General features: G+C 49.6%; 1 protein-coding gene across 1 annotated transcript; it reads left to right on the plus strand.

Annotated features, from left to right (window-relative positions):
* The first annotated feature begins 14,001 nt into the window (after positions 1 to 14,001).
* Positions 14,002 to 53,469, plus strand: Srrm3 (serine/arginine repetitive matrix 3). The gene is made up of 14 exons (XM_059249720.1): positions 14,002 to 14,234; positions 19,178 to 19,279; positions 32,039 to 32,167; positions 32,246 to 32,326; positions 32,719 to 32,748; positions 33,734 to 33,796; positions 33,958 to 33,993; positions 35,174 to 35,224; positions 35,798 to 35,902; positions 36,430 to 36,607; positions 47,270 to 47,616; positions 48,121 to 48,345; positions 48,432 to 48,569; positions 51,960 to 53,469. The coding sequence occupies exons 1-14, from the start codon at positions 14,002 to 14,004 to the stop codon at positions 52,180 to 52,182; spliced, it is 1,941 nt and encodes a 646-aa protein (XP_059105703.1). The 3' UTR covers positions 52,183 to 53,469.
* Positions 53,470 to 71,146: the final 17,677 nt, after the last annotated feature.

The following is a 71,146-nucleotide window of genomic DNA, read 5'->3' on the forward strand; positions in this document are numbered from 1 at the left end:
AAACAGGACTAAGGATATGGCTTAGTTGGTAGAGTGCACAAAACCCCGGGTTTAATCTTGAGCACTGCGGACACTGGGCCTGTTGATTAATGCTTGTAATCCCAGCCCTCAGGAGGCAGAGGCAGAAGAATCAGGAGCTCAAGGTCATCCTTGGCTACATAAGGAGTTCAAGGCCAGCCTCAGCTACACAAGACAGTAAGTAATAAACAAACATGTAAATAAGCATGCCACTCAACCAGAGACAGAACATAGCAGATGCAAAGAGGTGACCCCAGGCCGGGCGGTGGTGGCGCACGCCTTTAATCCCAGCACTCGGGAGGCAGAGCCAGGCGGATCTCTGTGAGTTCGAGGCCAGCCTGGGCTACCAAGTGAGTTCCAGGAAAGGTGCAAAGCTACACAGAGAAACCCTTTCTCAAAAAACAAAACAAAACAAAAAAAAAAGAGGTGACCCCAGAGGTACCTCCCCCAGGAGGATGTATTTTAGAAAGTCATTGGAGGCTTCAGAGAAGAGGTGACACTGTCCATTTTGGCAGAAGGGATGGAGGGGTGAGGCATTCCAGACACAAGGACAGCATAGGCTGGCGTGTTCTGAGTAGAGCAGGACACAGCAGGAGAGATGGAAGCTAGCCTGAGGCTGGACAGGTGGCCCAAAGCCACGTACAGCCAGAGCAGCCCATGCCTGCTCCTAGGCTACACACGTTCAGCTTCACTGCCGGCCGCCTTCGGGCAGCATCTCACCTACGGTTTCAACACCACAGACTGAGGTTGATGAGAAGGAGTGGGGCCAAGCCCTGACCCAGGCCCTCCTGAGCCTGGGGAGGGCAGGAGAAGGGACCACGAGGCATGCTGTTAAGGCGCAGCACCGCACAAGCCAGGCTGCCTATCTCTCCCCACGTCCCACCTCGGCTCCAGCCCAGGTACCCTGCTGGAAGAAGCTCCCGCCAAGATTTTCCTCTGGCTCCAGGAAGCTCCAGCCACTGAATAATTGAAAGGCAGCCGTTTGGTCTTTTCCTCCCAGCTGCACCAGCATCTTCTGGAGGGTTGGGTAACAAAACAGCAGCTCCAGCTCTTCCCCAGAGACTCCAGGGAGGCTGGGAGGAAGCCGCGGTAACCCGCTCACTGCCAGGAGATACCAGCTCCTCCTGGCTTCCAGCTCTTGTGGCTCACTGTGGCGTCTCCCCCATCCTCCTCTTCCTCTTCTTCCTCCTCTCCTTCTCCTTAGCTCAGGATCTCATGTAGCCCTGGGTGACTCCAAACTCCCTCTGTTGCTGAGGATGGTGTTGAACACTTGACCCTCCTGAGTACTGGGATGATAATGGGACGCCACAACTCATTTATACCGGAAATCAAAACCAGGGCTTTTTACATGGTACTGAGCTACATCCCCAACACTGTGTGTGTGTGTGTGTGTGTGTGTGTGTGTCTGTCTGTCTGTCTGTCTGTCTGTCTGTCTCTGTATGTGTGTGTTTTGGGACAGAGATGAGGTCTCACTCTACTGCAACCCAGTCTGTCCTGGAACTCACTATATAACACAGGCTGGACTTGAACTCACGGTCTTACTGCTTCATCCTCCCAAGTGCTGGGACTAAGTGTCCACCAGCTAGCTGGAACAGAAATTGTACACATACCAGTTTCTTCACTCTTCATAACCTCTGTGAGAGGAAGTACTTACAGTAGCCTCATTTTACAGACGAAGAGCCAGGCTGATGGCACGTACCTGTAATTCCAGTGCTCTGGAGTCTGAAGCAGAAAGCTTGCATGTTCAAAGTCAGCCTGGGATACACAGCCAGACCCTGTGCCAAAAGCAAATAGGCGTGGGAAAAGGAAAAAAACAGGGCCGGGGTGTAGGTTAGTTGGTAGAGTGCTTGCTTACCTTGTGTGAAAGCCAGAGTTCAATGCCTGCAATCCCAGCACTTGGGAAGTAAAGACAGGGTGACCAGAATTTGGCTACATAGGCAGTTTGGGACCAGTCTGAGCTACATGAGACCCTGTCAATAAAAAAAGGAGAGATGTCAGCAAGATGGCTCAGTGGTAAAAGCACTGCCCACCAAGCCTGGCAACCAGAGTTCAATTTCCAGGACCCACATGGTGGAAGGAAGGTGCAAACTCTCCCAAGTTGTCCTCTGGCCTCCCCATGTATGCCATGGTGAAAGCACACACACACACACACACACACACACACACACACACACGAAATGCAATTTTTTTTCAAGACAGGGTTTCTCTGTGTAGTTTTGGTGCCTGTCCTGGATCTCTCTCTGTAGACCAGGCTGGCCTTGAACTCACAGAGATCTGCCTGCCTCTGCCTCCCGAGGGCTGGGATTTAAAGGCGTGCACCACCACCGCCCAGCACAAAATGCAATTTTTAAAATGCGGGACAGAAGGGAAGCAAACTCCTCCAGGAAGAGCTCTCACCATGGTGCTGGTCTTCACTCATTCCAATTCACCCTCACCAACCCCGCCCGCCCCCCCCCCCATACATTTTAAACATCTTCTTTCCATCCTTCATTTCTTGATTTTCCTCTAGAGGGCGCTAGAGCAACCACTCTGTGAGTAACCTTGAGGGACAGATTCTGAGGCTCAGTACTGTAGTCATGACCCCTACGCTTCCGTCTTGGGCAAGGAGCACAGTGGAGGCAGCAAGTCACTATTGCTGCTGCTCTGTGGCCACTCCTCTGCTCTCAGGCTGAAGAAGCTGAGGGTCCCCATGGGATGAGGAAGGAGATGACAGGACTCTGCCCCTAAGAACAACATGTGAGTGTTCTGACTTCAAAGTTGGACTTCAAAGCCAGGGGTGACCCACCTTGACCATGATGGAGATGACTTTCTTTCCCAGCTTGATAAAATATGTTGGCAAAATGTTGTTGAACCTTGGGGATTTTTCTGTGATTTGTTCTTTACCAGACACACCAAGCATGTTTCTGACAGCATATATATATATATATATATATATATATATATATATATATATATATATCTCCCACCCCTGCTCAATAGCTCTTTTATTATTATTGTGTGTATGATGGGGGATTGCCAAGGCCATAGATCACCAGATCACCCTCATAAAATTGATTCTCTCCTTCCACCTTTACTTGGGTTCCAGGGATCGAACTCAAGGCCTCAGACTTGCATGACAAGCCCTTTTATACACTGAGCCCCTCTTCATTTTTAACTTCTCTGCCTGCTTATTTCTTTGTTTGATGTTTCATGTAGTCCGAGCTGGCTTCAAAGCATTGTGTAGTCAAAGATGATCTTGGACTTTTGGACCTCCTGCCTCCATCTCCCAAGTACTGGGATTGCAAGTAGGTGCCATCTTGTCAAGCATTTTACTTTTTAAGTTTTTGAGACAGGATCTCATACTAAGTTGCCCAAGATGTCCTTCATCTCATTGTGTAGTCCAGACTGGCATTGAACTCATGCTCCTCCCTCAGCCTCCCGAGTTTCTGGGATTGTAGCCACACTTGGCTTACAACTGTCAGGCACTTTCTTCACCATTCCAGACAAAAAATGCACTCTCCCTGGGTGGTGTTTGCTATTGTACTAGGAGGAGGGAGTCAGGGCATGGCATCAGTTCCCTCTTCCATCACAAGCTTATCCCTGAAAAAAATCAGAGGAGGGATGGTCCCACCTGGCTACAAGGTAACAAGGACCAGGTTCATTCTACAGATGGGAAAGTGCACCCGAGGGCAATTTGATGACTTCCTCCCATCAACCAGGCACAAGTCATGCTAGAATTCAAGATAGAGTCTGCAGTGCCTGAATAGAGGGACTGGGGTGTGGCTGAGTGGTAGAGCACCTGCCTAGAATCCCCCAGTGAGGGGCTGGGGTGTGGCTGAGTGGTAGAGCACCTGCCTAGAATCCTCCAGTGAGGGGCTGGGGTGTGGCTCAGTGGTAGAGCACCTGCCTAGAATTCCCCAGTGAGGGGCTGGGGTTGTGACTCATAGGTAGAACCATGTACAAAATCCTGAGTTCAATCCCCAGTACTGAAGAAAAAAAAAGTTAAAAATAAAACAAAATCCAAGCTAAAAAACTCTGGGCAAGGGACATGCTAATCTCTACCGTTCCAATTTTGGTGTATTGCTGCTGTAGCAAGCACGGAAACTTGTACACTTGAGAGTGTTGAGGCCCTGGATCCTGAGAGTCCCACTGCATATGGAGATCTCCAGCAGGCAGGGGCAGGGAAAGACAGGGGAAGTTCTGTTCCTTTTGAGCAAGAAAGTCCTAGGCACAAAAGCAACGCCCCCCTGGGCGGGGAGGTATGCGCTGTCCGTGGTGCTGAAGTCCTGTTGGGGATGAAGCGTGCTGTTTGTTGAGACCAGCAAAGAGCCTGGTGGGAGGGAGGCTGTGGGGAGGGGAGTGGGTGGCCAGCAACCTCTCTGTAAACTCTTCCAAAGACTGTCTAGTTTTCCCTGGGTTTGTCCTCTACCTCCATGTGTCTTCCTCAAACACTCAAGGACTTTGCTCACTCTGATTTTTTTTTTCCTGTGTTGTTTTGAGATGGGGTCTCATGTAGCCCAGACCCACTTGAACTCATTCCGTAGCTCTGCAAAATGACTCCAAATTTCTGGTCTTCCTGCACCCACCTCCTGAGTGCTGCGATAACAGTGCATCACAGCAGGTTGGCTTATGTGGTCTTGAGGATCAGAGGCAGGACTTCCCACATGCTAAGCAAGCCCTCTACCAACCAAGCCACAGTCTCAGCCCTTATTCCAGTGTTTTCCTATCCTTTTATGGAGCTCCAAAATTAGGCCAATAGTGACACTTTCCGAGACTCTTCCCTTGATGTCCAGCGGATCCTCATGCCCTTCATGTCCAAATCAGAACAAACACCGCTGACTGCTAATTTTAATGACAGCCAGTGCTGTTTGCAAGACATTATGTCCTGAGGTGGTATTCCCCAAACCTTCACCCGCAGCCACAACTTAGAAGGAAAAGCCAGAGGTAGTGGCTTGAACCTTTAATCCCAGCATTCAGAAGGTTAGGGCTGGGAGACCAAGAGTTCCAGGGGAGAAAAGCTGTCTAGCATTTGGGAGATAAAGGCAGGAGGACCAGAAGTTTGAGATCATCCTTAGCTGCAATAGTTAGTTCAAGGACAACCTGGGCACATGAGACTCCATCTCAAAAATTTTTTTTTATCTGAACAGAAAGTTTTGTGCCATGCTTGGCTCCATAGTGAGGCTCTGTCAAAAGAAAGAAAGAAAGAAAGAAAAACCAAACACAAATCACCTAGGGAACTATAATAGTTTCACCTCCAGAGGTTTGGATCTGAGAGGTATCACAGGTTGATTGACATATAAAATATAGGACACCCAATTAGACCTGCACTTCAGAGAAACAATGAATAATTTTTAGAAGCCTGTCCCAAATACGAACTTCATGAAATTCAAATTTTATTTAACTAGGGAGCTGTGTTTTTATTTGCTGAATCTGACAACAGCTCACAGAATTCTTAGCAGAAGTTTCAGCCAGGTGTGACCTGAATCCTCTGCGATCCCTCAGATGTGTGAAGATGGGGATTCTGGCCACCTGTGTCTTCTAATCTCTCCTCCTTTCTCGGCGTCATAAATCAGGTGTATGATCACTGAAAATCCCTCAATGCGTCCTAAATATATTACTTCTAAACACTGCCTAACCCATTCCAATTTTAGAAAATTAGTTGGGGGGGCCCAGATTCAACATGTGCTGTTTCTTAAAATCTTTTCCTACCTTCATACATTCATTCCTTTGTCTCCATCTGTTCAGTCGTTTTGGATGGTGACTATATTTGTGAGCTCTTCCAGACTGCGTCCTCAGGAAATCTGATCTTCAGGGTATCACTGTTCCATCCACTCACTAAGCAAGCATGCTGGGAGAGGACAGAGTACTGTGGTCCTCCAGTATATACCTACATCTATTACGTTGTTTAACCTGTATTTTGAATACAGGTGAATCAACAGATTATAATAGAACAAAAGACAGGGTGTAAATCCCTTATCAAAAATGCTAGGGCCCAGAAGTCTTTCCAATTTCAACTGTAGTTTTGCAGATTTTGGAATTTTTTTTTTATGAGTGTGAGCATTTAACTCAGGGCCTCATGCAAACTAGGTAAGCACTGGACCACTGAACTGTAGCCAGCCCATCCTCTTTTCTTTTCTTTTTATTTGAGATGGTTGTGTTTCATATATCCCAGGCTAGCCTAGAACTCACTAGGTAGGCCAGGGTGACCTTGAACTTCTGATCCTCCTGCCTCCACCTCCCAGGTGCTAGAATGACAGGCATGCATCACCAAACCTGCTTTATGAGGTGCTGGGGATAGAACCCAGGGCTTCACCCAGAGTTCATGCTAGGCAAGAGCTTTGCCAACTGAGTCACATCTCCACTCCCAGATTTGGAGAGAGAGAGAGAGAGAGAGAGAGAGAGAGAGAGAGAGAGAGAGAGAGAGAGAGAGAGAGAGAGAATGAATGTATCTGCATAAACTACATGTGCCTTTTGTGTCATTTCAAACTGTCCAATTTGAGTTTGGGGTTTTGTTTTTTGTTTGTTTGGTTTGGTTTTGGTTGATTGGTTTTGGTTTTGGTTTTGGTTTTCTGAGCAAAGGTCTCCTCTCACTGACCCACTGACCTGGAGCTCATTGAGCAGGCCAGTGAACTCCAGAGATCCACCTGTCTCCACCTTCCTCTTGAGGTGGAGTTGGAACCAATATATCTGACATTTTCTGTGATTTCTGGGCATCCAGCTCAGGTTGTAGTGCCTACAAAGTGAGCACTCTACCCACTGGGTAATCGCCCAAGCCCCTGATTTGATTTTTTGGTTTTGTTTGTTTTTTGTTTCACTTTGTTTTATTGAGACAAGCCCTGTCTGTAGTCTTCTGTGTTTCTGTAGTCCAAACAGGCCTTGAACTCACAACCTTCCTGCCTTAGCCTCCCAAGCTGGGATTTATAGATATGCACCACCATGCACAGCTATTTATATATATTTTTTGTTGTTGTTTTGGTTTTTGTTTGTTTGTTTGTTTTTCTGAGACAGGGTTTCTCTGTGTAGCTTTGTGCCTTTCCTGGAACTCACTTGGTAGCCCAGGCTGACCTCGAACTCACAGAGATCGCCTGCCTCTGCCTCCCAAGTGCTGGGATTAAAGGCGTGCGCCACCACCGCATGGCAAACTATTTATATTTTATGTATATCTTATGCACATATTCCATAGATTATTCTCCATTTTAAATTCATTTCAATTGTGTGTGCACACCCAGGCACACAAGCCACAGTGCACATGTGGAGGTCGGAGGACAATTTGAGAGTATTGTAGGTTCTCTCCTTCCACCACGTGGGTTCCCAAGGCTCAAGGTCAGATCATCAGTCTTGGCCAAAAGCACCTTTACCTGCTGAGTCATCTTGCTAGCCCTGTAGGTGATTCTAAACAGTATTTTTAGTGTCTCTGTGTTTATACTGCAGTCCATCACATGATTCTAGGTATTAAGGTCATGTTGACTCCCCAGAAAAGGTGCACATTTTAGATTTTAGGATCAGGACTGTTGAAGGTGTTTTAGCTCACATCAGCACGGTGCAAACTTCTCCTTGTGAGTCTCACATGACTTTGTAAAACACGATGCCAATCAGGCACGGTGGTCCATACCTATCATCCCAGAACTCAGGATACAGAGGAAGGAGAATCAGAAGTTCAAAGTCATCCTCAGTTATGCATGATTTTAGGCAGCCTGAGCTACATGAGACTCTTTGGGTGTGTGTGTGTGTGTGTGTGTGTGTGTGTGTGTGTGTGTGTGTGAGAGAGAGAGAGAGAGAGAGAGAGAGAGAGAGAGAGAGAGAGAGAGGCTATGCCTATCAATCAGGTGCAATGACCCATGCCTGTGATCCTAGCACTTGGGAGGCTGAGGCAGCAGGAGGATCAGTGAAAGCTAGCCAACCCCGATTACATACAGAACTTCAGGCCAATTAGGGCTACAGAGCAAGACTCCATCTCAAGCATCCCAACTCCCAAAAAGAGACAAAATAAAGATACATTCTGGGGGCTGAAGCCTCAAAAGTTTCTCTCTCCAGCGTTCAGGCCCCTCCTGCACTGCGAGTGTGGGGTCTGCTCTGAGAAGCTAGGGCTGTGCCCTGGTTACAGGGCTCACAGTCAGGCACGGTAGCCAGACGCAAACACGCTGAACCTCCGTGTCCCAATCGATGTCATATCAGAGGTGCGCACCAAAATGGCAGGGAGTGACTCAAACTTCCAACCTAGACTTCCAGGGGGAGGTGACATTGGAGCTGGACTCCAAAGGATGAATAGACGCTCCTTCGGTGGAGAAGAGGAGAACAGAAGTTGTAGCTTGGTTGAACCACCTGAGCCAAGACCAAGTGGAGGAGTGAGAGGCTGGAGGCTGGTTTAGAATAGAATGTGTCTTAAGATGGCGGTGTCGCTCAGTGGTGGAGTGCTTTCCTACAATCTGCCTGTGAGTGTCCAAGGGCATGACTCTGCAGTACAGCACTTGTTTAAAACCCCCCAGTGAAAGGCTGGGGGTGTGGCTCAGTGGTAGAGCACCTGCCTAGAATCCCCCAGTGAGGGGCTGGGGTGTGGCTCAGTGGTAGAGCACCTGCCTAGAATCCCCCAGTGAGGGGCTGGGGTGTGGCTCAGTGGTAGAGCATCTGCCTAGAATCCCCCAGTGAGGGGCTGGGATGTGGCTCAGCAGTAGAGAGCTTGCCAAGCATGGGGAGGATCCTGGCTTCTATTCCCAGCACAGTAATTTAAGGAGAAGGTAGCAGAACAAGGGGAGAGTGTGGAGACAGCAGGACTGACTGTGCCGTGCATTCTTATCCCACCCACCTTTTGTGATGGTCTTTGATTTCTTCTGGTCCCGCTCATTGAGCTCCGCTTATGTGGGCATTTGACTGACAGTAGGGATTCAGAAGCTCCACGGCTACTCTAGGCTTGTAAATCTATAATGATGGCAGCAAGTGACATGAGATTGGGAGGGTGGCACCAGCCAGCAACCACAAGCAGACAGGCTTCTGAAAGTCGATGTTGCCTATGAGAGTTGACTAGGAGTCTGGAGGAGAGCTGGGTATCCACCGCCGCTGATGTCATAAGTCAAATCAAATCGAATTAATCAATCCAGGTTTAAGGAAGAGAGGAATCTTGGATGACCCTTGGGAAGGGTCTTGGGGAAGAGCCACAGGGGAAGAGTCACAGAAGAAGGGTCACATGGGAAGTGTCACAGAGGAGGGCTCACATGCAAATATGGCTACCAGGCCTTAAGTACCCTGTAGGCGTGGTCTTGAGCAGCCCCAAGGAGGGGAGGGCTTTTGGTGGGCTCCCTCAGGGGAAGGAGTCTGGAACTGGAGGGCAGCTCTAGGGGAGGGGCTGCTGTTTGTCAGGCTTTGAGGGGGCGGGTTTGGGGAGAGAGATGGGGGAGGGGGGTGGAAGTGGAGCGTCTACGAGAACTTTCCAGACTCTTTGGGTATGTGAGTGCCAGAGGCTGAGGCGGAGCTTCCACCAGAACACCTGGGAACCAGGCCTGGTGGCTAATGCCTGAAATCATAGTACTCAGGAGGCTGAGGGAGGGGGAAGGTGAATTGGTGGCCAGCCTGGGATAAACAGTAGCTCAAGATCAGTGTGGACTATGGAGTGAGACACCATCTCAAAAACAGAGAGCATGATGGGAGGATGAGCTGCAAGTGGGCAGGCCTGGAGATAAGAAAACGTGAAGATAGATGTGGCTAGACCACGAGGCCCGGCTGCATCACAATGATAAGACAGGATAATAGGGTATTTTGAATCAGTCAAGATGTGACTCAGCCTAGGTGGTGTGGCCCTGGGCTGATCTTCCAGGTTGTTCATGGAAGATAGGGGTCTGGGGGCAGGGAGGCCAGGCAGGATCTGAGACAGGGGATGGAGATGATGATGGGGAAGAGAATAAGTGGATGAATGGGAACCTTAGTGAAGAGAGAGGTGAGGGATCAAATTTTTATATTTTATTCTCTCTCTCTCTCTCTCTCTCTCTCTCTCTCTCTCTCTCTCTCTCTCTCTCTGTGTGTGTGTGTGTGTGTGTGTGTGTGTGTGTGTGTGTGTGTGTACCTGAGTAGAACTTGGCTTGGGGTTCAGGGCTGTTCCATGGGCAGGGATGGGGAATTGGCAATGTTGGAGATGAAGAGAGATGGGTTTGGACAGTGTCTTAATTTCTTGTTGCTGTGCTAAATACTTTGACAAGGATCAGAAGTTGTGGTTCAGATCCTTCAATCTCAGCACTCAGAGCCACAGGCAGGCAGATCTCTGTACACTCAAGGCCAGCCTGGTCTACACGGCAAAGTCCAGGTCAGAGCTACATAATGAGACCCTGTCAAAAACGCATTACCTCTGACAAGAGAATTTAAGAGGGAACAGCTCACAATTCAATGTTACCATCCATCACTGCAGGGAAGTCGAGTGTTAGGGCCCTGAAGCGACTGGCCATGTCATATTCACAGCCAAGAGCAGAGAGCCATGAATTAATGCACGCATGCCAGTGTTCAGCTCACACTGTCACTCTCAAACAGTTCAGGACTCCCCGCCTAGGAAATGACGCCACCCACAGTGGACAGGTCTTCCCATTCAACTAATGTCATCAAGATAATCCCCAACAGACATGCCTATGGGCCAACTTAAACTGGACAGTCCCCCACTGAGACTCCTTTCCCAGCTGACTCCAGAGTACACCAATTTAGAGTACGTCAATACCATTTCAAGCAGCTTCCTTCTCTAAGCCCCTAGGAACTTGCCTTGCCTGTGGAATGTGGATGGTGTGGAATGTGGAATCAGAGGCACAGAGATGGGCAGTAATATCCACAAGGTCACACAGCAAAGGGTGGAGGAGCCTGGCCTAGACCCCTGTTGGCTGGAATTCCCAAGGACCTAGGAGAGGGGTTTAAGTCTCCCTTACCACTGTCACTCTGCTCCCTTGTGAGTTTCTTTGGACAGTCCTTCTTTCTGCCTACCCATTTCTGTGGTTCTCAACAAGAGGAGAAAATTCAATCCTCATTTATGTATTTATTTGAGACAGGGTCCTACTATGTAGCTCTAGCTGGCCAGGAACTTGTTATGTAAACCAAGCTGGCTTCCAACTCACAGAGATCTGCCTGCCTCTGCCTCCCGGGTACTGGGATTAAAAGCATGTGCCACCATGCACAACTAAATATGAATTTTTAAACAATTAATTATTATTTTATGTGCATTGGTATTTGGCCTGCAGATATGTCCATATAAGGAGCCAGATCCCATTTAATGGAGTTACTGACAGTTGTGAGCTGACATGTGGGTGCTGGGAATTGAACCTAGGTCCTCTGGAAGAGGAGCCGGTGCTCCTAACCTCTGAGCCATCTCTCCCTCCACCAAATAAGAAGTTTTTAAAAGCTTTTGTCTGTGTGTCTGCTCGTCTATTTGCACCACGTGTACAGTGTGCTCAGAGGCCAGAAGGGGGCACTGGGTCCCCTGTAACCATACTAACAGACTGTTAGGAACAGCCCCACATGGGTGCTGGGAACTGAACCCAGGTCCTCTGCAAGAGCAGCAAGTGCTCTTAAGTGCTGAGCGACCTGTCCTGGCCAGGCCATTTTTAAAGAAGTTATGTGGGACTGAGGTTGTAGCTCAGTTGGTACAGTGCTTGCCTGGCATGTGCAAAGTCCTCAATTCCATCCGAAGAGGGGTAAGAGGAAAGGGTGTTGCTGAGATGGCTCCTAACTCTACATGCCCAACCCTCCCCTCCATCCTTCACATCCCACACCCTGAGAATAAGGCCTTTAGTTGCTTAGCAACTGGCAGAGTCTTGGAGAAAGGACCCGGAAATAGCTTAGGAGGCGGTTCCCTCTGTTAAGATAGAGGTCGTGTGTGTGTGTGTGTGTGTGTGTGTGTGTGTGTGTGTGTGTGTTCTACATTTGGCCCAGCACAATGTCAAGGCTTATTGTCTCCAAACCATGCCGCCTTCCACTCCACGCCTAGCACACAAGAGAACATGGCTGCCTGGAGAGCTAATTTTCCCTGTCACCTTGGACAGTCCTTGGGGCAGTGTTTTCAGAACAAAGAAGAGGTAGTCTTATTGAGACTACCCCCTGCAATGTTAGCTTTGGAAAAGTTACCCAGACGCAGTGGAAACTGAGAACTGCACCTGGTGTAGGACGGGAGTGAAACCTGGAGAAACCCCCATTTCTGAGGGTCTCTATGGCTTCAGGACGCTGGGGTACGAGCCTGGTGGCTGGAGATGCTGCTTAGACGTTTACCTGGCAGGCACCAGGACCTGGGTTTGAATGCCAGCATTGCAAGCAAACAAAGAGGCTGAAACTGGGCTGGAGAGATGGCTCAGGGGCCAAGAGAACCTGTCTGTTGCTCTTACAGAGGACCCAGGTTCGATTCCCAGCCCCCACATGATGATTCACAACTACCCATAAACCCAGTTCCAGGGGATCCGACATCCTCTTCTGACCTCCTCAAGCACCAAGCAACACACGTGGTACACATACATGCATGCAGGCAAAACTCTCACACGTAAAAGGAATAAGTCTTTATTTTTTGGTTTTTCGAGGCAGCGTTTCTCTGTGTAACCACCCTGGCTATTCTGGAACTTACACCATTGACCAGGCTGGCCTCAAACTCACAGAGATCCATCTGCCTCTGCCTCTCAAATGCTGGGATTAAAGGTGTGTGCCACCACTGCTGGGCTAGAAGTAAGACTTAATTTTTTTTTTTTAAACAGGGTTTCTCTTTGTAGCCCTGGCTATCCTAGAACTCTCTCTATAGATCAGGCTGGCCTCAAGCTCAGAAATCTGCCTGCTTCTGCCTCCCTAGTGCTGATTAAAGGTGGGATTAAAGGTGGGTACCACTGAGCTGGGCAGTGGTGGCGCAAGCCTTTAATCCCAGCACTCGGGAGGCAGAGCCAGGTGGATCTCTGTGAGTTCGAGGCCAGCCTGGTCTACAGAGCAAGATCTAGGACAGGCACCAAAACTACACAGAGAAACCTTGTCTCGAAAAAAAAAAAAAAAAGTGGGCACCACTAAGCCCCACCCAGCAATATTTTTTTATTTAAAAGACTGAGGCTATAACTCAGTGGCAGACTGCTTGCCTGTCATCCAAGAAGTCCTGGGTTCAATCCTAGCACCAGAAATTTTTTTTTTTGAAATTTTGTATTCATATTCAAAGGCAAGGTGTGGTGGCACAGGCCCTTAGTCCTAGCACTTGGAAGGCAGAGGCAGGAGTGAGGTGTGAGGCCAACCTGATCTACAGAGGAACTTCCAGGACAGCCAGGGCTACATAGAAAAAGAAAGGGAGAGAGGGAGAAAGAGAGAGGAGGAGGAGGAGGAGGAGGAGGAGGAGGAGGAGGAGGAGGAGGAGGAAAAGGAGGAATTAATAAACAAGAAAGAAATTTGTATTCATGTATTTATTGGGTTGTGTGTGGAGGTCAGGACAATTTGCAAGAGTCGGTTCTCTCCTTCCATCATGTGCGTTCTGAGCTTTGAACTCAGACCATCAGGGGACAAGTGCCTTTACCCTCCAAGTCAATTGGGACTGGTGGGACCACAGTGTGTAGAGCGCTTGCCTAGCTTGCACAATGTCCTGGGTTCCATCCCCAGCACCACATAAACCGGGTGTGATGGTGCGATGCCTGTAAGTCCCAGCATTTAGGAGACCGAGGCAGGAGGACCAGAAGTTTAAGGTCATGCTTGACTTCATAAGAGAGTTGGAGGCCAGGCTGGGCTATAGGAAACCTTGTCTAAGAAAAACGAAAATGAAGTAAAAACAAACAAAAGATCTAGTCTGCACCCACCCACTTCACAGATGGGGAAAGACGAGCGTGAAATACGTTCATGTCCTGAAGTGACGGTGCCAATCTGTCACCCGCCCTCCCTCTACAGCCTGAGAGCAAGCGGATTAGAGCCGGGAGTGGGCCCTAAACCTCCAGGATTAAGTCGTATAGAGAAAGCTCAGCGGATGGCCGAGAGGTGACCACCCCACTTTCTGTTTTATCTGTCCCGCAGGGCCTGCCGCGGAGGACCGCTGTCATGTCCTCCACCGTGAACAACGGGGCCGCCGGCATGCCATCCCCGCCCGACGCCGCCAACGGCTTCCCGCAGCCCGGCGCTTCGTCCGGGACCTGGCCGCGCGCGGAGGAGGAGCTGCGCGCCGCCGAGCCCGGCTTGGTGAAGCGCGCGCACCGGGAGATCCTGGACCACGAACGCAAGCGGCGCGTGGAGCTCAAGTGCATGGAGCTGCAGGAGATGATGGAGGAGCAGGGGTGAGTGGGGCGGGGCGAGAGGGGCGGGGCCGGGGGAAGATGGGATGGAGGGGAGGTCAGGCTACGTTCAGGACTGGATGCTGGAGCTGTCAGAGGCGGGGCTGGAGCGTGGTGGGGCGGGGCTAGGACCGGGAAGGGTAGGGCCTTGGTTACGCTACCTTCTAGGGCTTGAAACACCAGGGCGGGGCAGAGACAGATAAGGGGCGTGGTTGGATATAGTAGGCGGAATTAGAGAGGGGTCGGGCAGGGCGAGACTGAGTACTTGGTGAGGAGGAGTCCAGAGCAGGGGCATGGTTAGGATGTGCTTTAGGCACGGTGAAGAAGCGGGTAGGGCGGGACTAGACAAGGGATATAGTTGGTATGTGGTTACGATGGGCATGGCCAGTCTATGCAGCGGCTGTGACCTGGGAATGGTCGGGCAGTGCCCAGAGGCTGGGTGAAGAGGTAGAGCCGGGACTCGGCAGGGTGTCCGGCTGGGGAGAGATGGGATGAAACCAGAATAGTATGTGGGTGTAAGTGATTGGGCTGCGCTCCGGAGCTTGGTGAGGAAGAACGGAGTAGGGGTGTGGCTAAACTCTCCAAGGGGGCATGGACAAGTAGCAGTCAAGCTTCGTTCCCAGGAGGAGTGCTGAGGCTATTAGTCTGGACTTGGAAGGGGCTGTGGCTGGAGTGTGATGTGGTGAGGCGGGGACATGGGTGTGATTGTGAGCTTGGCAGTGGTAGAGTTGTGTCCAGGGACTCGGTGTGGCAGGGCTGGAGTGGGGCTGGACAAGGTAGGGTGTGGACGGGGACTGGGGGGGAGAGGCTAAGACAGGGATGGGCATGTGTGTGGGCTGCACTCCGGAGTTTAGTACACCATCAAGGGTCTTGGCTGTTCTAATTGAGGTAACCTGACCTGGATGAGGTTGGAGCTGTGCTCAGGTTATTGGTGCAACAGGGTGGGCGTGGCCGAGACCGGGACTAGGCATGGTGAGTGGCTCAAGGAGCTAGCTTGGGATGTGGCCAAGGGCCTGATCAGGCTTGTGACAGGTCCCACGTCTGATGAGACTGACTGAAGGTTGATCCTAGTCTGCAGTGCAGGTGTGAGCGGGGCCAGGAAAGGTCCGGCCGAACAAAGGCAGGGTTGAAATAGGGTGGGGGTGTTCAGGGTTGCCTGGGTTGGAGCCTAGGGCTGACTAAAGAGCACTGGGAGCCAACAGCCTAATCCAGCAAGGAAGCAGAGTCTGGACGAGCTAAGTGGAGCCAGGAGCCCAGCCCACCCTTCATTTATCAGTTAGTTCAGACGACTCAGAAACTGTCTCTGAGGCTCTCTATAAGCTCCAGCTCACAGAAGCCACAGAGATGTGTTCTCCATGCCCTAGATATATCCAGTGTCGTGAACACATGTAAACACAAATGACAACTCAAGGCCTCAGTTTCTGCAATCTATAAAATGGGTAGAGATGCCGAACCAGGCAAGAAAACACGAGGATCCTTATGAGTATCTAGGCTTCCTGCAGCTTCCACGAAGTCATCGTGACCTTTAACACCGCTAGCTGAGGTTTCCCCTTGAACTAGTCACTGTGATGAATAATGCTGGGCTCGGAAGTCACTCCTGTCCTCAGTCACATGCACACATGTGTGCGCACACACACACAATACATTCTCGAGCACAAACTCATGCACAAGCACTCACGTGTGTACGCACACACACATGATCGCAAAGACACACAGGCATGCACATAGGCACACACATGCATTCATGAATGCACGTACACACACTTGCATGCAGGCTCACACACGTGCATGTACACACACATCAAATAAATAATAATTTAGAGACAGAGTCTCACTACAGAGCCCTGGCTAACCTGGAACTTGCTATGTAGACCAGATTGGCCTCGAACTAGCCAAGATCCCCCTCCCTGGCTCTGCCTTTTGAGTGCTGGGATTAAAGGCAATCATGTCTGAACAAAAATATTTTTAAATAAATGAAATAAACTTTAAAATTAGTTTAAAGCATACCAAGTTGTTTTAGTCCGACATTCCCACTCACAACGGACTCAGCCTGAATACGGGCACCTGCCTAGGATCTACAGGCTCTGGAGAGAGCCCTTGGCACTTATGAGACACTTCATGTTTCAATAAAAACTCAGATCTTGGGCTGGGGATGTGACTTGTTTGGTGGAATGATTGCCTAGCACGTATGAAGCCCTGACCTATGTTCCCAGCACCACATAAAACCGGGTGATGGTATGCATCGTCTCTCGTCCCAGCTCTACAGAGCCTAAAGCACCAGGATCAGGGATTCAAGGTCGTTCTTGACTACACAGCAAGTTTGAGGTCAGCTTGGACTATGTGAGACCCTGCCTCAAAAACAAAGACCCAAGACCAGAGATGGGAGTGCACGCCTTTAATCCCAGCACTCAGAAGGCAGAGCCAGGTGCATCTCTGTGAGTTTGAAGCCAGCCTGGTCTACAGAGTGAGTTCCAGGACAGCCAGAGCTACATAGTAAGACCCTGGGAAAAAAAATAAAAATAAATAATAAAAAAAGCTCTGGCTGTTCAGTCATGAAGTTGGAGTTCAGAGCTCCTACTTCAGAGGACTTACAAATACCCATAGCTCCAGCTCCAAGAAGTCTACCGCCCTCTTCTGGCCTCTGTGGGCACCTGCACACACAGGTGTGCATACATTCAGACACACACACAGTTTTCAAAATAAAAAAAATTTAAATATTTTTTAAAGGAAATTTATGTTTTGGATGCTACAACATGGCAGACAGGGTGGTAGGTCCTGGGGACACTAAAGCCAGAGAGAGAGATAAGATTTCCCCTCTAAAATTCTGAGATAGTGCAAAACATAGACAAGTTAACAGGTAGTTACTGGAACATGAGCCACTGCCAGGATCCTGGAGGTACCAGTTACTATGGAAATCGATCGCTAATGCTCTTCCTGATGGGGGCTATCCATCCTTCTGCAGTCAAATGCTCCACCACTGACTATACCCCCTATCCATTCTTCTGCAGTCAAATGCTCTACCACTGAGCTATACACCCTATCCATCCTTCTACAATTTAATGCTCCACCACTGACTATACCCCCTACCCATCTTTCTGCAGTCAAATGCTCCACCACTGACTACATCCCCTATCCATCCTTCTACAATTAAATGCTCCACCACTGACTACACCCCCTATCCATCCTTCTACAATTAAATGCTCCACCACTGACTACACCCCCTATCCATCCTTCTGTTATCGCCAATGAATCAAGTCTTTGTGCTGCAGCTGTGGTCCGCCACATGGTGATCCTAGAAGTTTATTTATGAGTCAAAAGATGTTGTCAAAGGCCAAGAATGTAGCTTGACTGGCTGCCTAGAATCCCTCAGTGAGAGGCAGGGGGCTTGGCTCAGTGGTAATTCATGTTTGCCTAACATGTTCAAGACCCTGGATTCCATCCCCAGCAATGCCTTAAAAAACAAAACAAAGCAAACAAACAAAACTCAACAACAGAAATAAAGGACATAGCCCGGTGTGCTAGTGCATGCCTCTAGTCCCAGCACTCAGGAGGCTGATGCAGGTGTATCTCTGTGAGTTTAGGGCCAGCCTGGACTACAAAGTGAGTTCCAGAACAGCCAGGGCCACACAGAGAAACCCTGTCTTGAAAAAAAAAAACAATAAATAAATAAATATAAAGGACATGTTTGGGTTTTGCTTAAACAATAAACTTTCAAAAGCCAAATTAAACTTCTGTAAAATGTTTGTGAGAAAAAGACAAGAAACAGGGAGGGCAAGGCACACCATTTCCATGACAGGCTGAGTGGTGAGGACCGTGACTTCTATGAGAGGAGGTGGTAGATCCTGAGCAGAAACTAAAGCAAGATAAGGCCCTCCCCTCCCCTTCTCCATCTGTCACTATGTCACTATATCTTCCACTCTGAAGAATGAAAACCCTGGAGGTCATGACCCAGGATTCATTCACTAACAGCCTTGGACACCTGTTAGTGCTACATCAGGCATGACCTGTGTGTGCTCAGTCATGAGGGCAGCCTGTGATCCCAGCACTGAGACACTAAGGCAGGAGAATTACAGGGCAGAGACCAACTTGGATTACAAGTGAGTTGCAGGCTAGCCTGGGCTACACAGCAAGACTCTGTTATTAAAATAAATAGAGCTGGTCGGTGGTGGCGCATGCCTTTAATCCCAGCACTCGGGAGGCAGAGCCAGGCAGATCTCTGTGAGTTTAAGGCCAGCCTGGTCTACAGAGTGAGATCCAGGACAGGCACCAAAACTACACAGAGAAACCCTGTATCAAAAAAACAAAAGATAGATAGATAGATAGATAGATAGATAGATAGATAGATAGATAGAGGCTGGAGAGATGGCTCAGCAGTTAAGAGCACTGGCTGTTCTTCCAGAGGATCTGGATTTGATTCTCAGCAACCACACAGTGGTTATTGCAGGGGGTCTGTTGTCTTCTTCTGGCCTCTTTGGGCACCAGGCACACATGTGATTCACAGACCTACATACAAGTGAAACACTTATACATAAAATAGTAATTAAAACTTTTAAATGTTTGTTACATGGGCCTAATAAGCATTATTGAGAAAGGAGGGAAGGAGGGAGAGAAATATAAAATACAGGGAGAGGAGAGGAGGAGGAAGGGAGGAGGAGGGGGAGGGAGGGGAGGGGAAAGGAAGGAAGGAAAAAAGAGAGGAAAGAGGGAAGGAAGAGTGGGGGGAGAAGAGAGGAGGGGACTGAAAGCAGAAGGTAGGATGGGGAGGGAAGGGGAGGGAGGAGACAGGAGGGAAGGGGCACATTGAGAGAGAATAACAAAACTCCTACCAAAAGAGCAATTGCCAAGAGACCATGCACTGTGACCAAGCACTGGAGAGCAGGTGGGAGTGAGCTGAAGGAGTGACCTAAAATTAGCAGCAAAACCCTCATGGTCCCTGTGCCCCATAGGTACTCCGAGGAGGAGATCCGGCAGAAGGTCGGGACCTTCCGGCAGATGCTGATGGAGAAGGAGGGAGTACTGACCAGGGAGGACCGGCCTGGGGCCCACATGTGAGTACTTGTCTGGGTGACAGAAAGGGAGGGAGCATCTCATGCTGCAACTGGGTGCCTGGGGAGCTTGTCCGGATGTGCCATTAGGGCCTGGGGTGAGCGAAGGAGAGATTGTGGACTCTGCCCACTGGAAGCTCTGGCCTGGCCCATTTGCTGCCCACCTGGGTCCTGACTATGGGTCAGCAGCAGGAGAGCCCAGATCTCAGAACAAGGATCATGGCTAGAAGCCAGGGTGCTTCTGAGATGTTCAGACCCCAACATTGCCACTGAGAGTGTGACCACGGGCAAGCTACAAGTGAGTCTGTGGGTTAGTTACTCCCACCTGTAAAATGTACTCCAGAGTAAGCAGGTGACGCACCCTAGATTGTAGAAACCCAAATGCTAAGGGGCTGGGGTGTGGCTCAGCGGGAGAGCACCTGCCTAGAATCCCCCAGTGAGGGGCTGGGGTGTGGCTCAGTGGGAGAGCCCCTGCCTAGAATCCCCCAGTGAGGGGCTGGGGTGTGGCTCAGTGGTAGAGCCCCTGCCTAGAATCCCCCAGTGAGGGGCTGGGGTGTGACTCAGTGGTAGAGCACCTGCCTAGAATCCCCCAGTGAGGGGCTGGGGTGTGGCTCAGTGGGAGAGCACCTGCCTAGAATCCCCCAGTGAGGGGCTGGGGTGTGGCTCAGTGGTAGAGCCCCTGCCTAGAATCCCCCAGTGAGGGGCTGGGGTGTGGCTCAGTGGTAGAGCCCCTGCCTAGAATCCCCCAGTGAGGGGCTGGGGTGTGACTCAGTGGTAGAGCACCTGCCTAGAATCCCCAGTGAGGGGCTGGGGTGTGGCTCAGTGGTAGAGCCCCTGCCTAGAATCCACCAGTGAGGGGCTGGGGTGTGGCTCAGTGGTAGAGCCCCTGCCTAGAATCCCCAGTGAGGGGCTGCAGGTGTTGTTTGTGGTAGAATGTTTGCCTTGAACCCTCCAGTGTGGGGTTGGGGCTCAGCTTTAGAGCACTCGCCTAGCATGCTGGAGACCCTAAATTCAAGTCCCAGCGTGGGAAGAAAAAAAAAATTTGTGGAAAACGGTGCAGGTTGAGTTGGAGAGATGGTAAAGGGTAGCTCACCCCCGTGCCTGACAGTGTACTCAGCTAATCCTGTGGGACACAATCAGAGGGTGACCCCCTTGCTAATGGTCCTTACCCTCCCCAGCACTGAGGCTGTGCGAAAGGCGGGGGAAAGGCTCCTGGTCTTTCTCTGGACAGTGAGGCCAGCTCAAGAGCAGGTACCTTCCTGAGTCCCCCAACTTCCATCCACTTTTGTTCCACAAAAACCTAATCAGTGATTCTAGATTCTGAAACAGAAGGATTGTCATGCTACATAGTGAGTTCAAGACCAGCCTGGGATACTTGGGAGGTAGAAACAGGCAGATCTCTGAGCTAAAGGCCAACCTGGTCTACAGAGAGAGTTCCAGGACAGCCAAGGCTACATAGAGAAACCCTGTCTCGAAAGAGAGAGAGAGAGAGAGAGAGAGAGAGAGAGAGAGAGAGAGAGAGAAGAAAAGAAAAGAAAAGAAAAGAAAAGAAAAGAAAAGAAAAGAAAAGAAAAGAAAAGAAAAGAAAACAGTCTTTAACCAGTCAGTGGTTGCTAGAGAATGAAGAGACATTTTGCTTTTGTTTTAACATTTATTTACTCTGTGTGTGTGTGTGTGTGTGTGTGTGTGTGTGTGTGTGTGTGTACATGCCAAGTGTGCTTGAGGAGGTCAGAGGACAACTTCTGGGGTCTAGTTCTCTCCTCCTACCAGAGGGATGCTGCAAACGGAACTCAGGTCATCAGACTCGGCAGCCAGGGCCTTCACCCACAGGCTCATCTTGATAGCTCGTGAAAAAAAAATTTTTTTCTTGGAGCTGGAGAGATGGCTCAGCAGTTAACAGCACTCGCTGCTCTTCCAGAGGACCTGGGTTCAAGTCTCAGCACCCACATGGCAGCTCACAACTCTGTGTAACTCCAAAATCTGACACCCTCACACAAATGTACATGCAGGCAAACACAGATGCACATAAAATAAAAATAAGTAATTTTAAAAAACATTTTCTAACAAGAAAACCAAAAAACGTTTTCTTTAATGGTGTAGCCACTGATAAGGCACCCATGCCTCTGTAAATAACCCCTCACTCATAGTCCTGTGTGCAACCTTAATGAAACTCACTGGGTCACCAAAAAAGACAGATACCAGAGACTGGAGAGATGGTTCATCAGTTAAGATCCAGAACTGCTCTTGCAGATCAGAGCTCTGTTCCCAGTCCCTTTGTTGAGCTGCTCACATCTTGCCTGTAACTCCAACTCCAGGAGACGCCCAGTGCCCTCTCTGATCTCCTAAGGCATCAGCACACTTGTGGCATACATGCACGCAGGCACACACGCATAAATCAAAATGCCAAATCCTATCTGAAAAAGCTTTCTGCGCCTCTGTAAGCTGTCAATAGTTGCTAGGGGAAGAGAGACATTTTCCTTACTTCTTTTTTTTCTTTTTTACTTTTACTACTGTGTGTGTGTGTGTGTGTGTGTGTGTGTGTGTGTGCGCGCGTGTCACAGCTCCAGTGTGGCGGTGAGAAGACAAACTTCTGGGAGTCAATCCTCTCCTTCCACCATGTGTGTGCCGCAGGCTTGGCGGCAAGCACCTTTGCTCTCTGAGCCATCTTGTCGGCCCCATGAGCTCATATCTTTTGGATCTGGGACCTCACACAGCCTGACAACATCTCAGTAAAAAAAAAAAAAAAAAAACCCTGCCCTTTTCCTCCTCCATCTCCCATGAGTGAGAACAGGGCTTTCTGGATTCTGCCTTTTCCTTCCAACATGCTCTCGGTGACAACCCTCCAGCTCCAGCCAGTTCCTTCCTTTGCAGTCTCCCCTGCTGTCCACATAACAACACGTTCAATCAGGGTGTTACTGAAGAACAGGGTGATTTTTGTGTGTAACGAGTATCCCAAGGTGGCCTGGAATTTGCTATGTAGTTGTGGATGACCTTGAACTTCTTTTTTTTTTTTTTTCCTTTTGGTTTTTCGAGACAGGGTTTCTCTGTGTAGCTTTGCGCCTTTCCTGGGACTCACTTGGTAGCCCAGGCTGGCCTCGAACTCACGGAGATCCGCCTGCCTCTGCCTCCCGAGTGCTGGGATTAAAGGCGTGCGCCACCACCGCCCGGCGACCTTGAACTTTTTTTTAAGATTTTTAAATTTCTTCCTTCCTTCCTTCCTTCCTTCCTTCCTTCCTTCCTTCCTTCCTTCCTTTCCTTTCTTTCATCTTTCTTTCTTTCACAGCTGGGCATAGTGGTACACACTTCTAATTTCCAGCTTTTAGGAGGCAAGGCCAGTCTGATCTACATAGTGAGTTTCATGACAGCCAGAGCTACGTAGTGAGACCCTATCTCAAAAAGACAAACAAAAAAATTATTAAGGTTTTGTGTGTGTGTGCATGTACTCATGGAAGCCAGGAAAGAGTATCAGATCCCCTGAAACTGGAGTTGCAGGCAGTTGTAAGCCACTTAACATGAGTGCTAGGTCCTCTGCAAGAACAGTAAGTGCTCTTAACCACTGGGCCATCTTTCCAGCCTGCCTTTGAACTTGGCTCTAGGTTCAGTAAAAGACTCTGACTCAAGAAAATAAGACAGAATGATAGAGCAAGGCACCGATGTCCTCCTCCTACACCCACCCACACATGTTCACATACACCATACACACTCACACATAGAACAGCAGGAAAGGAATAATAACAGAACTGCAACAAGTACACCCAGCGGTGGGGGACCGCCTAAAGGCTAGGCTGTCCGTGGTGCTGAACCTATGCTTGCTGTACTTAGGCCTGGGGTATACAGCTGGAGGATAAGGGTGAGGAAAGGCTTGCACTGTCTGGCCACATATGCACCTGGAATCTGAGCCAGTTTTCACATCTTTGATGTGTAAGTGAGAGAGATAGACACTCCAGACATCTGTCAAAATCTCTAAGTCCAAGGATACTGTCCTGGCTGCTGGATCCCAGCTGCACCACACCCCAGCTGTAGGACTTGAGCAGACCCTTGACATCTCTGGCTCTTCATATCTTTATATTTAAGAGGAAGGTACTAATGCCCACCTCATAGGCTAGCCCAGTGGTAGAGCACTTGCCTAGAATCTCCCAGGGAAGGGCTGGGGGTATGAGTCAGCCTAGAATCCCCCACCCCACCTCCATTAAGACTCTGAGGGTGTGCCTCAGCTGTAAAGCCCCTGTGTAGCATGCAGGAGGCTCTGATTTCCATTCCCTGAATGAGGAAAACATAAACGAATATAGTGTGAGGATCAATAGCTGGCACACAGCAAACACACATCACTCCTAGGTGGCCACCGCCATCATCTACGTATACTGCCAACAATACCATATGCTCAATTATCTTTGACTTATTTCCTTCTGCCTGGCTGTCTCCATGCCTCCTACCAACTGCCAACTGCCAGACTCCATACAGCACCCAGTCCCTGCATTTATGCCTAGGCCTTCAACCTTGATCTTCCATAAATTATAGACTACTGTTTTGGGGGCATGTTAGGTAAGTTCTCTACCATACAAGTATACCTCAGGCCCCAAATTTGGAAGCTCCTATAGTTAAGCAACAAGAGTAGGCGGTTGGGGAGTTGGCCCAGTGATTGGGAACACTGGTTCCAGAGGACCCAGGTTCAATTCCCAGCACCCACATGGTTGCTCATAGCGAGCCATTCCTAACTCTGGTTCCAGGGGATCTGGAGTCCTCTTCTGACCTCTGTGGGATTAAAGCATGCACATGGTGCACATATAGACAGGCAAGCAAGACACGCACACACAAAATAAAATAAATAAATCTAATTCTAAAAAATGTAAACAATGGAGACACACCCAGAATGAAAAGTTCCACCCTGAGAGCCTTTGGGGGTCGTTAGATCACCCCGGTTTCACAACAGAGATGGCATCACTCCTAGAAAGCGATCCCTCCTCACCCTTGGGTTAACAGGCTGACTTGAGTGATTGTTTCTGGTGACGATGTTCTCTCCAGACTGCCATCGGAATATTATACTGCCGCCATGTCGAGAAATGACCCTGCAGAAGTCAGAAGCCAGGAAAAGGCTTGTGACGGAGAGCAGAATTCGATCAGATGTTGTTCGGAGACGTTTCCCTGGAAACGTTGGAAGATGAATCCCTTGGGAGCACTGTGTGTTTCTTTACCTTTCCAGATCTGTGGTCAAAGCACGAGACACAGACAACTCGGGCTGTTTTGTTCCTGGCATCGGAGGTTTAATTCATGGCAGAGGAAACACGTTGAAATAGATGGTATACATCACTGCAGCCAGATCTACTGCAGAGAGACAGGAAAGGAGAAAGGGCAAGACAAGCCCGTCAAAGACATTCCCCACAATGACCCACCTCCTTCAGCAGGCCTCACCTCCCAAATTCACGACCTTCCAATAGCCTACCTATTCATAGTTTGATTTTTTTGTTTATTTACTGTGTGTGTGTGAGTGTGAGTGTGTGTGTGTGTGTGTGTGTGTGTGTGTGTGTGTTTAAAAGTGCATGTTCCATGGCATGCATATAGAGGGCAACTTGCCAGGGTCAGTTCTCTCTCTTCACCATGTGGGCACCAGGGATTGAACTCAGATCATCAGACTTGGCAGCAAGCACCTTTACCTTCTGGGCCATCTCACCAGCCAGACACTCTGTTTCAAAAAAAAAAAAAAAAAAGAGGGAGTTTCATCGTTATATAATATAGCAAAGTGTTTGGGAAAGCGGGCTTAGAGAGGCAATGTTTACAAGCTACTTTCTAACACAGTGCGAACAAAATCCAGTCATTTTCTCAACACGTCTAATTTTAGACATGGTGTGACCTCCTTGTACCTCATCATTTTATCTGTGAGACGGGAATTTTAATGATGGTTCCTATGTCAAAGGCTTGTTCTGAATACTCAATGATTAAATGAGATAAATACATGGAAAATGCTCGCAATACTGTCTGGCACCCGGACTAGCAATTATCGTAATAGCCATAGGATCAATGTTTGCCCTGCACTTCGAGGCATGAGATAAAAGAATGTAGGCCTGATTCTTCCCTGGTCCTGTGTAAGGCCAGGTGGCATGGTGGCTGAGTGGATGAACAGAGGAGGAAGACCCTTTGCCCAGAATCCCACCACTATCTCGGCTCACTCCTCTGCTGCTTGGTCCATTATGCTCCTGTCTAGTAGAAAACTAGTAGTAAACAGTGTCGGCATCCCGGCCAGTGAGAAGGCTCAGTGTGTAGAGGTGTTTATCATCACGCCTGATGTCCTGAGTGTGATCCTTGGGACCGATGTAGTGGATAAAGAGAAAAAAATCCAGCCAGTCATCCTCTGACTTCTACAGGTACATTGTAGCACACATGCTCACACACCACACACACACACACACACACACACACACACACACACTAAATGGAATAAAAACTACCCCCTCCAAAGTTTCTTTTTGATTAAAAAGAAAAAAGGCTAGCATGAAGACCAGCCAGTGAGAAACAATCTCGTGTGTGTGTGTGTGTGTGTGTGTGTGTGTGTGTACATATGTGTGGAAGCCACAAATCAACATTGGTATCTTCCTCAATTTCTATTTACCTTATATTTGGTGACAGAATTGCTCACTGGCTGGGAGCTCACCATTAGGCTAGACAGGCTGGCCAGCACATTCCAAAGATCCTCCTGTCTGTCTCTCCTCAGTGCTGGGATCACTCGAGCACATCCTTACACTTGGCTTTTTACGTGGGTTCTGAGATCAAACACAGGTTCTCATGCTGGCCTAACCAACACTTTACTGACTGAACGATCTCCCCACTCCCCCTCTTGCTTTGATTTCTCATGTAGCCTAGACTAGCCTCGAACTCGCTGACCTTTAACTCCTGATCCTCCTGCCTCCACCTCCCGAACTCTGGGATCACAGGTGAGTACCACTGCATCTGACTCAATACACCCTTTCACTTCAGAGCCTATGTTGGTCACCTCTATGGTGGGATGACACTCCCATCCTCTGGTACCCATCTCCCTATCCCATGGACACAATGAGCCATCAACTAGTTGACAAATATGAATTTAAGAGCAAAACATGTTAAGTAAGTCTGGTGTTCGGCATACGAGGCCACAGCAAAAAGTAAAAGTTAAAAAGTAATGATAAACCAGGAGGTGGTGACGCATGCCTTTAATCCCAGCACCCGGGAGGCAGAGGCAGGTGGATCTCTGTGAGCTTGAGGCCAGCCTGGTCTACAGAGGGAGATCCAGGACAGGCTCCAAAGCTGCAGAGACACCCTGTCGGGAAGATGGAGGCCGGTGGGTAAAATGCTTGCAGCAGACGTGTGAGGAGCTACATTTGGACTCTCAGCACTCACACGAAAGCCGTGTGTGCTAGCGTGGGTCTGCAAGCTGAGCACTGGAGAGGCAGGAACATGTGGCTCCCAGGGCTTTGCTGGCTGGCTCGCTAGTTCCAGCAGTGAGCTCCAGGTTCTGTGAGAGACCTTGTCTCCAAAAGCTAAGGTGGAGGGGCTGGAGGGATGGCTCAGAGCACTTGTTACTCTTGCAGAGATCCAGGCTTCGGCTCCAGCAGCCATAGGTTAGCTTATCCGTAACTTCAGTTCCAGGGAATCCAACGCCCTCTTCTGGCCTCCACAGGCACTGCATGTATATGGTGTGCCTAGGCAGGCAACAATCATACACACAAAATAAACTTCTTTAAATAAAGTTGAGAGGTATAGAGGAAGATACCCTGGAGATGGAGCCATCAGAGATGGAAGCACAGACAAGGAGGAAGTAGCAGGAAGCTAGGGGTGCGTGAAGGGTATCAGCGGCCGACTTACCTGGGCAGTTACAAAGACCGGAAAGGCCCTGTATTAGGCGTTGCCAAAGGGAGCAACTTGATTTCGTAAATATCCTTCATCATGTTCAAGCCTGTGTCAACTGAAGCTCCCACCTCCCACCAGCTCACCCACAAGCTTCTTGTCACGCCCTTACCTTTAGCAGTTCCACTAAAGCCTGTGTTTTACACGTCAGGCATCTGTGTGGCTGAGGAGCTGCGTGGGCGGTGATGGACCTTCGAACTCAGGGGGGCTGGACATGTCAGTGGAGGGAGACCAGAACAGATGGGCGGAAGCGACCAGCTTCACGATGAGGAAGAGCAGAGTTAAGGGATGTGGGGGTGCTTGGGTCTGTGGAGGCAGGAGACTCACATTAGTCTCTCTATTCCCCTAAACAAGCCTCCCAAATATTTGTGTGGTGACTCCAAGGCTGTCAGGGACAGTCTGGTGTTTGCAAGCTGGATCATGATTATTGTTTCTGAATGTGCTAGGGATTGATTTCAGGGCCTCACACTAAAGAGATTTACCACTGAGCCACACCCCCAGCCCCTCACTTGGGGACTCTAGGTAGGTGCTCTACCACTGAGCCACACTCCCAGCCCCTCACTGGGGGATTCTAGGCAGGTGCTCTACCACTGAGCCACACCCCAGCCCCTCACTGGGGGATTCTAGGCAGGGGCTCTCCCACTGGGTCACCCTCACAGCCATCTTTTTTATTTTAATTTGAGACCAGGTTTCCTCTAAATTGCCAGAGCTTATCTTAAACTCATTCTGGAGCCCAAACAGGCCTTGAATTTGTGATCCTCCTGCCTCAACCTCCTGAGTAGCTAGGATGACAGCTGAGCCACTTCCCCTCTGGATCACACTCTTGAGACTCACCTAAGAGTTAGCTCACCCCATCATAGTTAGCTGCCTACACGCCTTTTTGTTTGTTTTTCTGTTTGTTTGTTCTTTATGCAACCCTAGTGTCTGGATCCTTGCTAAGTAGACCAGGCTGGCCTCGAACTCACAGAGCTCAGCCTGCCTTTGCCTCCCGGGTGCTGGGATTAAAGGCATGTGCCACCACACATGGTTCTATCTTTCTTTTTAAAATATAAAATCAGTCTTCCAATTAATGAGTGTGTCTCTTACTGGAGACTTGTTGGCTAGAATCTGCCTGTGTGGTATTGCAGATCAAGCCCTGGGCCTCACATGTGCTGGGAAAGCCTGACACTGACCCACGGACCCGGCCTTTGGGGTTTTGTGGGGGTTTTTTTTGTTTTTTTTTTTTTTAAGATTTATTTATTATGTATATAGCATGTATGACTGCAGGCCAGAAAAGGGTACCAGATCTCATTATAGATGGTTGTGAGCCACCATGTGGTTGCTGGGAATTGAACTCAGGACCTCTGGAAGAGCAGTCAGTGCTCTTAACCTCTGAGCCATCTCTCCAGCCCAGGGTTTTGTGTTTTAAACACAGAATTTAGTTAGTAATTATTTCAAATTAATGACCTCATAGCTGATTTTATTTCATCTGTGGGGGGGGGGGGCGGTGTGTGTGTGTGTGTGTGTGTGTGTGTGTGTGTGTATGTGTATGTATGTGGGTGTGAATGTGGGTATGGGGGGAGTGTGAGGGAGTGTGTATGCCAATAGAGGTGGTTGCCAGTCCCTCAACATGGTGCTAGAAACTGAACTCTGGTCCTCTGGAAGAGCAGCACATACTCTTAATCACAGAGCCATCTCTGCATCCCCAGGGTTTTGTGTGTGTGTGTGTGTGTGTGTGTGTGTGTGTGTGTGTGTGTGTGTGTGTGTAGATATTCATGGCATATGCATGTGCATTCATGTATGCGATGCTCACACCCCTGTGTATCCATGTGTGTGCATGGGGAAGCCAGAGGACAATGGAATGTCCTCCTCTGTTTTTCTCTACCTGAGATTTTTGGGGGCAGGGTATCTCTGTACCTGGTACTCACCACTTCCCTTGGACTGGCTGGAGCCCTGGGGCTCTTCCTGTCTCCACTGTCTACCTCTGGGATTGCAGGTGTGTGCTACCATGCCTGGGTTTTTATGCAGGTGCTGGGGACCCGAACTCCAGTTCTCTGGTTGTGCATCAGCTATCTGCTCAGCCCTAGCCCGCTTCTTACTTTTTACATTGATTTTGAGAGACACAAAGGGAAGAGAAAGGAGGGGGCGGGTAGAGAATGCATGCATCACAGCTTGTGTGTGGAGGTCAGAGGACATTTGCAGGAGTCAGCTCTCTCCCTCCACCATGTGGGAACTGGGGCTCGAACTCAGATCATCAGGCTTGGAAGCAAATGTCTTACCTACTGAGGCATTTTGTCAGCCTCCAGTTATTTGTTTATTTATTTAGTTAGTTATTGGGACAGGGTTTCTGGAGACCGGATCAAACTTACCCTGAACTTGCTGTGTAGTCCAGCTGACCTCAGACTTGCAATCCTCCTGCCTCCTCTTCCTGAGTGCCGGGATTACAAGTACACGCCACCGTGCCTGGTGTGAAGCCTTTCTTCAGCCCGTCACCACAGCCAATCTCCCTCCCCTCCGGGAAGAGGTGTCTGTGAGGTATAAGCCAGCAGATGCCCCCTGCGAAGTATCCACTGCTGGGGAATGCCCCAGTCACAGCCCAGGCCTTTGTGTCCGAAGCTTCAGAAGGAGGATCTCCCTTAATCCTCTGCTCCAGGCCAGGGGATTCTCTTTTCCTGTATAGATAAGGCCTCCGGCAGTCAGCCAGCACAGTCATTTCTGGATTCAAATCTGTCTTGAGAATCCAAAGCTGGTACCCTTGTCCTGGCCTCCCTCCTCTGTACAGGAAAGGGTGAGCTGTGTGTGGGCGGCCCCCAAGAGAGTGGGTGTGGGTGTGGGTGTTCTGTTGAAGCCAGGGGACTGTCTCCACCAGCATGGAAGATGAGGAAGGGGGAGGGGAGGGGGAGGGGCCGCCACCCTGGAGCCCATCACTGTGGAGACAAGTCTGTGGAAGGTCATTTGTAGTCTTGTTCAATTAAAAGGAAAGAAAGAAACTTGGGGCTACCGAGATGGCACAGAGAGTAAAGGAGCTTGCCACTAAACCTAACAGTCTGAGTTCGATCCCCAGAGTGCACACGGTGGAAGTAGGGAGTGATGATAGCAGGGCTGTGTTCTGCCTGCCACATTCACAGTGGTATATATGAGCCCCACTCCCACACATAAGTAAATAAATAAATGTTAAAAAATAATGTTTTTAGCCGGGCGGTGGTGGCGCACGCCTTTAATCCCAGCACTCGGGAGGCAGAGCCAGGCGGATCTCTGTGAGTTCGAGGCCAGCCTGGACTACCAAGTGAGTTCCAGGAAAGGCGCAAAGCTACACAGAGAAACCCTGTCTCAAAAAACCAAAAAAAAAAAAAAAAAAAAAAAAAATGTTTTTAAGGAAAATACTCAAGAAGAAAAAGGAAAGAAAAAAGAAAAATAGTCCAGTTATTTTTTTTTTTAATTTTTTTTGGAGACAGGGTTTCTCTGTGTAATTTCGGTGTCTGTCCTGGATCTCGCTCTGTAGACCAAGCTGGTCTTGAACTCACAGAGATCCGCCTGGGTGCTGGGACTAAAGGCGCGCGCCACCGCCACCAGCTAAAAAGAATTCTTAAGTTGAAGAAGAGGCTCAGTCGGGGTCCTAATCAGGTCCCAGGTCACAGAGTGGTTTTAGGGACACTGCCCTCATGACAAGGCTTCCCGTGAGTCCCTGAGGACCAGGCAACCACAAACCAGACCTGTGCAGCAGAGGATGCCTGGAGGTGGGAAGCTGTCGGCGGAGCGGGGAGCAGGGACCGGTGATGGCTGGCTCCTGCTGGGCCGAGTGGAGAGTTCTGAGATCCTGAGACGGATAGGGAGTGGATACAGACCTGGAGGTGGCGGGGAGCTGAAGCCCCCCCCTCTCACCCTCCGGCGCCAGCCGTGATTGATGAAGACAGCCGGCAGCTGGAGCTTCCAAGTGCAGAAGGCCTCTGGAGGCTGCGGAGGGGAGGGGGGGGGTGAGGAGAGGCTATGAATATTTCAGAAGCTGAGGCCAAGACTGAAGGAAAAGAGGAGGGAAGGGAGGGGAGGGGGGTGGGGGGCGCTCAGGGATCTGGAGAGGCAGATGTCAGCGATGGGGGAGGGGCTCTTTGAAAGAGTCGGGAATCCAGCGAGGGACAGGGAGGCCAGTAGGGGCACCGGGGTAGGACGACGGGGCTAACCGTTACCGGGAGGAGACTTGGTGAGGGGTAAGGGGGCCTTAGTGAACGGGACGGATCTAACTGTTTTGTTGTTGTTTGAGACCTCAAGTAATCCAGCTGGCCTCCAAGTCCCAAGTATCAGAGGATGACCTTGAAATCCTCATCCAGCCTCCACCTCCCGAGGACTGGGATTACAGGTGTGCTCTACCACACCCAGTTTAGGCGGCCTTGCACACGGAACCCAGGGCTTCATGAAAGCTAGGCGAGCACTCTACCAACTCTGCATTCCCAGTTCTTTGGTTTGGTTTGATTTGGTTTTGTGTGTGTGTGTGTGTGTGTGTGTGTGTGTGTGTGTGTGTGTGTGTTTTACTGGGGATGGAACCCACGCCTTCCTTATAGGCCAGTGCAATACAGCTGAGACCGCACCCTCGAAGCTGCATTCCCAGCCATTTATTTCTTGTTTGTTTAGTCTTAGGTTGCTCGGACAGGCCTTGAACTTGAAATCCTCCTGCTTTAACATTCTTAGTAGTTGATGTAACAGGCCTGCGCTGCCAGGTTTAGGTTACTCAGCTCTTCATCAGACCCTCCAGGGTTGGGGATGGCAAGCCCCCTGGTCTGCAAGCACAGCCCCCTTCCCCCAGCCGCATATGACCCAGAGGACATAGGCCAGGCCATGGCGCCATGCCCAGGCTGCAGCTGCGGGAAGGCCATTCCTCAGAGGCGGATGGGCAGCACCTCTGTCTCTCCTTAGAGTGGCAGAGACCCCGCGGAGGATGGACGGCTTGGAGCCGGGCCTGGAGTACCCACCCTTCGATGAGGACGACGGCCCGGTGGATTGCGACTGCCCGGTCGCCTGCTACCGCGGGCACCGGGGGTACAGGTGAGCGGCCGCCGCGGCGGAGGGGAGGGCAACACGGGGCTGCCTCCCTCACCGCCCCCGCCGCCCCTTCTCGCCCAGGACCAAGCACTGGTCCAGCAGCTCCGCATCGCCCCCTCCCAAGAAGAAGAAGAAAAAGAAAGGCAGTCATCGGAGGAGCCGGTGAGAGCGGCGCAGGGTCCTAGGACGAGGCGGGGAGGGGCCGTGGGGACACAATGGCCACAGATGCTGCACTTGGGATCGGCGAATTTAAACCAGCCCCACCCCTCTTGAATCCCTAGCTGGCAGCCTAGCCCCTCCACCTCTCAGTCCCACCCATTCGCTAAGCCCCGCCCCGCTCTAAGCCCCACCCCCACTGGGTATGACCATCCTCCCAGGGTTCAAGGAAACCCCATCCCAAGTGTGGGTGTCCCTGGGAAAGGGGTCATTACTGGCCCTCAACTACAACTCCCCCGTTTCTATGTCCTCCCCCTCCTCTGTCCTGAGGTACAAGCTGGGGCCACTAGCTAACCGGGTCCATCTGTCTGTCCTTTCTCTCTGGCATCCACCTTCAGCAAAAAGAGGAGGCTAGAGTCAGAATGCAGGTCAGTGGGGGGGGGGCAGGGGACAGGAACGGGGAGGGGGGCTGGGGCGCAGGGTGGGGGAACCTGTGGGTGGGAAAGAACGCAAGGCCGTCTTCCAGAGGCGAGAGGCCTGGCACCTCAGGGGTTGAACATTGCTCTTTCTGGTTTGCATAGCCCAGAAATCCCCAGGGCTGGAGACATCTCAGAGCTGGTGAGTTTGCTGAGTACAAAGCCCTGGGTTCTGTCTCCAGCCCTGTAAGAAAACCAGACCGGAAAAGCATTTCTTCCTTTCCCCTATACATGACAGGGGGCACACTCTTGTGATCCCACCACTCAGGGGGCTGAGGTAGAAGGACCATGAGTGCAAGGCTAGCCTGGGCTACACAGCAAGTCCTGTCTCCAAAACAAACAAACAAAAATAGCCAAGCAAACAGAGTCGGGATCACTGGCCAGCCTAGTCAAGTCGGCACGTCCCAGAAGTCGGTGAAAGACCCCGACTCAGAAAACACAGGAGCTGGTGAGATGGCTCAGCAGCCAAAGGGACTGCAACCAAGCCTGGTGACCCGTGTAGAGTCACCAGGACCTCCCTGGTGGAAGGAGAGAACTTTGTCAAAGGTTGGCCTTTGAGCTCCGCGCATGTGTGTGCGCGCACACACAATAAATAAATATATGTGGTTAGTACTTCATAAATGATATCCAAGGTTGACCTCTGGGCTCTCTGTGCACACAGGTGTGCATCTGCACACACACACACACACACACACACACACACACACACACGCACAATTAGGAAAGGTGACTAAGGGACAGGCAATAGTATCAATTTTAGAAGTCTTTGCCAATCTGGTCCATAGGCTTTCTAGACAAGGTCATTCTATACAAGGGGCTCTGGGCTTCATAGCCTGGGACCTCTTCCCAGTTTCCATACCCCAGGCCCCTTCAGCCATGCCCATCCTCTCCCCTCCAGCCCCAGCTCACTAGTACCCACCCACCCCTGTGTCCACAGCTGTGGGAGTGCTTCCCCCCTGCGCAAGAAGAAGAAGGGTGTAAAGAAGCACCGTAGAGATAGGTAATTTGCCCTCTCCTCCCCACCCCACCACACCCCACCCCACCCCACCGCACCCCACCCCACCCCCCTGCAGCCTGTCTCATTCGGGCTCAGGACCTGGGCTGTGCCCCTCGGGGGCCATTCCTAGGGAAACTCACAAGAATTTGTCTATCACCCCACAGGTCTGATTCTGGGTCCCGGAGGAAGAGGCGATACAGGTGAGCTGTGTTTTCCTGAGCAAGCACACAGGAGTGGGGTGGGGGTTCCCCAAGTCCAGTCTGGCTCCATCCTTCACTCCAGGGGTTCTTTCACTTACGCAAATGGTATGGAGGAAAGGTCAGCCTTCGCCTGCCTCAGTTCAGCTTCCATGTAAAAAAAAAAAAAAACAACCCAAATCTCCAGAGAGAACCGCAAGTCCTGATGTGCCCTCTTCGAAGGTGGAAGCATCAGGACCCCTAATCGCAAGGAAAAGAGGCAGGCCAGGACAAAGTATTTCTGTGAACAGGGGAGGCTCAGTGGGTAGATGGGGGTGGCCAGACTGGAGCTAGAGGCGGAGTTTCTGGCATATAGATTGTTAGCCCTCTACAGGGCTGACTGCCGGGCCGTGGTGCTGGCCTCAGGGATGACTGAGAAGAGGGACCCGGCAGAAGCTAGTAAACGCAGCATCAGGGATCAAAAGTTGCACCCTTACCCTGGGAGCTAGACTCCCTCCCTGCAGCCCTGACTAGGGACAGAGTCTTCAGGCTCTTCCCTTGGCAGAATTTACCAAAGGCCGTTTGTACCTGGTGGTATGGAGGCCTAAATAATTTTCATCTTACCCTTCCTATTTTGTCCATTTCTGCCCTCCTGCTCCCTCCCGGGATGGAAGGCTAGCATGGGCCTCTTCTGCCCCCTAGTGGCCATCATCCTATGTACAGCCCCCTACGACCAGGATTGGACCTCTAAGTGAGCTAGTACTTCTTCCCTGTGAAACTGAGGCCCAAAGCAAGCTGAACCCCTCCATCCCAGCCTTTTCCTAAGTTTCTGTGTTTGTTATATTTGTCTGGGATTTGAAAGGATTTCATGGCATCAGAGAAGTTGCTACATGGGGAGGAGAGGTGGAGTGAGATCACATGTTTACACGGAAAGCAGGTTACAGACTGGGCATGCATTGCTTGGTGGTAGAGGGCCCACTGAAGTGTGAAGTGTATGGATTCTACCCCAGCACCGCATGCATACACACTCCTCTGCACGAAGCCTGGCTGTCCCCTATTGGGTGAGATGGACAGATCCCTCTCAGCCAGGTGTAGAGCTAAGAGAAGAGCAAAGTGAAGTTCCGTATCTGAGCTCAGCTGGGCTCCAGGGCTCTTGGGTCACTCTGGTGCCACCGTGCTCAGACTTGGTCTCTGCTTCCTGCAGATCTCGAAGCCTCAAGAGCAAAAGAAAAGAGAGAAACAAAGAACGCAAGAGGTAAGGACACTCCACTCGCCCCTGCCCCAGAAAACCTGGCCTTTTAGCACCCCAAAACCAACCTCTTGAACTTATCTCGAATCAAACCTCCAAGGCAACTTGAGGTAAAAAGGATAGCTCCCTAATCATGCCAGACAAACAACTTAAAATGTGCTGAGGACCCCCTGTGAGCCAGTGGCCACTTAGGACTGGTGGGGCCTACGCCCCTTGGCACCCATCCATCCTTCCTGCCCTTTGACCTCCTTCACACACACCCCATTCTAAGAAGACCAGGTGAGAGATGAGATGGTCTTTGGAAGTTGGGGCTGTCTCCAGGAAAAGACACTTACCCCTAACTCTCAGAGATGACTTTTGGGGACCCTACACCCAGCCCCAGCCCCAACCCCATTCAGGTAAAAAAAAAAAAAAAAAAAAAAAAAATTCTTTTGTAGAAGATTGTGCTTGGGGGTGGGGCTGATCCCGAAAGTGACCTTCCTCTGGTACTTACACCAAATCCCTGAGGTCAGGCCAGGCAACGCCATGGTCAAGGTAGATAACATTTCAGTTCCGGCTGACTCCCCTTGCCCACACCAGGCCTCACACTGAATCCCCAGGCCGGAGGGCTCACCACCACAGCAGCGTCAGTTCCCACTGCCCCTCGATGACCTCACACTACAGCGATTCCGGATCACCCAGCAGGTAGGCTGAAGCCTTGGGTGGACTCAAGAGGTGATGCTTGGGGGGGGGGGGGAGGCTGGAGATTTATCCCCGATGATAGAGTGCTTGCCTGGCGAATCTCTGGGTTTGACCCCCAAGGACTGCATAATCCAATTGTGGTGGTGCACGCCTGCACGCCCAGCGCTTTAGAGATAGAGATAGGAGGATCAGAAGTTCAAGGTCATTATGACTAGACGTAGAGTTGAAGGACAGCCTGGGCTACACGAGACCCTGTCTCAAAAAAAAAAAAATGTATTTAGCTCAACTCGGGGATGGAGGGGAGGGTTGCATCCCTAAGCGCTGGGTGCAGGGCCAGTGCCCAGGACCAAAGTTCATCAGCCAGAAGCAAGCTGGTGCCCACCTGGAGGAAGAGCCTAAATGGGAAGTCAAGGCAGTGCAGGGCTAGCTCGCTCGGGTTGCTCTCTCCGTGAAAGCGCGAGTTGGGAACCAGGCGGCCTGCAGAGGGGGCGTCCCACGCCGGCTCCCCCGCCATCCCTCCGCTCCCCCAGGCTGAGCCCCAAGCATCGAGATGACGGGCGGAAGACGGGCAACCAGCGATCCAGCGGGAGCCGGTCGCCGTCCCCATCGGGCGGCAGCGGATGGGGGTCGCCCCAACAGAACGGAGGCAGCAGGCAGCGGAGCGGAGCGCACGGGGGCCGCCCCGGCTCGGCGCACAGCCCGCCCGATGTACGTACGCTTGGCTTTGCGGAGGGTTCGCCACTCCGCTTTCGCGGGCTGCGCCGTGCGTGCGTGCGGGATGGGGTCCGGGTAGCCGGAGGGGCGGGGCCGTTGATGGGTGACCCGACCCAACACTCTCTCCCTTCCCAGCCCTCCTCCGACCTGTGCTCCGCAAGGGGCATCGGGTGCCGAGAGTCACCTGGAATGCTCCGTTGGGTGTCGGTTGGGTGTTGCTCCCACCTGGGCCTGGTGGTCTGGTGAGGGGTTAGGGGTGGGGACCTGCAGGCCTGGGCCGCTTTCGTGCTTGGCAAAGCGAAGGTCAGACAAGGCCTGACCGTAGGGATAGCTGGGGATGAACCGAGGTTTCTTGCCTTCCGGGAACAGGCGTGGACAGTACACACGTCAGTCAGGAACTGGAGAGAAGTGACTCAAACGCCAGCGGGTGTCACGTGACATCCAAGCCCTTACCCCTTCTCTGAGTCCTTCTGTCCCCTCACCCCTCTCTCTCATTAGCCCTTTCCACTTCGCTCAGGGCCTGTACGAGCTTCTTTTGTATTCGGGCCCCAGCACTGCCCAATTCGGAGTGGTGTCTCAAATCTGCCATCCTCACTTCCCAGGCTTATCACTACCAAGACCCCAAACACCCCTACCATTACGGTCCCCACCACAAACTGTCCCCATCCGTCCTAGGGAGGGACACAATCACCTCTAGACCTTCAGGCAGGTGAGGTGATCGTAGGAGCCTGAACAAAACACTAGTCCTTTTATTCCACACATGGGCCACACAAAGGTCTCTAGACCCCATCCATCTGTCAATCCCAGTATGAGGTTGAGGCCTCTTAAGAAGAGGGTGCTTCAGTGCTGACAGGGCCGCTGTGTGGGCTCAGGGGCTTTGGGTAGAACAGCAGAGTCCTTTCCACACCCACAATGCATTGCCCAAGAGGCGAGCTACCCTTCTCCAGACCGCAGGTCTTAGCAGCCAACACGAACCTGGACTTGTCGGTTTCGTTTTGATTTGTTTGTTTGTTTGTTTTCTTTCGATCCCTTTTCTGAACTATTCTTCCTCCTGTGGTGTCAGAGGAAGGTGAAGGAAGGCTAGGCACAAAGCTTTTGTTCTTAGAATTTGTATGGCAGAGCCTGCCTCTTGACTGCTCTAGAAAGAATGCCTGATTCTTGGCCTCGCTCCTGATGTCCAGTCACTGATGTCCCTTGGATCTCTCTTTGGAGTGTAAGAGGGCACAATGGGGTGTCTTAAAGCAGCCAGCAGGGGCTGGAACTGATGGGCTAACCTAAACAGAAGCATGGCCATCCCCAAACTTCCTGAGCACAAGACCTATGGGCACAGTCTCTTATCTGTGACCTCCTTTAAGACCCCAAAACACAGTTTGTTTTTCCAAACCAGGGCTGAAAGTAGGTCCCATCCTATGTCTGATCCCTTCTGTGGGGTCTTGGAAATCTACCAACTTCCCTGCCCACTGCCCCGTTCCAAGGGTCCTGTACATGTGTAAACAAAATGGATACAGTAACTAGACATGGGGGGCAGGGGTGCAGACAAAATGGCAACAGTACCTAGATGGCTGTGCGGGAGTCAGCAGTTTATATCTCCTGCCCAAAACAGGACTCCATTTTCACACGGCCATGGGGGGTTTCCAAGCACACTGTTTACTCTTATCACAAAGCATAGCTCAGAATCTTATCCCTCACCTTTGCATCCTGCACAGTCTGAGACTTTAAACACTCCAGATCTCCAATCTACACTCGGATCCTCTCTTTTACTTAAAAAAAAAAAAAAAAAAAAAAAAAGACTTTGGTGGTGGTGGGGTGTTAAAGAGGCTGGTTCTCCTGTACCCAGAAAGGTGAGATGGAGGGAGGGCTGGGGGGAGGGGGTCAATAGCCTTCAGCATTTCAAAAAAAAAAGTTTTGGGCATAAGTACTGGGGGAAAGAATTTCCGACACTGCCTTTAAGAAAAAGCGAGAGAAAGATACAGAAAACAGAGAAGCTCAGCATTTTTAATCCCACCTGTGTCTTTGTTTTTTAGCCTCCCATTTGAAACGTGGTAATAATACTATAATTCCATATCTTGTTTAGCTGAGGGTGGGGGAGGTGATGTCATTTTTTCCTGTTACTTTGTTTTTTTTATTTTTTGTTTGTATTTCCTTTTTCTTTATTTTAAAAAAAAAAAGCAATCTTGTAATGTACCAAAATGCAAGCTATCTTTCTGGGTTTGTTTTGGGTTTTGTTTTTCCTTCTCTCTCTCTCTCTCTTTCTGTGTTCTAGAACTTTGCTTTTGTGTGTGTTACCGTGGAAACCTTTCTTCTAGTGCAGAGGTGATGTTTGAATTTCAAGTCTACATAGTCATGCCCACATCTGTATATACTTTCTTTCTCTTGTGATCAGAATTTAAAAGGGAACACAACTCCAATACAAATAGCAGCCACACCAACAAGACCTGCTAAGTAAGGAAGGGTAACTAGCTCTTTTGTTAACCCCCGGGGAACACACTAGAATTAGCTTAAGTTTTAAATTAACAACACTGGTGTTTGAGTCTGTAGAGAACCTTGCAAGAAGCTAGGGACCACACAGAGAGGAGGGATTTGTCCTGGGTCACTGATTGGATGCTGTGGACAGGAAGGGGTAGCCACTGTCAGGCTCCTGCTCCCTAGAAAGCCTGGAGGAGGGGTCTGCAGACAGCTGCAGAGTTAACTCAGGGAAAGCTGTCTAAGCTGGACAGTCTAGGGTAAACAGAAGCACTGCTCTAGTTTGGGGACAAGCTACTGGTGTCTCTGCTCCAGATAACCCTCCATTGAAAAACAGAGCCGTGCCTGGTGGTGTCCACGTGGAATCCTAGCACTTGATGAAAGAAGATAGGAAGTTCAAGGCCAGCCAAGGTCACTCTTGGTAACTTAGACTGAGAAAGAAAATCAAAATCAAAAGTAAAAAAAAAAAGACAACTTGGGATGTAGCCCAGTAACAGAGTGTTGGTCTACCCGTGTGGTTCAACCACTGTAGGAAAAAAAGGGAGAGAGTTATGGATGGGGACGTAGCTGGTAGTGTTTGCCTTGGATCGGATCCCTAGCACCACGTGAGATCTGGGGACAGTGGTGCACACTTGTAATCCCTGCACTTGAGAAGTAGATGCGGGAGAATTGGGTGTTTAAGGCCAGCCTCAACTACATAGTGAGTTCAAGGATGGCCTATGCTACATGGTCATCTGTCTCAAAAAGCAGTTAAATAAAACGAAGTTATAGGGAAACCGTGGGGCTAATCTGAGAGGCAAGAGCCATCTTCTGAATTGGTTCTTCTAAGTGGTTGTTTTTCCTTTTAAATGTGCTGCTCCTCTCCTACCTTCTTCAGCCTCCCGCACCGGCCTCATTTAGCTAGCCTTTCTTTTCTCTCTGTCTGGCCTTTCTATCCCCCACCCACCCACACACACACACACTCCATCTTTCCACGCCGGTCTATCTTCTCTTTCCGTTTCTCTCCTCCTGGTTTGGACCTCTCTCCCAAGCCCCTTCTCTATCCACCCTGTAGTTTCTGCATTCATTAGCTGCTGCATGCCTGTCCTCTGGGGAGTTCGGTACGTGAAGAATTAAGGAGAGCTTGGCTACTGGAGCCTGTAGTTAAAGATGTTAAAATGCATAAATAATGAATCTAACGGAGTGGCCCCTTCCATCCCTGAGGCGATACCCAGAAGCCACAGGGCACGCTGTTTCCCCCTCTGCTGGCTCAGAGCAGGGGTCCATTTGGATTCACCATTGTCCTGCATTTCCTGTGCAGAGACCTTCTTTTCTTTTCTTTTTTTTATTGTTGCATCCCTGTCCCTGGCCGCTGAGAAGGTAGGTACCCCAGCTCAGCTGCGTACTTACTCTCTATTCCTCTCATGTCAGATAAGTCTGGCCACCCTGCTTAGTTTGAATCTCAATCTTTCTCTCTCTCTCTCTCTCTCTCTCTCTCTCTCTCTCTCTCTCTCCCCTCTACTTTGCTCTGGGTTGGGTTTTTTTTTATTTTCTCTTTTCTCTCTTTCTCTCTTTAACTAATCTTTCATTTGCTCTTTCTCCGAACGAGCCACCACCTAGCTGTGCCCTGGTCTATGGTTTGGCTCCTGTCACTCTCCCTCTAACCCCTGATGAGTCTACAGGTTCTTCCTTCCTCTCCTTCCCATCTCTCCCCTGCCTCTGCTTCTTCCTCTCCACCTCCTGGTCCTGGTCCCCAAGCCCTGCTTCACACTCATTCTCATTTGGTTGGCTGAACGCATTTGTGTGTGATTTAACATTCAATCTTTGTGTGTCTTCCTGTACTGTGTGCTGGGGGCCAATTTGACTGCTACCGTCTGGCGTGGTTGCTGAACCCTCACCCTTCATCCTTGCCAGCTTCTAGCCAGGGGCTTTGGTCACACACACACACACACACACACACACACACACACACACACACACTCCAGTCCTCTAGGACCCACCTAGACAGTACGCAGTGGAAGAGTGGCCTCGGACAACCTCTGGGCCTCCAGATCTGGAGGGAATTTCTGGCTGAGGGTCAAGTTCCAAGTTAAGTCCCATTGAACCCTTTGGGGCTGACTAGGCCAGGCTGAACTCTAGATGTAGACCGACTCCTTTTATGACAGCACAATGGAGCTCGGAGGTGCAAGTTTCAGGGTCTGGGACGCCAACGGGCATTAGTACCACTGGGACTCACAGCTCCGTGGTTCCGATGTGGCAATGGAGCGGTTCAGAGAGTCTGGAGCAGGCACTAAACTATGAGAACTTACTCGGCCAAAACTCTCCGGGGTGATTTCAGAATGGGATAAAATCAGAGCTTACCTACCCCCAGAACAGGGGCTCCTCCAAGAGCCCAGTGTCTTGTCTTCTTCTGAAGGTCTGAATTGGAGCAGTTCAATGGTATCCCTTGGTGCAGAACGATCGGGAAGAGACAATCACTTATAGCCAAAGTAACTCTGGGTAGAGTAAGCATTATATCGCATGAGATTTATGATTGCCACTCCTGTGCTCAGCTAGCTGCTTGGAAAGTGGCAGAGTCAGAAGTGGGTCTTTCAGGAGACCACCACCCCACCCTCCTTCCACCCGCTTCCTGTTCTACCTGAAGGTAGCCACAGAATTTTGAGCTCCCAATAGCCCAATAGCCATTTCAAGGTCTCGTAACCCTCATCTTCAACTTCAAGGAAAGGGTTAGATGCCGCTCCCCTGTTTATCCCAGGGAAGGTCTGGACAGCTGACTCCTCAGAGCGCTGCAGCTATCTTGGATGGTGCTCGCTGGAAGGGAGGTGACAAAGTTGTTCTTCGCAGGGGACAAGGGCTGCGAGTCTGAAGGGGTGAAGTGTCCCAGCCTGATGAAAACTTGGAGGCTCCACCCTTCAAGACTTCCTAGATATCAACAAGGGAAAACTGAGACAGAGGCAAGCAGGCATCAGTCCTGGGATACATAGGGGACACAATGCAAAGCAGTCCAGTGTTTTCTCGCCTTTGTCCATCACACTGTCCCCTCTCCCATCCTTCAGTTGTTCCCTTTGACCCTCACATCTTTCTTACACAAGTTAAAAAATGATGTCACCAGCAGAGCCAAGAAAATTACAAATGTACCAAGTGCTTGGCAAGCGTGAGGACATGAGTTCAAGCCCCAGAACCCACATTAGAAAGCCAGGGATGGTGGCCTGCGTTTCTAATCTCAGATCTGGGAAGGTAGAGGCAGAACAATGCCCAGGGCTTGCTGGTCAGCCTGCCTCGCTTAATTGACTAGCCCTGGGTCCTCCAAATAGCTCAGTGGGTAAAGGTGCTTGTCACCAAACCTAGTGGCCTGACATCAGTTCCTGGAACTCACACGGTAGAGAGAGAAAACCAGCCTCTTCAAGTTGTCCTCTGCATGTACACACACACACACACACACACACACACACACACACACACACAAAAGAAAGGAACGGAGGGGAGGGAGGGAGGCAAGGAAGAAAGAAAGAAAGAAAGAAAGAAAGAAAGAAAGAAAGAAAGAAAGAAAGAAAGGAAGGAAGGAAGAAAGAAGAAATTCCATATCCCCTGGCTTTCCTTCAACCCCTAGGAAGAATGAGGCCCAGCCAAGCCAAGGATGAGGCACAGCCTCTGGCAGGATCCGGTGACCGTTTCTTGGCAGCTGACTTCTCCCAAGGACTCTCTGACAGCACCATCCTCCCATCTCTGCAGTCTTGGGATGCAGGGGACCGAACCCTTCCCATCTGACCCCAGGCCTTCTTCCTGTTCTAATCCTTTTAGTCTGTTGGGAGCCAAAGAAGCCAATCCCTTTATAGACCAACCCAACAGAGATTCTGGTCATCCTCATTTTATCAGTGGGGAAGCAGAGCCCATCTAGTATGAGACAGCATAAACTCTCATAATCAACTTGGATCCCCTCAGGGGTTCTTCTTGGGCTAGGGGGAGGTCAGTAGACTCTCAAGGGATCAGAGGAGAGTGATAGGGAACTGAGACTTCAAGACCTACAGGTAGGAAGCCACAATCTTGGCTGGAACCTCAATGGTTGGGGACAGAAACATACTGGGAGTATTCAGCTATCCAGTACAGGCCCTTCCTATCCCTAATACTCTACCCCACCTCCAGTACGAGACATGTAAAGTCAAGATGGTTCTGCATGGGACTGGGGATGTAACTCAGTTGCTGGTGTTTGCCTAGCATGCACGAAACATTGGGTTATAAGCCAAAGAACTCGTAAACCAGGCATGGTGGTTCATGTCTGTAATGCTGGCACTCATGGAGGTGGAGACAGGAAGAACAGAAGTTCAATGTCAGGCAGCATGTGTCCACCAAAGCAGCGGTGGGGTGACAGTCTTGGGGGCAAGCAGCCACCCTCTGCCACCCTGGGGTTGAATTGAGTCCGTCTTCACAAAAGATTTTTTCTTTCTTTCTTTTTAGTTTTAAAGAAAAACATTCAAAAAGTTCAAGGTCAACTTTGACGAGACATTGAGCCCTAACTGAGCTACATAGAATCTTGTCAAAAGAAAAGTGAGCTGGGCGGTGGTGGCACACGCCTTTAATCCCAGCACTCGGGAGGCAGAGCCAGGCGGATCTCTGTGAGTTCGAGGCCAGCCTGGGCTACCAAGTGAGTTCCAGGAAAGGCGCAAAGCTACACAGAGAAACCCTGTCTCGAAAAAAAAAAAAAAAAGAAAAGAAAAGAAAAGTGAGAAAGGGGGAGCTGGGACTGTAGCTCAGCGAGAGCAACCTGCCTCGCATGTGTGAGGCCCTAGATTCAACCTCTAGTACTGACAGGGGAAAAAGGTGGGAAGGGGTTCCTGCATGTCTGTGGAAAGGAGCATCGTGGACTTACTTGATCACCCTCCTTGACCCTGTTCTTGCCTTGAGTCAGGTCTTTAGCTCAGACACACAGAGTCTGCTCCTGACCCCAATATGCACTCCTTCACCACTGGCCTTGCTGCCTCCCCTGACCAGAGTAGCCTCAAAGGAGGGGTCTGTGGTGACCCTGAGCTGTGAGTTACCATGCATTTGTTCCGGAGGCTCCCTTACCTGATACCTGCTTACTTAACTAGCTGACTACCCTGGGCATACAATGCATTTGAAGATCCTGGAGATGTCTTTCTCTAGAAGGAAATTCAATGAGAAAACCCTGGTACAGACTAGGGACTGTGAGAGGTTGTCTGCTTGAGGGTGGGAAGGAGAGCAGAAGGTTCTCCTAGGGATGTCTGTTGAGAATGAAACCGTCTTTACAACTGGGCATGGTATAATCTGGGCATGTAATCCAGCACTTGGGATGCAGAGATAGGGATTTTCAGGAGTTCAAGATTATCTTTGGTTACATAGAGAATTTGAGGCCAGCCTGGGCTATGTGAGACCCTTCCTGAATTTAAAAAAAAAAAAAAATGGGACTGGGAATATAGCTCAGACAGCAGAGTGCTTGCCTAGCATTCATGAAGCCCTGGGTTCGATCTCCAGCACTGCGTAAGCACACCTGTAATTCCAGCACTCAAGTAGTGAAGGCAGGAGAGTCAGAAGTTCAACTATATCAGAGTTCAGAGTTCCAGGCCAGCCTTAGCTACGCGAGACCTTGTCTAAAATAAAGCAAAAATAAGCCTCCAGTTCCCCTAGCCAAAGCTGATCAGGAGGCAAAGGCTGCTCTGCGGAGCAAGCGGCTACCAGACCCTACCCACTCTGGACACCTCTGCCTGCCTCTGCTTTGAAAAAGGAGCAGCTCTCCTGAGAGAAGTCTTCATGGCCTCCTTGACTCCCACGGTGTACTCACCGGCTATGGCTAGTATTCATTGGTTGCTTCAGCCGCCAATCACAAACTGGCTGTACATTGCCAGCAGTGGAGCCCACTTCCCGGCTCTAGGTCTTTGTTGAGCTCTATGGAGCCCTTCAGAGAGAGATGTCTGGGCTCCTGATCCCCTCTGCCAGAAACATCCAGGGCCAGGCAAAGGAAATCATGTTTTGTTATCCGTGACTGCAAGGTACCCTGGATGAGTCAAAGAGACAGCAGAATGAACACAGCTCAGACCTCTCCCGGCACCTGGAACTCCCTGATTACCCCGGCCCTTAGTGAGCCCAACGCTTCCTTCCTCCACCAGTAGTCTTAAGGACTCAGTGCCATCTTTTATGCTAAAAAATGAGATTATGCCCAATGTGGTGGTACACGCCTGTATTCCTAGCATTCAGGGGACTGAGACAAGAGGATCTCAAGTTCAAGGCTATATTGAAAGACCTTGTCTAAAAACAAAAGAAGCTGGGTATGGCGGTGTGCATTTGTAATCGCAGCACTCAAGAGGTGGCAGCCGTAGGATCAGGAGTCCAAGGTCCGAGTCCAAGGTCACCTTGGGCTGCATACTGAATTCGTCGTGAGATACGTGAGATCTGTCAAGAAAGAGAATACAAGGATATCCGTGCATATGGTGGTGCATGGTTGGTGTGGTTGTGCATGCCTTTAATCTCAGCACTGAGAGGCAAAAGCCAGTGGATCTGGAGGCTAGCCAAGGCTACATAGCGAGACTCTGTCTCCAACAAGCAAACCTGAGGTTACAGACAGCAGATCTGGCTGGGTAAAGACTGTGGAAGGGTCAGGGACAGATCTGTAAACAGAATAGTACCATCTGGCCTTGTGAGGTTGGGGCCCAAAGTCAGGAGGGTCCTTCTGTGCAGGGGTGGATGGGGAGGCTGGGGATGGCGCAATCAGAGAATCTCGGACTATTTACCCTGGAAGAGACATTGGGAAGCAAAAAGCCAAACTCTCATTGTGCGGACGGGGAAACTGAGTCCTAGATTGGGGAAATTAATTTGTCCAGGGGCCCCATGGTGCTGAGGTAGTGGTAGGCTCTCAGATTCCTAGTTCCCAGCCAGGGACCTTCGGATGGTGACAGGTTACCTTTCTGGTCCTAACTCACTCTTGGAAAAAAAAAAAATAAATTAATAGCCCTATCCAGATGTCAGCCAAGAGCACTGGCTGAGGCCCGTGGAGCTGGACATTGCTGGTCCTCTAGAGGTGAATCGGCCTCCTCTTGGGCCTAGAGTTGGGGTGGTTGCGTTTTTCTCTCTCTCTCTCTATCTCTCTTGCATTTTTGTGACTCTAATGATGAACTTATGCTACCACACTTTTCCCTTTTCTTACACAACTCACCTACTAAAGGAGGAAGTGCCACTTTATTGGTAAGTGGACGTTAACCAAGAGGGACTTAAAAAAAAAAATCAGAACGTTAAAAAAAAAAAAAGAAAAGAAAAAAAATGAAAAAAAAAGGAAAAGAAAAAGAAAAGAGAGAAACAGAAAGACAGTTGGTCAGCTACTGAACACCCCTGAGCTCTTGGCAGGGTCGCAAAACAGAGTCAAATATTAACAGAAAGAAAAAAAAAAAAGAGTCAGGCTCCCCAGCAGATCATTTTGGTTTGGGTATATAATGACATTTGTGGTTTTTTGTTTTGTTTTGTTTCCGTTATTATTATATTATTATTATTTTAGTTTTCTTTTTTGTTTCTGTTTTGACTCCTTTTCTTCGGTTAAATTTTGAGTTCAGTTATCTTGCCCCCTCCCCTATCTGTGTGCCGTGTGACACCCGCCCCCTCCATGCCCTTTACCCTGGTGGGGGGAGCCTGGCCCTGGTGGGCTGGCCCTGGCTTGACGTACCAGTGTCGTCCCTCTCTCTTCTCTCTACTGGGGGGGGATCGTCTGTCCCCCATGCGAGGACAATGCCAGCCCCTCTGGTGCCCCATCCTGGAGCTCCCCCCTCCCCCCGCAGCCCCCATCCCCACCGCTCCGTCCCTCTTGTGTTATGCATGCGGAGAACCTTGCATGGTCTGCTATGTTGAGGCCAGAAGGTGAACATTCAGGAGAGGTAGAGGCAGGGCAGGCGCGGGAACCGTGTGTGCGATGCTCCAGGGCTGCAGCCCGCGGCCTAGGCCCGGTGAAAGCCCTCTCTCCTTTTCTCCCCCCACCCCGCTGCCCTCTCACGTTCCCCCCTCGATCCCTCTTCTTTTTCTCTCCACCTCTCTGTCCGGCTTGCACCCCTCCCCACTTTTGCTTCCTCACTGCCCCGCCCCACCCATCCCCCGTGTCTGTCTGTCCTCTGCATCCGCAACCCTCCTCTCTGCTCCGGTCCCCTCTGCATCCCTCCCGGCCTCTCTCTCGCCCCCTCTCCGCCCCTCCGTGCCCTTCTCTGCCTCTCTCCCCGTCAGAAGCCTAGTTCGCCCCGGGCCTGCGACAAGGTGGCCGCCGCGCCCACGCCGCCCGCGCGTGGGAAAGACAGTCAGAGCCCGCGCTCCGCGCCGTCGTCGCAGGGCCGCGGGGGCCGCGCGGCGGGAGGGGCGGCCAGGCGCCGTCGCCGGCGGAGGAGGAGGCGGCGATCGCGATCCTCGGCCAACGCGCCCCGCCGCAGGGGACGCCGGCGTGCCAAGCCCGCGCCACCCCGGGGCTCGTCCCGCTCGCTCAGCGGGGCTCACTCCAGCAGCGAGTCGGGTGGCGGCGCCCCGGGTCCAGGGCCCGAACCGGGCTCGGAGAGAGGCCACAGCGGCCACGGGAAAAGGTGAGCCGGCCTCCTGCCTGCACCCCACAGGGGAACCCTTTCACTTGTCACCCCCAAACAGAACCTCTTGCTTGTCACTCTATTTATGCAGCCCTCGTGGTCACCCCACATGTAACCCTTCACTGATTACTCCACGTGGGGTTTCTGCTCTCGACATCCCACGTGCATCCCTCTCGCTGGACATCTCACATGCATTCCTCTCGCTGGACATCCCACATGCATCCCTCTCGCTGGACATCCCACATACATCCCTCTCGCTGGACATCCCACATGCATCCCTCTCGCTGGACATCCCACATGCATCCCTCTCGCTGGACATCCCACATGCATCACCTCCAACGGAGCCTCCCTTGTTAGTTAACCCACATAAAATCTCTAATTCGTCCCTTTGACGCCTCATTTCCTCTGTGCTGGGCTCATGGATCCCCACTGCCACCTACACGTCCTACGTCTCTCCTGCCCTGCAGCCAGCCACTGAGCCCTGCCCCACACTCCCTCCTCTAGGGCAAAGGAGCGACCCCCACGCGCGCGGCCCACAAGCACCTCGCCATCTCCAGGCGCGCACGGCCGGCGGGGTGGCCCGGAGGGGAACAGCTCATCACGCAGCCCCGGCCCCCATCCGGGGTCCTGGAGCTCCAGCCGCTCACCATCCAAATCCCGCTCACGCTCCCCAGACAAAAGGACCCGCAGCCCCAGCCTCTCCCCGTCGCCCAAGAAACCTCTTGGCCGGTAAGTGTCCCTAAGGGGCGGATGGCGGAGAACCCGGGCTTGGGGCTCAGATGGCGGGGATCCCTCACCACGAGCGGGTCCCACAGGGACAAGGACAGCGAAGGCCGTGCGAGGCATGCCGAGGCTGAGGCCGCCCGCACCCGACGTCGCTCCCGCAGCTACTCGCCGATCCGAAAGCGGCGCCGAGACTCGCCCAGTTTCATGGAGCCAAGGCGCATCACCAGGTACAAAGGGGCCTGGGGATGAGGCGGGAATAGGGCTGCTGACTCTAGTTGGTGGCCAGGGATGTCAGAGAGTCAAGACTCACAGGCATGGGGACTTTCTAGAGTGAACTGATTCTGATCCACAGGAAAAAGGCGTGTTTGCCAAGAGGGGACAAACAGAGAGATGGGCTGAGTGAAGAGAAACTAGTGGATTCAGGGGTCATCGAAGACTTGGGGAGGGACGAGGGTGCCAGGGCACCAGACACCTTGGGAAGGAAGGGTGCCATGGACCCGAGCCGGTCTGTACTTGGGAGCGGGTCTGTACTTGGGTCGGGGTGGCCAGGCACAGATACGGAGTTCAGCTCTGGGAGATTCCATTCATCCGTCTGGAGTCCCTCCTTCCCTCCCGGTATCTACCACATCCTCAATGATATGTACTTTCTCCTTCATCTCAAGGAACCTCCTGCTGCGTGGCCTGTGGCCAGGCTGGGGGCCGTGTGGACCGGGCTCCACAGGCAGCCCAAGTGATGCCCATGTGAGCTAGTCTGGTGGTGATCAGCTGTCCGTCGTCTGCGTCTCCTTTTCTCACTAACCTCCCAGCACCCTGGGGAATTGGCGGAGGGGGCAGAGCATCCTAGTACCTGGGGTAGCTGTCTGAGAAACCCCATGCAGAATGGGGAGTGTGGCTGATTTGATGGAAGACAGGAGGGGTCTGAGTCTGCCAAGAAATCACCCTAAAGCTAGGACTGGTGGCTCATGTCTCTCATCCCAGCTACTGGGTAGGCTGAAGCAGAGGGGGTGGAAAATTCAAGGCCAGCCTAAGGAACCTAGCAAGACCTTGCCTCAAAACAAAAAGATTGATAGAATGTTTGCCTAGAATCTCCCAGTGAAGGATTAAGGCCATAGCTTAGTAATAGAGCACCTGCCTAGAATCTCCCAGTGAGGAGCTGGGGTGTGGCTCAGTGGTAGAGCACCTGTCTAGAATCCTCCAGTGAGGGGCTGGGGTGTGGCTCAGTGGTAGAGCACCTGCCTAGTACTTGTGAGGCTCTAGATTCAATCCCTACTACCAACAAATTAAAAATCACCCTGCAGGGCTGGAGAGATGGCTCAGAGGTTAAGAGCACTGACTGCTCTTCCAGAGGTCCTGAGTTCAATTCCCAGCACCCACGTGGTGGCTCCCAACCATCTATAATGAGATCTGGTGCCCTCTTCTGGCCTGCAGGCATACATGCTGTATACATAATAAATAAATAAATCTTAAAAAATATTTTAAAAAAAAATTACCCTGCAGCCCAGAATTACCCCAGTCTGAATAGATTGCCATACCCTGAGCCCAGCATTGCCCTGCCTTGCTGAGGAACCTGGGGGAGACTGATGTACCTCAGTGGCCAGATGTGTATAATTAGCTGAAATCCTTAAGAATCTTTTTAATTCCAACTCTTGAATCTCAAATTAGTTCTCCTTTGTCCTTGATAATCTGGGTCTCCAAGAAAGCAGTATGGACTCCTCCTTTATTCAGACCTAAAGTCTAAGACCACACTAGAGATAGCCCCTCAGACAGGTTACACACTCCAGCTATACACTGAGGATCCTAAGATGGCCAGAATCTCACATCTTCCACCCGGCACCCCCTCAGCCCCTCGGTCCCAGGCTGCCTCCTCCCCCCACTAATGCACACCTGTTTTTCTTCCTCAGTTAACCCTTGTGATGGGGCATTATAACCCCCTTAACCACTTTCTTTTCTTCTCTCTGGGTCATAGCCTCCTGCCTTCAAACTAACTCTGGGCCAGCGGGGGTGGGGAGGTGGGGGGTGGTAGCTGAGTGAAGGGTTGGGGTGGAGCAGGGGAAAGGGGGATAGGCTGAAGCCGAGACAGCAGTGGTCAGGGGTCTCTTCCTGGTTCTCTTTGAATGACCTTAAAAATCTAAATCTTCAGCCGGAAGATGGTGGCACACGCCTTTAATCCCAGCACTTAGGAGGCAAAGACTGGTGGATCTCTGTGAGTGTGAGGCCAACCTGGTCTGCAGAGTGATTCCAGGACAGCCAGGGCTACACAGAGAAACCTTGTCTCAGGGGAAAACACACACACACACACACACACACACACACACACACACACACACTCTCTCTATATATATATCTTCTATTTGGAACAAGGATAAGGGGACAGAAAAGCAGGGCTTGCCCATAATACTTGCAAGCCAAGAAGCCATTGCTGGACTTTTTGATGTGAGTTGTCCCTATTTAAAAGTTTCATTCAAAGGTCTATGGATGTGGCTCAGTTAACAGAATGCTTACATAGCACGCATGGAGTCTAATGTTCAGTCCTCAGCATGCAAAAACGGGTGAGATAAACCTGCAGCCCCAACACTCAGGAGGTTAAAGGCAGAAAGATCAGAAGTTCAAGGTCACCCTCTGCTACACAGTAAATTTGAAGTTTGATACATGAAATAATAAAAGTTTTATTCCTGCTGGACATAATGGTGCGTACATACCCGCGGTCCCAGAACTCGGAAGTCGAGGCAGGAAGATTGGAAATGACAGGTTAGCCTGGGCTTCATAGTGACTGTGTCTAAAAGAAAGCAAGAAAAGAAGGAAGGGAGAGAGAGAAAGGAAATCAGGTGTACTGATACATGTCTGTGATTATAGCACTCAGGAGGTCAAAACAGGAGAATCAGGAGTTCAAGGCCAGCCTTGGCTACACAGTGAGAGGCCAGCCTGAGCTATATAAATCCTTCCTCAGAAAATAAAAACAAAATGAAGTTTGGGGTTAGAGAGAGGGCTCAGCAGTTAAGAGCATTTACTGTCCTTTCGGAGGACCTGAGTTCGAGTCCCAAGATACACATGGGAAGCTCAGTGTGGATCAGCTCCAGGGAATCCAACGACCTCCACTCTCCATGGCCCCTGCACATGCTCACATACCCCCACATACAGACACATAATGATAAATAATTTTTTTAAAGAAAAGAAAGTTTCACTCATAAAGTTCAGGGTGTAGATCAGTGGTACTAGTATTTGTAAGGTCCTGATTTCTTTCTACCCCCAGCATTGACAAACAAAAGAAAAAACAAACAGCATTCACACACACACACACACACACACACACACACGCACGCACGCACACCAAAAACCAATAAACTCCCATTTATTCAGAAAATATTTCTTAGCACATATTCAGGTCAATAATGAACTTGGGCTTTTTGCCCTGTGGGCAGACAAGAAAAAAAAATCGACATGAATTTGGTAAGACACAGAAGTTTGGAATTGGAGTTGTCCCTGAGGCCAGGACTCAGAGGAAACAGGCAGGAAGCCCTTACCACTGCTGTGATGGGGACAGAGGCCGAGTGGGAGCCGTGGATGGGCAGAGCTTGGGGCTCTGGGTGGGCTAGGATCTACTTTTTCCTCTCTTCCAGTGCCCGAAAGCGTCCCATCCCCTACTACCGACCCAGCCCCTCCTCTTCCTCCAGCTGCTTGAGCAGTGACTACTCCAGCCGGAGCCACAGCCGGAGCCCAAGTCCCGGCCACAGCCACGGAAGCTACAGCAGCCGCAGCCACGGGACTCGCAGCCGCTCATGCAGCGCCTCCCGCAGCCGCAGTCCCAGCTACCACAGCAGCTCCGAGAGTGGGGGCTTCTAAGTCCAGACGGACCCATCTGGGGTTAGGAGGCCCTGGCAAAAGGAGAGGCTGGGGCCCTGAGACCTGGGAAGGAGGGGTCTGTACCCCCATACTGCTACAGAGGTCCCGGGGTGGGGGGCGGGGCAGCACCTGGGCAAGCGGGACTCGGGAAGAGCTTCTTCTTTGGTGGGTGTCCCACCCACAAGGAGGAATCAAATTGTCTTGTCCCTAAAGTGTGCCCATCCCCATGCCCTGCCCACCCACCACGTCCAGGGAACAAAGAGCCTTTGCGAACACAGGGATTAGGTCACCATGCCCCTCTTCTGCCTGAGGCCAGCTTACCAGCCTGGGGCCCATTGCCTGGTTATGGCACAAGAGTCCACTGTTGGCTGTCACCTCACCTCAGCTCAGTGGACCCCTGCACAGCTTGGAAGGTGCCAAGCCCGGGACCTTCCCCTCCTCTTTATCTCCCACGGGGTGAATCTGCAAAGGGCAAAGCAAGCCGGATCTAGAAGGGAAGGACGGCCCACCTAACTCTTGGTGTATTGCCAGGCAGGGTGAGATGTTCACACTTGGCCCCATCTCTCTCCCTTGCCCTCACATCAAGCCGTAGGCCAAGGCCACACCGTCCAGGCCTTCATCAGCACAAGAGGTGGCATAGGCCACCTTTGTATCTAACCCTGAAGTCAACAGTGGAGATTCAGGGGCTGGGGACGTAGCTCAGTTGGTAGAGTGCTTGCCTAGCATGCATGAAGTCCTGGGTTCCACCCCAAACACACTATAAAACCAAGCATGCTGGTGCACGCCTGTAATCCCAGCACTCTGGAGGTAGAGGCAGGGGGACCAGGAGTTCAAGGTCATTTTAGGCTACATAGTGAGTTTGAATTCAGCCTGGGGTACAGGAGACCCTGTCTCAAAAGTGAGAGAGAGAAAGAGAGAGACTGGGGATTCAGGTCAGAAGATAAAAAAGAACACGGGTAGAAAGCCGGGAAATTTTTTTAGCCTGGGTCCAGACAGTGCAGTCAGATGATGAGGCAGGTCAAGGTCGGGAGACAGATAGCACCTGCTGTGGGACTCATGGGCCAAGGGATAGCTCCTGGTCACAAGCCTAGGCTAGCATGCAGTGCACTTCGGAGCCTGCCCGAGGGAGAACTCACTACCAGGCCTTGATGGGTCAGGGTTGGTCGAGGCTTTCAGAACAGGAGTGGTAGGTTCCAGCCAAAGCCCCCAGCCTGGAGCGTGATGGGGAAGCAGTGGTTCCTCCTCTGGCCCTCTTCTGTGGCACCCAGCCCTCCCCCTGCTGGGGCCCTCAGGGATCTCGAAGTCTTCCTTAGCCCAATAGGGCAGATGCCCTGGGCTCTGGTGGGGGAGGGGGGGAGTCTGGGGTCTGATCCGGGTTCCCACCCTCTCTCAGTTTCCCCTTCCCTCTTTCTCCGCAGTGCGGGAAAAAAAAAATTGGACTGTAATAAATACACTAGGTGCCCGGACGACAGGCCGAGTGGGTCTCTGTGTCTGCAACCCTCGGGGGAGGATTAGGGAGGAGGGAGAAGGACTGGGGTCCGTCCCTGGGAGGACCGAGTGGGGCTCTCATTCCTCCTGAGAGCCCAGTGATTGTGGCATCAAGGAACCCTGGCCCATCATGTCCAGCCCCCTGTCTCCGCGCTGGAGACTGTATAGCCTCCTGAAGCTCGAGTGGGGAGGAAGATGAAGCCAGGAGAACTTCCTGTCTGCCCAGAGGCCTTGTGAGCTGTTTGTTTGTTTAAATGTATTGTGTGTGTGAGACTGTGGGGTGTGTGTGCCACCGCGTGTGTGCAGAGGTCAGAGGGCAGCTTTGTGGAGTCAGCTCTCTCCTTCCACGTTTACGTGAGATCCAGCTCTGGTCACTTTTTGGTCACCGGGCAAGTGACCACTGAGCCATCTTGCTAGTCCATGTTTGTTTATTTGAGTCAGGATCTTACTGTGTAACCCTGACTAGCCTAGTAGACCAGACTAGACTAGAATTCTCTGTAATCCTCCTGTCTCACTCTCCTAATTACTGGAATTTCAGTCATGGGCCACCATGCCCTAGGTGGGTTTTTTTCTACCTACTCCTCTTTCTCCTGTTTCTCCCTTTTTTCTCAAAGTGGTGGATTTTAACCTCTGCATGTGTGTGTGTGTGTGTGTGTGTGTGTGCGCGCTCATGAGTGCGGTGTGTGTATAATATGAGTGTGGTGTGTAGTATGTGTGTGGTATGTAGTGTGTGTAGTGTGTATGGTGTGTATAGTGTGTGTAGTGTGTGTGGTGTGTAGTGTGTGTGATGTGTGGTGTGTATAGTGTATGTGGTGTGTATAGTATACGTGGTGTGTATTGTGTTGTGGTGTATAGTGTGTAGTTGGCATGTATAGTATGTATGGTGTGTAGTGTGTGTGATGTGTGGTGTGTAGTGTGTGTGTGGTGTGTATAGTGTATTTGGTGTGTATGTGTATAGTATGTGTGGTGTGTAGTGTATGGGGTATGTAGTGTGTGTGTGGTGTGTAGTGTGCATGCACACTCTATGTGTAAGACAAAGACCAATGTGGATGGTCTTTCCTGTATTTAAGCTTCTCCACCCTGGTTAGCGTCAGGGATTCTCACTGACTCTGGAGCTCACCAACTGGCCATTGAGCTCCTGGGATCCCCTGCCTGCTTCACCACATCACACCCAGCATGAGGGCTAAAGATCCTCGCAACCCTCCCTACACTAGGGTACAGATGTCTGCCACCATAGCTGGCTTTTACGTGAGTGCTGGGGATCCGCACTCAGGTCCTCATCTTGCTCAGTGACGCTTTACCCACAGAGCCGCCTCCCCAGACTGTACCCTGTGCTGAGTCAAGCATTTCCTGGGAATGGGGCTGAAGTGAAGAGCCCGCCTTTCAGCAGAACAGGCCCTAGCCCACATCACATTGGATCTCACAGACACTCTGAAGTGTTTCAAAGCCCGCTTGTCAAGAAAGTTGGTCCAGCTGGGTGTGGTGGTGTCGGACTGTAAGCTCAATGCTCAGAAGGCAGAGACAGGAGGAATGAGAATTGGAGGCCAGTTTGGAGTTTACATGGCAAAGCCATCTTTTAAAAAGAATTACACACATTGCCAGGTGGTGGTGGCGGCCTGTAATCCCAGCACTTGGGAGGCAGAATCAGGTGGATTTTTGTGAGTTGGAGGCCAGCCTGATCTACAGAGCAAGTTCAGGTTAGCCAGGGCTACACAGAGAAACTCCGTATTTAAAAAAAAACAAAAAACAAAACAAAACAAAAACCAACTCACATACACCACACACACACACACACACACACACACACACACCCCTCCATCTTGGCTGAGGGTGTAACTAATATGACCCTGCTGGCTACTTGTCTCTGGGTTAGCCAGAAGATGGGAAATGTCCTTTGTGTCCAGTCCCTAGAGCCTGTCAGCACATAAACCTTTATCCAGTTTCTTCCTCTCAAAACTGGAAGGGTCATCTGATATAACTAGAAGCTCTGTTCCTGATCTAAGTTGTCTGAAGAAGCCCTAGTGACAACTTTTTAGCCCTTTAGGTAAATTAAGAAACAAATGAGCTAAGCATGTGGCTCAGTGGTAGAGCCCCTGCCTAGAATCCCCCAGTGAGGGACTGGGGTGTGGCTCAGTGGTAGAGCCCCTGCCTAGAATCCCCAGTGAGGGGCTAGGGTGTGGCTCAGTGGTAGAGCACCTGCCTATAATCCCCCAGTGAGGGGCTGGGGTGTGGCTCAGTGGTAGAACACCAGCCTAGAATCTCCCAGTGAGGAGCTGGGGTGTGGCTCAGTGGTAGAGCACCTGCCTAGAATCCCCCAGTGAGGGGCTGGGTTGTGGCTCAGTGGTAGAGCACTTGCCTAACATTTAGGAGTCCCTGGATTACATCCCAACAACACACACACACACATGCACGGTTTCTCTCCTACTATTTCTTGTCTCTTTTTCTTTTGTTTTTTAATTTATTTATTGTATTCCCTGTGTGGGGGAGTCTGGGCTACATGTGAGTATGTGCACCACATGCCTTGTGATTGCCAAGGTCAGCTCACTGGAGCTGGAGTTATGGATGGTTGTGAACCACCGTGTCGATGTTGGAAATTCAACTCCAGTCCTCTGCAAGAGCAGCAAGTGCTCTTAACCACTGAGCCATCTCTTGAGCCCTTATTTTCTATTTTTAAATTTTATTTGTAGGTTGGGGATTTAGCTCAGTGGTAGAGCACTTGCCTAGCAAGCGCAAGGCCCTGGGTTCGATCCTCAGCTCAAAAAAAAATTATTTGTATGTGTATGGTGGAGCACAAGCCACAGTGTACATGTGGACACCAGAGGACAAACTGTGGAATCAGCTCCCTCTTTCCATCTACACATGGGTTCCCAGAATCACACTCAAATTATCAAGCTTCTTTTGGAGAGTGCCTTTTCCTGCTGAGCCATCTCAACAGGCCCTACCACTATTTCTTTGAAAGCACAGAGACCTTCATCCTGCCAGATTCCCAGACCAAACAGCCACAGGAAACAGGAAATGCCTCCCACCATCCTTACATTGGTATTTCCAAAAATGCACCCTTAGCTATTCATTTAATTGCTGATCCCCTAAATATTTCTTTAAAAAAAAAAAAGACTTTAAAAAAAAAGTGTGTGTGTGTGTGTGTGTGTGTGTGTGTGTGTGCATACAGTGCCCATGGCCAGAAAAGGCGTTGGAGCCCCTGGAGGTGGAATCTCATGGAAATGTGAGCCTCTGACTCCTGTGCTGAGAACAGAACTCAAGCAGTGCACCATCTTTACAGATGAACCATCTCTGCAGCCCTCACCCTCCAGCAGTTCTTGAGTCCGTGTGCCCCCCCCTTCCCCCTCCCCCAGTACGCAGCTCAGTCCCCACCTCTGGAGATGGCGGTCCATATGAATGACACTAACCTTCCTGCCAGTCTATAACCAAGAAGTTCATAGGCCTTGCAGTAACTCCAACCTTATCTCCCCAACTACCTCAGTCCATCGCTGCCAAAGATGACTCCCGGGCCGTCTCCATGGTCATAGCTCCAAGTGAGCTCATTGCACAATCCCTCCCCCATCCGCTTAGCCAACCTCTCTGGAGCTGTCTAGATGCCAGGATGTAGCTCCTTCTCTGCATTCTTCTGGGCACCTGCTTGGGGCTCCAGACTCTTGTACCAGTTGTTCATACCTATCCCTCCCCAAAGCTCTGAGAGTCTGAGGGAGACGCAACGTCTTCTCTCTGCATCCCTACCCCCACGCCGGTATAGGCACCTTTGAAATGTTTGCTGAATGAGTAACCAATAAAAGCCAAAGGAACCATTCCAGAAGCCCAAAACCAAAGATAAGAGTGTTGGCAGCGTGAGGGCACTAGAGGGCGACAGAGAGTGAGGGAAAGGTGGTTTAGGGTCCACCTCGCTGCCGGAGACTCCCAGCCAGTCCTCGGAGCCCTCCTTGGCTATTTGCAAGACCAGGAAACTCGGCCCCAGTGCCCCGGGGACTGACTGAGGCTCAGCCTGCCCTCGGCTCTATTCCCTGCAGTGCCGAGAAAATACCACCAGGATCAGAGCTCGAAAACAGGAAACATCCATCCCCGCCTCTGTTGCCAGGAGACTGGGAGGGACTGACCTTCCCTAGGATGTTTGGCGTCCCAAGCTCCGGAGCCTGGGACTTCACGGTTTGGGGGTGTAGCCACTCACTCCTGTCTATCTAACGGAGCTCACAAGAAGTGCACCAACGTTTCTGTTCCAACCCACAACAGCAAGAGGCCGTGTGTGTGTGTGTGTGTGTGTGTGTGTGTGTGTGTTCGTTGGGGGAGGGGTTGTAAATGTATATGTATGCGGAAGAGCACAAGTGTGTGTCTATGGAGACCAGAGGACAATCTTGAGTGTCGTTCCTCGGGTGTCATCCTCTTTGTTTTTTGAGAGACCGTCTCTCATTGGTCCAGAGCGTAGCCTGGCTGGCTTCCAAGACCCACGAATCCTGTTTCTACCTCCCTACCACCAGAATTACAAGCATAGGTCACCATGCTCAGTTTTGAGTTTGTGGGGTTTTTTTGTTTGTTTGTTTGGTTTGTTTTTTTTGTTTTTTTTTTTTTTTTTTTGGTTTTTTTGAGACAGGGTGGTTTGGGTGCCTGTCCCTGGATCTCGCTCTGTAGACCAGGCTGGTCTAGCTCTCACAGAGCTCCGCCTGCCTCTGCCTGCCGAGCACTGGGATTAACCACGTGTCCCCCCCCCCCCCCCCCCAGAGCTGGCTGTGTTGTTCTTGAGATGGGAGTCTCATACAGCCAAAGCTGCCCTCCAGCTTGATATGGATTCCTGATACTCTGGTTTATACACATGCATACCAGCAGGGCCAGCTTATGGTGTATGTGTGGGATTTTTTTTTTAATTTAATTAATTTTTTTTAAAGATTTACTTATTTTATATGTACGAATGCTTTGCCTGGGTGTGTGCCTGGTGCCTGAGGAGGTCAGAAGAAGGCGTCAGATCGTGCTGTCTGTGGATAACGTGTTGTCGTGTGAACACGCACGGGATCATAGCAACGGGGAAGAGGCCCGGCTTGACTGTGCAGGCAAGTGGGCCAGGGAGCAGGGTCAGGACCGAGTGACGGAAGGTCTCAGAAGAAACTCAGGGTGGAAGGGCAGGAGCTGTAGCTCAGTAGATGGAGGACTTGCCTAGCATGTGTGAAGTCCTGGGTTCGACCCCCAGCACCTAAAACCAGGTCTCCTGGCATATACCTGTAATCTCAAGTGGTGACAGGAGGATTAAAATTTTGAGGTCAGCTTGACCTTGATATCCTCCCTATGCTAGTTCCCTCCTGGGTTTCACCCTCCTGAATGCTTAAGAGAAGTTCCTTGTCTGTGTATCCTGCATATTGGGCATTAACAGTTTAGATGCAAGATTGTAAAACATCGGTAGCCAACTTCTGCCTTCCGGGGTTCTCCCATTGTACTGTAAGCCTGTATTTAAGACCTCCTCCCTCCTTCAATAAATGGCATTCGGCAAAAAAAAAAAAAAAAAAAATTGAGGTCAGGAGGTACAGTGCCGTACACCTTTAATCCAAGCACTCAGGCGGCAGAGGCAGGCAGAGCTCTCTGAGTTCCAGGCCAGACAGAACTGCATAGTGAGACCTTGTCTGGTGGGGAATCGGGTGTGTGTGTGTGTGTGTGTGTGTGTGTGTGTGTGTGTGTGTGTGTGTGAAAGTCATCCCCTGGTACAGAATTGAGTTTCAGACTAGGCTAGCCTGGGCTATATGAGACCCTGTTTCAAAAAAAGAAGGGCATGGAACTAGAGAGGTGGCTCAAAGAACTTTTTTTTCTCTTTTCTTTTCTTTTCTTTTCTTTTCTTTTCTTTTCTTTTCTTTTCTTTTCTTTTCTTTTCTTTTCGAGACAGGGTTTCTCTGTGTAGCTTTGGAGCCTGTCCTGGAACTCACTCTGTAGCCCAGGCTGGCCTTGATCTCCCAGAGGTCCGCCTGCCTCTGCCTCCCGAGTGCTGGATTAAAGGTGTGCGCCACTACCACCCAGCAGAGTAAGAGCACTTGCTCTTGCAGAAGACCAGGGTTCAGTTCCCAGTACCCATATGGTGGCTCACTAGTGTCTGCAGTTCCACTTTTAGAGAAGCCAATACCTTCTTCCCCCATGGAATGAACAGAGTGCTCTTATATACACCCTGGCAAAACACTCATACACATACAAATTTTAAATAAAATATGACACTTAAAAAAAAAAGACCAAAGTGAACAGGGACATGGTAGACTGTGTCTGTAATCAACTCAGTACTCAGGAGGTGGCGGAGCAGAAATTCACGCTCATCCTTGGCTATATGGGAAGTTAAAGGCTGGACTGGAATGGGGGAGGGAAAAGAAGAAAGAAAGAAACATCAGGAGGATGAAGGCAATTTGAGCAAAGCCAACCTAAAAGGATTCTTAATTATTTTTCTTACATACATTCATTTGTGTGTGCACACTCGTGAGTGTGCGGGTATACTGTGATGCTGCAGGCCGCAGGAATATATCAGAAAAACTCAGCTGTTTATGGCAAAGTCACTACCTGGAGGAATCAGGGAATTCCTCCAGAGGAAGCCAAATCCCACGGAGTTTTTGGTGTTACTTGGCTTGTTATATATCAGCTGTATTCTGTTATGAAAATCAATTTTCCTAATTGACTTTTCCCTCAGAAGGGCTAACAGTGTGGACTGATCACTCTCTGGACATACACATTCCAGGTGTTTGGAGAACAGCCTCAGGAAAGGCTTTCTCTGGAATCAGGTATCTCCCCTAGCCTTTTTTTTTTTTTTGGTTTTTCGAGACAGGGTTTCTCTGTGTATCTTTGCGCCTCTCCTGGAACTCACTTGGTAGCCCAGGCTAGCCTCGAACTCACAGAGATCCACCTGGCTCTGCCTCCCAAGTGCTGGGATTAAAGGCATGCGCCACCACCGCCCGGCTCTCCCCTAGCCATTTTCAAGGACTAAAGGAGACACCACCCAGGTGGTCACCCAACTTCCGAGGACTAACAGTGATAACCACCCACAGGCAAGTCTCCTGACTTAAGGTAAATTCCACAAGGAGACACCACCTAGGAGAGGTGGACGTTAAGTAATAGCTTTACACAATTTAGCTCGGACCCTCCTTTTACATACGGGGACTTCCAGGGCAGAGGACGGAGAAGAGAAAAGAGAATGGAAGAACTAGATGGGTAAGAACTTGAGAGGAACAAACTGAGATGAGGAAGAACTAGATTGAAGGGCTAGAGGAGAGGACTAGAGGAATGAGATGGAAGATGAGGAAGAGCCAGATGGGGAAGAACAAGATGAGGAAGAGCCAGATGAGAGAGAAGGAGACGGGAGAGGAGCTGATAGAGGAAAGAACTAGATGGATGAGAACCTAGAAGGGGCAGAACTAGATGAAGGAATTAAGATAGAACCTAGAGGGGACAGTAGATAAATATAGAGAAATCAGGCAAGAACGGAGCTAGACATGAGAGCAGAATAGAAGCTGTGCAGATAGAGAACTGTCACAGAATAATAAAGTGTATGAACTAAGGAGTTTCGTGTACATAGATTCATTTCTTTTTATCAAAGATTAATTATCAGCTGGTTGTAGATTCTTCCCGGACCCTGGGAGGGGACTATTGAGGGGCTGGACCCCAATAGTCCCCGATACTGTGAGTGTGTAGGTATACTGCCAGTGTGTGCCCACTCATGAGTGTGGGGGTATACTGCCAGTGTGTTGCACATTCATGAGTGTGCGGGTATACTGTGAGTGTGTGGGTATACTGTGAGTGTGTGTGCGCACTCGTGAGTGTGTGGTATGCTGTGAGTGTGTGCACACTCATGGGTGTGTGGGTATACTGTGAGTGTGGGTATACTGTGAGTGTGTGTGCACACTCATGAGTGTGGGTCTACTGTATGTGGATATACTGTGAGTGTGTGTGCGCACTCATGAGTGTGTGGGTCTACTGTGAGTGTGTGCACATTCATGAGTGTGTGGTATACTGTGAGTGTGTTGCACACTCATGAGTGTGGGTCTACTGTGAGTATGTGGGTCTACTGTGAGTGTGTGTGCACACTCATGAGTGTGTGAGTATACCACACACACTGTGGCACACATATGAAGGTTAGAGGACCACTTGCAGGAATCTGCTCTCTCCTTTCACTCTGTGAGCCCCAGGAATCGAACTCAGATCTCCAGTCTTAGCAGCAAATGCCTTTCCCTACTGAGCCACCTCAGCGGCCCTTTACCTGGAGTCTGGCTTGAAGGCAGGCTGAGGTGATCCAGAGTGCCTGGGGGGTAGCGGAGGGTGAAGCTATGAGGGTCCACACAAAACTCACTCAGCATGTTTTTGCTAAAACGGAGTTTGACAAGGGAATGTGAAACAGAGCCTAGGAAAGATCCAAGTTTGGTCAAGCCTTCTTTTCTTCAGGCCTGCCCGTATACATACCGGAGTCCTCCAGCCTGCACACAGCACAGGGCAGCGGGCGGGGGTGGGGTTGGGGGTGGGGTGGGGTTTGGTGGGGGAATAGCAGAGGAGAAACTTGATTCACAACCCTGGAGCCTTCCAGAACATCCAGTCCAATGGTCTCATTGTGCAGATGAAGAAAATGAGTCACATTTGCTGGCCTCTAGCCAAGGTCAAAAACATTCAGGTCCCTAGACTCCTGAGCTACACAGAGTCTCTCGGCTACCCAGCCAAGAACAGCTGGTGTTGGAGGACGGCTCCGCAGCCCTGTCACCTGGCCCCTCACTGATCCTTTTTCAGGGATGATGGGGGTTGACGTCCTCCAGGCCAGGCTAAAATCAGAGGCCTGGGCCTGGCTGGAGGCAGCATTCCGGAAAGGAACTCCCAGAGAGACACGTTGAGATGTTTCTGGAAAGATCCCAGACACCCCCAAGTCGAGTATGCTATACTGATGACTTTGCTTATTTCTGGTCCCCAGTAAAGCTGGTGACTGGTACAATAATCTATCAGCTGTCAGGCCTCCGCCTGGCAGCTCCCTGAAGACTCCAGAGAGTTCTCTGAGGCTGAGCCAGAAAGGGAGGGCCTGGCTGGGGTGCAGCTGGCAGAGGCCTGTCGAGGGCGTGGCTAGCATGGCCAAAAATTCAGGCACTTTTGCAAGGAAGGAGGCGCTCACTGCTCAGACCACCCCAGACATTGAGGTTACAGACAAGAGGAGGGGCCTTTCCATGGAGGAAACCCCAGACCCAGCAGAGGGCGATAAAAGGGATGGGGCTGTGACCTGTTTGCCTCAGAGTTCAGGGAAATCTCTACGTGACAATGTTATTCCTTTTCCTCCCCTCCCCCTTCACCTCCTCTCTCCACATATCTCTGGCTGTCCTGGAATTCCACTCTGTAGGCCAGGCCAGTCTTAAACTCATAGAGATCTGCCTGCTTCTGTCTCCCAGGTGCTGGAATTTACCTCCTCCTTTCTCTCCCATGCTCCCTTTCTTCCCTCTGCGTCTTTTGACTTGTTTTTTCTTAGGTTTATTTATTTTTATTTTATGTGTATGGGTGTTTTGCCTGCACGGATGTCTGTGCACATCATGCCTTCAAGTCCAGAAGAGACCTTGAATTTCTTAGAGCGGAAGTCAGGGACTGCGATTTGAACCCAGGTCCTCTGGAAGAGCAGCCGATGTTCATAACTGCTGAGATAAGCTGTCTCTCAGCCCCCCTTTTTTTGCTTTTTATTTTGAGACATGGTCTCACTCTGTAACCCAAGTAGGCCTTGAACTTTCGACCCACCTGTCTCAGTCTCCAGAGTAGCTGGGACAGCAGGACTGTGCCTCCAGACTCAGCCCTCATCTAAGAAATGACATTCTTTTTTATACAATATATATTTTAAATTTATTTATTTTTATTTTATGTACATTGGTATTCTGCCTGCATATATGTCTGTATGAGAGTGTTGGGTCCCCTGGAGCTGGAGTTACAGACAGTTGTGAGCTGCCATGGGGAACTGAACCTGGATCCTCCGGAAGAGCAGCCGGTGTTCTTAACCACTGAGCCATCTCTCCAGCCCAAAAAATGACATTCTTAGAAGCTATTTTGACAAGTCATAAAACACATCCGAAAGCTTCAGTGTCCAAAATGAAAGACCGAAAACTGGGTATGGTAGCACACCCCCACAATTCCAGCACTTGGAAGGCAGAGACAGAAAGATGTTACATGTTTTAGACCAACCTAGTCTACACAGGGAACTCCAGGCCAGCTGGGGCCACATAGTGAGAGCCTATCTCAAAATACAAACAGAACAAAATGAAAGACCCAAATGCTACCAAGAGAGCATGCCAGCACACTGGACACACCTCATGGCATTTGGGACCCAGCACAACTTTGTAAGATGGGCAAATAAGAGCTACTGAGCCATATATATATAAGTATAATATATAATAATATATTAAAATATATAAATATTATATATATATATATATATATATATATATATATATATATATATATATATATATATATATATATATAAAATAAAAGACAGGGCACCCAGGGACCCACATGATGGAGGGAGGGAGAAAACTGACTGGCAAGTTGTCCCTTAGCTTCCAAACGCAGGCCATGGCATATGTGCCCCCCCCTCAAATAAATGTACTTAAAAGAATTTTTAATAGGCAGATGAAGTAACCCTGGTTTTCAGATCATGAAATGTAGGTTTAAGAGGCCATCAGACCAGTACCCAGTTTCAAGCCCAGCCCAGCCTGTCTGACCCCAAAACCCAGTTTCTCCCCCACCTACTTCTCATCTCAGACTTGACGGAACTAACTACCAGGGCCCCACCCTTGTGGCAGGGCAGGTTGATCATAAAACCGGTCTGTGGAAGATGGATAGAACCAGCTGTGGATGCACACTGCTCATCCCAGCACTGGAGAAACTGAGGCAGAAAGGTTCCCACACTAGACACTTGCTTATGTTACATTGTGAAGTTCAGGCTAGCCTGGGCTATGTAAGGAGACATTGTCTCCAAATAAATAAATAAATAAATAAATAAATAAATAAATAAATAAATAAATAAATAAATAAATAAATAAAAAAAAATAGAAAACAGAAATGGCTGGGAAGTGGTGGCACTCGCCTTTAATCTCAGCATTCAGGAAGCAGAGGCAGGTGGATCTCTGAATTTGAGGCCAGCCTGGTCTACAGAGTGAGATCCAGGGCAGCCAGGGCTACACAGAGAAACCATGTTTCAAAAAGCAATAACATAGAAGAATGGTAAAAGATCAGTATGTGAAATGCTTGTCGAGCAAGCTCAGAAGCCATCTTAGAAAAGCCAATTGCGGGGCTGGAGAGATGGCTCAGTGGTTAAGAGCACCGACTGCCCTCCCAGAGGTCCTGAGTTCAATTCCCAGCAACCACATGGTGGCTCACAACTATCTGTAATGAGATCTGGCGCCCTCTTCTGTATACATAAAAAAGAAAAGCCAGTTGCCTGGTGCACTCCATCATCCCAGCACCCCATCATCCCAGCACTCCTACAGCAAGGTGGAAAGTACAGACAGCCAGAATGTGAAACCCTGCCTCAAAATCAAGGTGCAAAAGCCTAGCATGCTGGTACATTTCTTTAACCCCAGCACTCAGGAAAGAGAGGCCAACTAGTCTCTGTGAGTTCGAGTCCACCCTGTTCTAAGTAACGAATTCCAGGCCTTATGGCTACCTAGTCAGATACTGTTTCCAAAACAAACAATAAACCAAATTCCAAGACCTACAAAAAAAATAAAATAAAATAAACAAAAATGGTGGATGAAGAGAACGGACTCATGGAAGCGGTCCTCTGATCTCCACACCAAGGCTATCACGTGTATAAATCACACATCACACATGTACACAACAACAATTACACGTTTCCTTTGGTCCTGCCATCTCCTTGTGTGTGTTTGTGTGTGCACACGTGGGTGTGTACGCCATGGTACACATGTGAAGGTCAGGGGACAACCAGGGGGAATCATTTCTCCCCTGAAAAAAAGAAAGCCGGGTGTGCTGGTTCATGCCTGTGATCCCCGTGCTTGGGAAGGAACAGCAGGAGCCTTAAAAAAAAAAAGGGTTTGGATTCCAAATGAGTGAGCACAGCAGCTGGGAGTCCCGCCCCTCGTTTGCACAACCTGTCTTGGCCACGGCATCCAGCATGACTACGTCTTGTCCTGGTTTAAAGCAAGATGAAGGAAGCGTGTGTCTACAAAGAGCTGGCAGCCCCCACCTCCCAAGCCAGGCTAGGCCGGGCAGGGTGACATTTAAAAGCATCCATGACCACACTTGACAGCACCCTCTAGGGTGGGGCCCCTTGAACTCCAGTCTGGGCTAAGGTGGGCAAGCAAGGGCTGGTGAGCCTCCTCAAAGCCTTCTGACCTCACCAGAGATTTATGGCGCTGGGCATGGGTGGGGCTGGGAACAAAGGTCTAGGATTCCTAAAACACATCTTAGAGAGATGGGATGGCCAGGATTTGATTCAGTCATCTTCATGGCAACTCGTAATTATCTGTAACCAGTTCCAGGGGTTTTGATGATCTCGTCTAGCTCCATAGACACTCAGTATGCACATATTGCACAGACATACATGCAATCAAGACACCCATACACATAAAATAAAACAATAAAATAAACAAATAAAAGAAGATGAAATACTTTATGTATGAATCTAACAAAAAATGTACAGTAGGCTGGAAGCTGTAAAAAGGTTGGTGAAAGAAATCAAACAAATTTGAAGGAATGGAGAAGCACATCATATTTTCAGACCAGACAACTCTGCCAGGGGGATGGCTTATCAGGTAAGAGAACTTTTTTTCTCTTAAGTATTGCTGCCTGTGGGGTAAGCCCCCAGGAGCACAGGGCTCAAAGGGAATCCACAAAGTTGGCACATACTAGACTTTTCTATCTGAGGAGGTTAGGGGAAAAGGCACTTACACTCTCTCTTGATGGTTTCCTCCCTTATTCTCTATTCTTCATTCTGTGTTCTACATTCTCTTTTTTTTATCTCTATCCAGAGATATCCCTTCTTTTTCTCTTGATGTTTTCCTTCTCCTTCTTACTCTCTTGAAGTTATCCTCCTAATTCTCTCTTTTTTGATGCTTTCCTTCTGACTTTTTCATTCTTGATATTTTCCTTGTAGCCCATTTTAACTCTCTCTAACTCTATCTGTATTCTTTCTCTTACAGCTTATATATCCCAGCAAAATCTTTCAGGCAATATAAAAATTACAATATGGTTACATTCTGTTTTTCAAGGGAATGAATACAAGTAAATAACAGCACGCTCTCCATATCCCTTACATGATTAAACATCTTATGTATTACAGGAGGAAAACAAATTATTTCAAGAACCCATGTACATTCATACCCAAGCAACTTTCTATAGATTAACTGTGTAGGTAAGCAAGATATTCTTCTCAGTCAGGTCTGTTATTGGCAAGCTGTACTTTGCAGTTATATAGAAAGGGCTAATTACTTTATTACTTACCTTGAAAGGTAATCTTATAAGGAATGTTAAAGGAATCACAAATCTAAACTTTTATATATAAAAAAAATCAGTCAGCTCTACTTTAAAACTTTAGGGTGTATACCCAAACATCAATAGTTTTTTTTTTTTATATCAAGAGATTGAGGGAAAAATGGGTGTAAGGAATTAATCATCATCTTTGGTTATCAACCAGTTCTAGCAAGAAAAGTAAGTGAGCTAGTAATAATTGGGCTGCTGTGCATTTGTTCTCTGACTTTACAGAGTCCCTCACCCATTATAAAATTTTAGATTGTGTTCTTGGGTTTTTCACCTTAAAGCTACTATTAAAACATCTGATCCAACCTGAAGTTATTATAAGGCTTTGTTTTAGGAAATGATACACACTGAAATCTGTGTCTTTCAGCATTAAGACTAAAGGAATTCAAGCCAATCTGGCTCCTGGGACTCTATTGCTTATCTTAATCATTAACTTGAGCTAGAATCTATGCAGCTCTTTAGGTGAAACTCATAGGCCCTAGATGTGTAACATTTACTTGTATATATTTTTATTCATCAAACTAACATTATTATTATTATTATCATCATCATCATCATCATCATCATCATCATCAATTAGACAGTATAGCTTAGGAAGGAATCATCTTCACAATAATCCACAATAAAACTGCCCAGTAGAATGGGATGTTTCTATGAGATAAACACACTACATTACAGGCAGTGGGGATCTCCCCACACCCATTCACACCATACCAGACACCAGAGAAAGATGGCAGTGGAAAGCATGTAAAGGCACAGTAGAAACAAAAGACATTCTGTGGTCTGTGGCCTTGGGGCCTTGTCTATCCAAGTTTCACCCATGCGGGAGTTGCCTCCTGGTGGGCTGACACCTTGAACTTCAGTTGCCACCTGCTGCTCCTCTGATGTGGCCACTGACACTCAAGCATGAGGACCCAAGTTTGAATCCCCAGCACTCACATTAGAAAAAGTTGGGCATGGCTACAGGTGCAATAAATGCAGTGCTGAGAACAGAGACAGGGGGATCGAAATAGTTCACTGGTGATCAAGCCAAGATGAAGCAATGAGCTTCTGGTTCAGTGGGAGACCCTATTTCAAGAGAATAAGGCAGGATGATAAAACTGGACACCCAATGTCCTACACTTATGTCTGCATGTGCACACATGGACACATGCATGTAGGCAATACACGCACAACTCAAAGTGCTAAGAACAGTGATTTTCTCCATATTTATCAAAAGATTTAATCCAATTCTGATAGTGTAGGTAAGTGGGGTTTTCATGTGTAGACATCAATAAAGCTTATTCTGAATTTGCATGAAAAGACAATGGAAGAAGGGTAGATATAAAGGATTCTAAAAAAAAAAAAAGAGGAACCAATTGTTGTACCTCATGTGGAGTCACAATGCAGTTACAATAATCAAGAGTGTGTGCTGTTCTGGGAGGGACAGACACAGGACTATGGTACATAACAGTGAATGAGTAGTCCATCCACAGACACAGCCCCAAATGATTTTCATTCTTTCTTGGTCCTCAATACAATCATTAAATCATTGGCTTAATGAATTTACTCTTTGTAGTCTAAACTGATATGATTCTACACCAGAATGTTTTCCCACACCAGAATGTTTTCCCACACCAGAATGTTTTCCCTACTGATTTGTGTGTGTTTATGTGAGTGTGTGTACTTTCTTATGAATGAGTGCATGTATGTGTGTGTGTGTGTGTGTGTACCATGAAGTGTGTAGAGACCAGAGGAGAATCTTTGGATGTTGATTCACCTTTCCACCTTGTTTGAGACAGTGTCTGCTGTTTCCCAGTGCTTAGGCCAGGGCAGCTAGTCTGCAAGTTTTCACAAATTCTGTCTCTACTTCCATTTCTTCATAGGTGTGTTTTGGGAGTACAGATGTGTGTGCTACTGTGTCCATCTTTTACATGGGTTATGAGGAGCTGAACACAGGCTGTGTTCTAACTGCTTTTATACATTGATCCATCTTCCAAGACCCCAGGTACTTTTTCCCCACAGGTGCAAAAATGATTCAATTATGTAAAAAAAAAACCTGGAAACATAACACAAAATAGATCACAGACTTAGATTAAAACTTAAAACTGTAAAGTTTAGTAAAGAAAAACAAACAACCAACAAGGAGGTTTATGGGATGAATTTTCAGACATGTTACAAAAGCATAATCCACAAAGGAAAAATAGATGTATTTGCATCCTTTAAATAAGATTTTCCCCCTCTTACAGAAAGATTCCCATTAAACAAACATTAGTGAAAATACGCTGAAAATGAACTATTGTATCTTACTGGTTGGAATGCTAATCTGTGCAGCCACCATAGAAACCAGTGTAGAGAAATGTCATAAGCCTGAACACTTAACTCTCATACAATTCATTACACTACTGTTGGGTATAAAAGTAAAGAAATTGAACTCAGTGTACCACAGAGATACCAGTGCACTCATGTTTTTTGGTTTTTCTATTCATAATAGTCATGGTGTAGAATCAGCTTAGGTACTGTTCTAGTTTGCTTTCTGTTGTTGTGACAAATGCCATGACCAGAAGCAACTTGTAGAGGAAAAGGTTTATTTTAGCTTACAGGTTGTAATCCATCACTGAGGGAAGCCAAGTCAGGAACTTAAGTCAAGAGCTTGAAGCAGAAACCAAAAGAGGCATGCTGCTCACTGGCTTGCTCCAAGGCTCATGTTCAGCTACTTTTCTTATATAGTCAAGGTCATTTGGCCTAGGGATGGTACCACTTATAGTGGGCTTCACTCTCCTAAATCAGTTAACAATCAGGAAAATGCCTCACAGACATGCTCATAGGCCTATTGGACAGAGAAAATTCTTCAACTGAAGTTCCCTTTTCTAGCATATGTCAAGTTGACAATCAAGATTAATTATCACAGGTGCCCATCAATAGGTGAATGGATAAAGAAAATGTGACACACACACACACAAATGAAGTTTGTTTCAGTCATAAAGAAGAACAAAATTATGTTATTTGAAGGAAATTGGACGGAACTGGAGATCATCATGTTAAGAGAAACAAGCCAGATTTAGAAATACAAGTATCACATGCTTCTTCTCATATGCAATATCTGCATTAGACTGTTTAAATGCCATGGAAATAGAAGGAGTATATTTGGGAAGAAGACCAGAGGGAGAGGGAGATATAAGATGGTAATGGAGAGATGTTTATAAAGTACATTATATACGGTAAGAAATGTCATAAGAAAACTTATTATTTTGCATAATAAATATATGCTAATAATGAAGAAAATAAGCATAGATTCCCATTAAGAAGAAAAAACAAGCTGTACATGGCCACTTTATCAGCTTAGCACGTGGGAGCCTTATCAACATTGAAGGAACAGTTCTGTCTTGACTGTTGGCTGTTATAGATAGGCACACATGTGTTAATTTTGTATGACATCACACACACACACACACACACACATAAAATAAAGACACATAAAATAGATAATTGAATAATATATATGGATTCTATCAATTTCCTGTCACAGAAAGATACTAAATTTATAGTTACTACAGATATTACCATGGAAACAAATGGAGGAAACATAGATGGAACCTTTATGTACATTTTTACTCAATTCCCTATGAAGTTAGAATCACTTCACAATAAAAAACCTAATGCATGAACATGGCACTGGGGAGATGACTCAGTGGGTAAGAGCGTTGCTTGGTGAGTTCAAATCCCAAGCACCAACTTCAAAAGCTGCGTATTGCCACACATGCCTGTAATTTCAGCTGTGCGAAGGACAGAGACAGGAAAATGTCAGGAGCTTTGGGCTGCCAGATTACCTCCAAGCTCAGTAGGGAATGAGAGAGTAATAGAGCAGGTCATCTCATATCCTTCTCTGGCTTCCTTGTGTGTTTGGGGCAGGGACATCTACACATATGAGTGCATATACTGCACATCTACTACACAATACTATACACACCCCTCACATGCCCCCCTCCACACACACACACACACACACACACACACACACAGA

The sequence above is a fragment of the Peromyscus eremicus genome, chromosome 23 (assembly GCF_949786415.1).
Source record: "Peromyscus eremicus chromosome 23, PerEre_H2_v1, whole genome shotgun sequence".
In the NCBI taxonomy this organism is placed as follows: Eukaryota; Metazoa; Chordata; class Mammalia; order Rodentia; family Cricetidae; genus Peromyscus; species Peromyscus eremicus.

Excerpts from the sequence above, each read along its gene's own strand:
- Srrm3 (XM_059249720.1), top strand. The coding sequence starts at position 14,002 with ATGTCCTCCACCGTGAACAACGGGGCCGCCGGCATGCCATCCCCGCCC. Across the intron at positions 32,168-32,245 it reads CGCGGGCACCGGGGGTACAG|GACCAAGCACTGGTCCAGCA; the intron begins GTGAGCGGCCGC and ends CTTCTCGCCCAG. Across the intron at positions 33,994-35,173 it reads CGGAGGAAGAGGCGATACAG|ATCTCGAAGCCTCAAGAGCA; the intron begins GTGAGCTGTGTT and ends TGCTTCCTGCAG.